The sequence below is a fragment of the Phyllobates terribilis genome, unplaced genomic scaffold, assembly GCF_046119375.1.
Source record: "Phyllobates terribilis strain yellow unplaced genomic scaffold, ASM4611937v1 Scaffold_10__3_contigs__length_209671492, whole genome shotgun sequence".
Taxonomy (NCBI): domain Eukaryota; kingdom Metazoa; phylum Chordata; class Amphibia; order Anura; family Dendrobatidae; genus Phyllobates; species Phyllobates terribilis.
Genome location: NW_027362770.1, coordinates 185,336,008 through 185,408,096, shown reverse-complemented (window position 1 = coordinate 185,408,096; position 72,089 = coordinate 185,336,008). Strand labels below are relative to the sequence as shown.

At 46.6% G+C, this 72,089-nt stretch overlaps 1 protein-coding gene across 1 annotated transcript; it reads right to left on the bottom strand.

The window, feature by feature from the left end:
• Nucleotides 1–17,291: 17,291 nt before the first annotated feature.
• On the bottom strand, nucleotides 17,292–56,178 carry KLHL42 (kelch like family member 42). The gene is made up of 4 exons (XM_073649394.1): nucleotides 56,031–56,178; nucleotides 53,248–54,079; nucleotides 52,240–52,433; nucleotides 17,292–18,215 (listed from the first exon to the last, which is right to left on the bottom strand). Exons 2-4 carry the CDS (start codon nucleotides 54,042–54,044, stop codon nucleotides 17,779–17,781), a joined length of 1,428 nt encoding a protein of 475 aa, XP_073505495.1. The 5' UTR covers nucleotides 54,045–54,079; nucleotides 56,031–56,178; the 3' UTR covers nucleotides 17,292–17,778.
• Between the last annotated feature and the right edge of the window lie 15,911 nt (nucleotides 56,179–72,089).

Here is a 72,089-nt window from a genome sequence, read left to right as displayed (position 1 = left end):
GGGATGATACGGCGTCGTCCTGATTTTCTTGCAGCCATACAAGTTACAGAATTCCTGGAATACTTCTGCTTCAAAGGCTGGACCTTGGTTGGTCAACACTCGTTCAGGTTAACCGTGCGGGCGACAAAAGTGTTGTTGAAACGCTTTGGCTGCCGTCTGAGCAGTCTGATCTTTCACTGGCACTACTACAAGGAATCGGGAGTAGTGGTCTACTATGGTGAGAGCGTAGACATAGCCTGACCGGCTTGGGGCTAGCTTCACGTGGTCCAAGGCTACCAATTCAAGTGGTTGTTTGGTGATTATGGGCTGCAGGGGAGCCCTCTGGCTGTCACGGTTGCATGGACCACATTCTCGACACCATCTCTCGATTGCCTTCCTCATGCCAGCCCAGTAGAATCGCTCACGTAGCAGGGCTTCCAACTTCTTCCACCCAAAGTGTCCTGCTCCATCGTGGTACGCTTCTAAGACCATTGGCGCATCCCACCTCGGGACTACCACCTGCTAGACCAGTTTGTGTGTCCGGGAGTTGACACTTCTTCGACACAGCTTTCCCTTGCAGATGAACAGTTTGCCCTTCTCCTTCCACAACTGTTGGGTCTCCTGTGGAGCATCTGGATCAGGGTGCGAGTCAGCTTGTGTCAGCAACTCCTTTACCAGGCGGACAGCTGGGTCGCTATCCTGCGTCTCTGCCCATCCATGATGGGGCAATGGGTTGAACGTGGCCTCTCTGCTGGCGGAGCGCTTGTCCCTCACACAGTGGAAGCACTGGGTCACCCCGTGACGATGGAAAGCGGGTAGCTCTATCTCCTCCAGATCTTCCGGGTCTTCTCCCCCATCTGGCAAGTTGGGCATCCTGGACAGCGCATCAGCATTAGTGTTTTTATGCCCCGCCCGATACTTGATGGTAAACTCGTAGTTAGACAGTCGGGCCATCCATCGTTGCTCTAGGGCACCAAGCTTCGCAGTCTCCAGGTGCGTCAGCGGGTTGTTGTCTGTGAAGACTGTAAATCTGGAGGAGGCAAGGTAGTGTTTGAAGCGCTCTGTTACAACCCAGACTATGGCTAAAAACTCCAACTTGAAGGAACTATAGTTGTCGGGATTCCGTAGGATGGAGCTTCCTGCTGGCGTAGGCAATCACTCTCTCTCTGCCCTGCTGTACCTGGGACAGCACCGCTCCCAATCCCACGTTGCTGGCATCCATATGGAGTACAAATAGTTGGCCATAGTTGGGGTAGGCCAGGACTTCGTCTCCAGTAAGAGCCATTTTCAGTCAAGTGAAAGATTCGTCTTCCGGTTTACCCCATTTGAACGGAGGTTTCGGGTTCTTGGCCTTCTTGGACTGTCCCACTAAGAGGGCCTGCATGGGTGCCGCTATCTTGGTGAAACCCTTGATGAATCTCCTGTAGTAGCCCACCAGCCAGAGGAACTGCCGCACTTCCCTAATAGTGGAGGGTCTTGGCCAGTCCTTGATCACGGTGACTTTTTCAGGGTCTGATGCTACACCTTCGGCGCTTACCACATGACCTAGGTACTGCACTTTGGGCTTCAACAGGTGGCACTTGGACGGCTTTACCTTCAGGCCAAAACCAGAAAGGGCTTCGAACACCTAGGCCAGGTGCTCCAGGTGGTCTTCATATGTCTTTGAGTAGACGATTACATTGTCTAGGTACAGCAGGATGGTTTCAAAGTTTTTGTGTCCTAGGTAACACTCCATTAACCGCTGGAAGGTTCCTGGGGCGTTGCAGAGCCCGAATGGCATGCAGTTGAACTCGCTGAGGCCCATTGGTGTTGTGAACGCGGTCTTTTCTCTGTCCGCCTCTGACACAGGAACCTGCCAATACTCACTGGTGAGATCCAAAGTGCAGAAATAGTTAGCTGATCTCAATGCTGCTAATGATTCCTCAATTCTGGGTAATGGGTAGGCGTCCTTATGTGTAATGCGGTTAATCTGCCTGTAATCAACACACATCCTCATTGTACCATCTTTCTTTCTAACGAGAACTAATGGAGCTGCCCAGGGGCTACAACTATCTCTGATCACCCCAGCCTCCTTCATCTCCCGTAACATCCCTTTGGCACATTGATGAGTGAGCTGGGGGTACAGGCCGGTATCTCTCTTTTATGGGTGGATGGTCTCCTGTGGGGATATGATGTTGGGCCCCTTTTTCCTGCTCAAAGTCTAATGGGTGTTTACTGAAGACCCGCTCATACTCTTGGACCACCCGGTATACTCCATGCTTTTGGTGCAAAGGGTGGAGTCAGTGCCCACGTGTAGCTTCTGACACCAATCCTCCATCTGCCCCTTGGAGCTGTTATCCTCCGCCGGTTTGGATGGAGGCAAGGGTTCCACTGTCTTTATTGCATTGTTACTGACAGTGAACAGCTTAGCAAGGGTGGCATACCGGGGTAAATGGACCTCTTTCTCCCCACAATTCAGGATGCGTATCGGTACTCTCCCCTTGCGGACATCGACTACCCCCCTGGCTGTCAAGATGGTGAGCCTACTATCAGAGTACACGGGTTCTATCAGGGCCTGATAATCTTGACCCCTGAGACCGATTGCTGCCCGACACCATATCAACATTTCACTCCTAGGGGGCATTGCAATGGGGAATGGATCACTCATCCTGACACTGCTGACTTCTCCACCAGACAGCTCTACCTGTTGTCTTCTCATCAGGCCTCTGATCTCCTTCTGTAGAACCCGCTGTTGACTGGACCTGGCAGTCTCTGCGACCTGCTGCAACAAAAGAATAATTTACCCAAGACAATTCTCTATCACATTGGTGCCTATAGTTATCAAAGGATGACTTTCTCGGCGATCAATATCAACAATAATCATTCCTTGTGATGGCAATTCTACTTGGCCAACTTTTATGGTCACCTCTTTATACCCCACCTGAGGCAAGGGCTGACCATTGCTGGCATAGATACTAAGATGTTCATCTGGACGGCGGGTAATGTCTGAGTCAGTCCAGTATTGTTTATAAAGGATATATGGCATCGTGGTCACCTGGGATCCAGTGTCCAGCAGTGCGTTCATCGGGATGCCATCAAGCACGACAGGTAGGACCGGTCGTCCTCCCACGTACTTGTCTCGCCAGCTTTGTGGGCCTGGTCATTTTACTCCTGGGGGTTGGCCCTCTGCCCCAGGTGTTGCTCGTTTAAATTACAGAATCGTGCGAAGTGACCCGCCTTTTGACAGCGGCGGCAGATGGGTTGTCCATCCTGGTCGTAGCGATCGCTGTTCCTCCCTCTGGTCGGTGGAATTCTTCTCTGTCGCCGTCACGGGAAGTCATCTGGACTGGAAGCCAGCTGGATCTTTTCCTTGGGAGACACTTGCATGGTCTGCAAGGTTTTGGTTAACGCAGCCACACTTTTGGTCAGCTCCTGGACCTGAAGGCGCAGGTCTGCAGACGGGTCATTATCTAGGATCTGCATGTCAGCCTCCACAGGTGCTGGGAGAAAGGACGCCACCTCCTGGTGGTAGGTGATAGCTGGGCGCCGGAGGGGTGCAGTGCCACTTGGGGTTGATTCTTGCAGCACCCGGATGGCTCGGTCTTTAAATTGTGCAAAGTCCAGATCAGGGTTTTGCAGAGCCATAGTGCGCAGCTGTGTACGGTGAGCGTTAGACTGGAGCCCCTCAATAAACTGCTCAGTTAGCAATCTGTCCTCATCTCGCACACTGTCGGGGTCTACCTGTTTAATGGCCCGCAGAGCCTCCTGCACCCTTTGTTTGCACCCGTAGAACTTCATCTTAATTTCTGCTGTGGTGCTTATGTCAAAGGTATACTTCAACCGGGCCAGTATCTCCTTAACAGTGCCTTTGTCCCTGCCCGGCCAGGACTTCACCTCTCTCTGGACTGCACCGATTAGCTGGCCTATAAGGATGCTGACTTTTTGCTCCTCAGACAGGGGGTACACTTCTACAAACTGCGCAGTTTCTCCTCAAAGTCGTTCAGGATGTGCGACTCCCCTGACTACTGGGGCAACCACGCCGCCCCTGGTATATACGGCATTGATAAAGGCATTACAGTGGCGGCGGCCCCGCCCACGGCTAAATCCTCTCCTCAGTTGGGCATCCTCCTCCCCCCTAGTGAACCTCAGCCAGGTCCTGGGTGTCTGCTGATGTACCAGTATGTTGCTCTGCAGGCGGAAGGATTTCTTACCCTGCGGTTCTGGATCGGGGCCTCCTGCTTCCCCTTGGCTGACGGCAAATGACGTAATGACACAGTTCAGTACAGTCTATGGCACACAGGACCCGGTTATACCGGGCTTCGTGAATCCTGCTCGTGATGCCAAGTTGACGGGCACCCTGGGCCGTGGGGTACTCGGTAGCCGGGCCGGTCGTTGCTAGAGGAAATGTCACAGTGGCGGTGACCCGGTCCGTGACCCAGGGAGGTCAATAAAAGGAGAATTTGAGAAAGGGGATTATAGCTTTTATATAATGTTTGTGACGCCACCTGCGGTATGCAGCTATATGGAGCCGCCGCTGCGGTGCAGATCCTCTGGAGCTGATGGTGACGCAGCAGAGTTGGTTCAGCTCTCCACAGGCAGAGCTCAGCTCCAGCGCAGGAAGTGGTGATGTTATAGATGTTGCTGTGCGGTGTAGTGCAGGGGATGGCGCAGTTAATAATCAGTCCACAACTTAATGGCGGTTTCCTCTTATCTTTACTTGCAGTGGTTAGGAAGACCGGGGCACGGGTACTAGCTGGTAGTAGAGGTCCGGGCGGCCTGGAAGCAAGTTGGGAATCCACCTCGCCAGGTGAAGTTGTAGGCCTTCCCTTTGCGCTACCTCTTTGGCCCTGCTGCGTATAGCTGTGCTGTGGCCCTCGTCCCTGAGTAAATCGTCTGTTCCTCACCCGTATAGCAGGCAGCTCGGGCCTTCCTGGAGTGTCGCTCTCATGTGGCGGTGCTGGGCCCTATCGTGCTGCTGAGCCTCCGGGCGTCTGATGGGGCCACGAGACCTGCAGTCTCCTGCCCTCCGGTTTCTGCTGCTGGGCCTTCAGTGCCCCACAACCTCAGACTCAGGTGTCCGGTTCTTCTGCGCTTCCCTCTGGAGTGAACTGCCGTGCAGCTCCACTCCCTAGGTCTTTCCTCGTCAACGTCCTGACTTCAACTCCTCTCTGCTCTCCTCAGACTAACTAACCCCGCCTCCAGATCCCAGTTGCTAAGGGGAGGAGCTCCCCTTGCTGGTCTGGAGCCAGGACAGTGTTGAATGCTAGCAAAACCTGATTAGGGGACCCCTCCTTGCTTCCAGGCATGGCATCACCCCTTGTGAGGGAGGCAATGCCACTGTGGCAACCGGACTCTTGGGGTGCCACACTAACATGATAACATTCTGTCTGCAGCCACCACTAGGGGGAGCTCCCTGTACACGAATATACATGATAAGATTCTGTCTACAGCCACCACTAGGGGGAGCTCCCTGTATACAGAGATACATGATAAGATTCTGCCTGAAGCCACCACTAGGGGGAGCTCCCTGTATACAGAGATGCATGATAAGATCCTGTCTGCAGTCACCACTAGGGGGAGCTCCCTGTATACAGAGATACATGATAAAATCCTGTCTACAGTCAGCACTAGGGTGAGCTCCCTGTATACAGAGATACATGATAAGATTCTGTCTGCAGTCACCACTAGGGAGAGCTCCCTGAAAACAAAGATACATGATAAGATTCTGTCTACAGCCACCACTAGGGGGAGCTCCCTGTATATAGAGATACATGATAAGATTCTATCTGCAGCCACCACTAGGGGGAGCTCCCTGTATACAGAGATACATGATAAGATCTTGTCTGCAGTTACCACTAGGAGGAGCTCCCTGTATACAGAGATACATGATAAGATTCTGTCTGCAGTCACCACTAGGGGGAGCTCCCTGTATACAGAGATACATGATAAGATCTTGTCTGCAGTTAGCACTAGGAGGAGCTCCCTGTATACAGAGATACATGATAAGATTCTGTCTGCAGCCACCACTAGAGGGAGCTCCCTGTATACAGGATACATGATAAGATCCTGTCTGCAGCCACCACTAGGGGGAGCTCCCTATATACAGAGATACATGGTAAGATTCTGTCTGCAGCCACCACTAGAGGGAGCTCCCTGTATACAGAGATGCATGAAATGATTCTGTATGCCGCCGCCACTAGGGGGTGCTCCCTGTATACAGACACATGATAATATTCTGTCTGCTGCCTCCACTAGGGGGGGCTCCCTGTATACAGAGATACATGATACGATTCTGTCTGCAGCCACCAGTAGGGGGGGCTCCCTGTATACAGAGATACATAATAAGATTATGTCTGCAGCTACCACTAGGTGGAGCTCCCTGTATACAGAGATACAAAATAACATTCTGTCTGCAGTCACCACTAGGGGGAGCTCCCTGTATACAGAGATACATGATAAGATCCTGTCTGCAGCCACCACTAGAGGGAGCTCCCTGTATACAGAGATACATGATAAGATCTTGTCTGCAGCCACCACTAGGGGGAGCTCCCTCTATACAGAGATACATGATAAGATTCTGCCTGCAGCCACCTCTAGGGGGAGCTCCCTGTATACAGAGATACATGATAAGATTCTGTCTACAGTCACCACTAGGCGGAGCTCTCTGTATACAGAGATACATGATAAGATTCTGCCTGCAGCCACCTCTAGGGGGAGCTCCCTGTATACAGAGATACATGATAAGATTCTGTCTACAGTCACCACTAGGCGGAGCTCTCTGTATACAGAGATACATGATAAGATTCTGTCTGCAGCCACCACTAGGGGGAGCTCCCTGTATACAGAGATACATGATAAGGTTCTGTCTGTAGCCACCACTAGGGGGAGCTCCCTGTATGCAGAGACACATAGAATGCTGTTGCCTCCACTAGGGGGAGCTGCACCACTTGGACCCTGACCCCCAGCACTCTCACTTTGATAATAGATTAATAGTTTTTCTTAACTTTTGAGAAACTACAACTCCCATCATGCTGTGACATCCACATGTTTCAGATCACTAATCTACAATAACCTATACTGGCCTCTCCAAGCTGTTGTTTAACTCCTTCTCGACTGCAGCCCACCCAGATAGCGTTGGGTGGGATTTCCATAGATGTTTTCACAGGTGCCTCCTGGAGGTCTGTAGAAGACGGAGAAGTCAGAGGTTTTTTTTCTGAACAGTTTTGCCCACAGTTCAGATGTATCGGGCAGATCAGGGTCCGGCAGGGTCATTACTGGCCCTTTATGCAATACTAGATGGTGGCCCGATTCTAATGCATCGGGTATTCTAGAATATGCATGCGGCTGACCGGGCGCGACTAAGCAGCGAAGCAGTATTTAAATGGGTTGTGCACTACTTTAACTTAACCCCCCAATGTATCCCCCTGGGGCCCCTAATGAATTTTGGAGGACCGGGGAGCGAGGCCGCCTGTCGGGGTACTTCTGCTGCGAGCAGCCGGGAGATGACCGGCTAGCACAGGGTGAGCGGGTGAGCGTGTGAGGGAGATAACCGGCTAGCACAGGGTCTGAGGGTGAGCGTGTGAGGGTGAGCATGTGGAGGTGTGCATGTGAGCGTGTGAGGGTGAGGGTGTGAGGGTGAGCATGTGAGGGTGAGCATGTGAGGGTGAGGGTGAGCGTGTGAGGGTGAGCGTGTGAGGGTGAGCGGGTGAGGGTGAGAGGGTGAGGGTGAGCGTGTGAGGGTGAGCGTGTGAGCATGTGAGGGTGACGGTGTGAGGGTGAGCGTGTGAGGGTGAGCGTGTGAGGGTGAGCGGGTGAGAGGGTGAGGGTGAGCGTGTGAGGGTGAGCGTGTGAGGGTGAGCGTGTGAGCATGTGAGGGTGACGGTGTGAGGGTGAGCGTGTGCGAGTGTGAGCGTGTAAGGGTGTGTGTGTGTGAGGGTGTGCGTGTAAGGGTGTGCGTGTGAGGGTGAGCGGGTGCAGGTGTGAGCGTGTGCGTGTGAGAGAGCGTGGGAGCGTGTGAGGGTGAGCGTGGGAGCGTGTGACGGTGAGCGTGTGAGGGTGAGCGTCTGAGGGTGAGCATCTGAGGGTGAGGGTGTGAGGGTGAGCGTGGGAGCGTGTGAGGGTGAGCGTGTGAGGGTGAGCATGGGAGCGTGTGAGGGTGAGCGTCTGAGGGTGAGCGTCTGAGGGTGAGGGTGAGCTTGTGAGGGTGAGCGTGTGAGGGTGAGCGTGTGAGGGTGAGCGTGTGAGGGTGAGCGTGGAAGCATGTGAGGGTAAGCGTCTGAGGGTGAGCGTGGGAGCGTGTGAGGGTGAGCGTGGGAGCGTGTGACGGTGAGCGTGTGAGGGTGAGCGTCTGAGGGTGAGCATCTGAGGGTGAGGGTGTGAGGGTGAGCGTGGGAGCGTGTGAGGGTGAGCGTGTGAGGGTGAGCATGGGAGCGTGTGAGGGTGAGCGTCTGAGGGTGAGCGTCTGAGGGTGAGGGTGAGCGTGTGAGGGTGAGCGTGGGAGGGTGAGCGTGGGAGCATGTGAGGGTAAGCGTCTGAGGGTGAGCGTGGGAGCGTGTGAGGGTGAGCGTGTGAGGGTGAGCGTCTGAGGGTGAGCGTCTGAGGGTGAGCGCGTGAGGGTGAGCGTGGGAGCGTGTGAGGGTGAGCGTGTGAGGGTGAGCGTCTGAGGGTGAGGGTGAGCGTGTGAGGGTGAGCATGTGAGGGTGAGGGTGAGCGTGTGAGGGTGAGCGTGTGAGGGTGAGCGTGTGAGGGTGAGCATGTGAGGGTGAGGGTGAGCGTGTGAGGGTGAGCGGGTGAGGGTGAGCGGGTGAGGGTGAGCGGGTGAGGGTGAGCGGGTGAGGGTGAGAGGGTGAGGGTGAGCGTGTGAGGGTGACGGTGTGAGGGTGAGCGTGTGAGGGTGAGCGGGTGAGGGTGAGCGGGTGAGGGTGAGCGGGTGAGGGTGAGAGGGTGAGGGTGAGAGGGTGAGGGTGAGAGGGTGAGGGTGAGCGTGTGAGGGTGAGCGTGTGAGGGTGAGCGTGTGAGCATGTGAGGGTGACGGTGTGAGGGTGAGCGTGTGCGAGTGTGAGCGCGTAAGGGTGTGTGTGTGAGGGTGTGCGTGTAAGGGTGTGCGTGTGAGGGTCAGCGGGTGCAGGTGTGAGCGTGTGCGTGTGAGAGAGCGTGGGAGCGTGTGAGGGTGAGCGTGGGAGCGTGTGACGGTGAGCGTGTGAGGGTGAGCGTCTGAGGGTGAGCATCTGAGGGTGAGGGTGTGAGGGTGAGCGTGGGAGCGTGTGAGGGTGAGCGTGTGAGGGTGAGCGTGTGAGGGTGAGCATGGGAGCGTGTGAGGGTGAGCGTGTGAGGGTGAGCGTCTGAGGGTGAGCGTGTGAGGGTGAGCGTGGGAGCATGTGAGGGTAAGCGTCTGAGGGTGAGCGTGGGAGCGTGTGAGGGTGAGCGTGTGAGGGTGAGCGTCTGAGGGTGAGCATCTGAGGGTGAGGGTGTGAGGGTGAGCGTGGGAGCGTGTGAGGGTGAGCGTGTGAGGGTGAGCGTGTGAGGGTGAGCATGGGAGCGTGTGAGGGTGAGCGTGTGAGGGTGAGCGTCTGAGGGTGAGCGTGTGAGGGTGAGCGTGGGAGCATGTGAGGGTAAGCGTCTGAGGGTGAGCGTGGGAGCGTGTGAGGGTGAGCGTGTGAGGGTGAGCGTCTGAGGGTGAGCGCGTGAGGGTGAGCGTGGGAGCGTGTGAGGGTGAGCGTGAGGGTGAGCGTCTGAGGGTGAGGGTGAGCGTGTGAGGGTGGGAGCGTGTGAGGGTGAGCATCTGAGGGTGAGGGTGAGCGCGTGAGGGTGAGCGTGGGAGCGTGTGAGGGTGAGCATGTGAGGGTGAGCGTCTGAGGGTGAGGGTGAGCATGTTAGGGTGAGCGTGTGAGGGTGGGAGCGTGTGAGGGTGAGCATCTGAGGGTGAGGGTGAGCGTGTGAGGGTGAGCGTGGGAGCGTGTGAGGGTGAGGGTGAGTGTGTGAGGGTGAGCGTCTGAGGGTGAGGGTGAGCATGTGAGGGTGAGCGCGTGAGGGTGAGCGTGTGAGGGTGAGCGTGTGAGGGTGAGCGTCTGAGGGTGAGGGTGAGCGTGTTAGGGTGAGCGTGTGAGGGTGGGAGCGTGTGAGGGTGAGCGTCTGAGGGTGAGCGTCTGAGGGTGAGGGTGAGCGTGTGAGAGTGAGCGTGGGAGCGTGTGAGGGTGAGAATGTGAGGGTTATCGTGTGAGGGTGAGCGTGGGAGCGTGTGAGGGTGAGCGTGTGAGGGTGGGAGCGTGTGAGGGTGAGCGTCTGAGGGTGAGCGTGTGAGAGTGAGCGTGGGAGAGTGTGAGGGTGAGCGTGGGAGGGTGGGAGCGTGTGAGGGTGAGCGTCTGAGGGTGAGCGTGTGAGGGTGAGCGTGTGAGAGTGAGCGTGGGAGCGTGTGAGGGTGAGCGTCTGAGGGTGAGCGTGTGAGGGTGAGCGTGTGAGAGTGAGCGTGGGAGCGTGTGAGGGTGAGCGTCTGAGGGTGAGCGTGTGAGGGTGAGCGTGTGAGAGTGAGCGTGGGAGCGTGTTAGGGTGAGCGTGTGAGGGTGAGCGTCTGAGGGTGAGGGTGAGCGTGTTAGGGTGAGCGTGTGAGGGTGGGAGCGTGTGAGGGTGAGCATCTGAGGGTGAGGGTGAGCGTGTGAGGGTGAGCGTGGGAGCGTGTGAGGGTGAGGGTGAGTGTGTGAGGGTGAGCGTCTGAGGGTGAGGGTGAGTGTGTGAGGGTGAGCATGTGAGGGTGAGCGCGTGAGGGTGAGCGTGTGAGGGTGAGCGTGTGAGGGTGAGCGTCTGAGGGTGAGGGTGAGCGTGTTAGGGTGAGCGTGTGAGGGTGGGAGCGTGTGAGGGTGAGCGTGTGAGGGTGAGCGTCTGAGGGTGAGGGTGAGCGTGTTAGGGTGAGCGTGTGAGGGTGGGAGCGTCTGAGGGTGAGCGTCTGAGGGTGAGGGTGAGCGTGTGAGAGTGAGCGTGGGAGCGTGTGAGGGTGAGCGTGTGAGGGTGGGAGCGTGTGAGGGTGAGCGTCTGAGGGTGAGCGTGTGAGAGTGAGCGTGGGAGAGTGTGAGGGTGAGCGTGGGAGCGTGTGAGGGTGAGCGTGGGAGCGTGTGAGGGTGAGCGTCTGAGGGTTAGCGTGTGAGGGTGATCTCCCGGCTGCATCGCCGCTGACCTCCGTCCGGCAGATGAGCCGCTAACGGCCGCCATCTTGTTCTGAAATCCCGTGTCGCTGATTGGCCGCGGCCGGACCAATCAGCGATGTGGGATTTCCTGGACAGACAGACAGACAGACGGGATAAGACGATTATATATATTAGATTCTATCCTTGTTACATTTGTTGCTATTTTCATAGATCTTTTTTTTCAGTTGGTTGATATTATGTTGTTGCATGGAAACCATCAGTGAATGTGGTGACCTTTTTGATATTTTCATTTAGCACTTTGTTTCTTGTACCTCTGATTGTCTCCCGGCCATCTTCGTTGCTCCTCTAATAACCATCGTCCTATATCTGCCACATAGAGTTAACTCGCTCCGCCTGGGTGTTCTAGCCAGTATATATGAAGTTTTCACTTTGTTAACCGCTGATAATAATATTTGCCCGTGGATTTCACCTACAGCCAAGTGGATTGGGTGGACTTCCGATTTTCTCAGTTATAGTGAACAGATAATGAAATTGCTTGTACCACAGCTCCCCCTGGTGTTCACATACAAACCTGCAATGCATCATTCTTTATTCGGCAGACTTTGTGAGATTTCTGGGTTCTTCTTTGTGTCCTCCTCACTTCTTATATCTCCAAGCTATGCTACACTAGCTCCAGGCAAATAAATCAATGTAATAAAAGACATTGCGGTGGACCAGAGAGGAGAAGGAGATTCTCCCCGGGTGCCCCCAAAAAAGAGCCCCAATGGTAAAAACAAAAGACAACCCTATTTGGACACTACTTGGAGGGATGTACAACCCATCCTAAGAATGGGGCTCGTAGCTGAGCATGCGTGCCGCTGGTCCATCGCTGGTCAAGTAGAGATCTCGGCTTTCTCCGGCAGTCCCATAGTCAGTGAATGGAGCAGGGCTGCGTCTATACAAACGTGACAATTGGCAGATGTCCGATTGTTGGAACTCCCTCCAATCCCGTTAATGAGGTTACGGAATTCCCCGTCAGAATTGAGTACAGGGTGCGTACGACTGAGTACAGCGTTCAGCTTTCTCCAGCAGTCCCATAGACAATGGATGCAGCAGTCGTGCGCATGCGCTGCCGCTGCTCTACTCCAGCCGGCATTTCAGAGCCCCATTAAAGGGATCAGTGATGGTCCCAGCAGGGGAGTCCCAATACAGGATAACCCTCGACATACCTCGACCTACAGCCTTTCATTTTGTGTACGCAGCTCCAATACAGAACTATGTCTCTCCATGGTAAACTATAAACATCCCCGAAGTGGTCTGAGTCCTGTGTTACTTCACTCACCTTAAATTGGACATCCGTTATAACCCCCCCTGACCGAGGATCCCACAGGCTTTTTATTCCCATATGCGTTTTCTGTAGCATGTAGAATCCAGAACAATACAATCGCTGATACATTGTAACAAGCAATCAGCGCAGGAGAGAAAACTGATGTGTGTGGCTCACAGAGGATTACATAACCCTGCTATAATTGTATGTATGCAGCTCCTATACTTCTATCCTTATTTTTCTCCTCTGCAGCCTCTATTTTTAATCGTCTCTGAGCTGGTGGGTGGAAAACAGCTGCTACAATATCTTTCATAAACATCACACACAGAAATTAGCCATTCTTGCTCTCATGTCTCTATGCAGCACGAGTATGTAAGACATTTCACAGCATTACTGAGCAGTGTAGCTGTGAACCCAGAAGTAGGGTAAGATAAAAACTTTCTAAATATCAGCAAAATGGAGGCGATTATTATACAGCATAAATGAGCAGTGTAGCTGTGAACCCAGAACTAGGGTGAGGTAAACACTTACTACAAAGCAGCAGCAGTATGCAGGATATTTTACAGCATTACTGAGCAGTGTAGCCGTGAACCCAGAACTAGGGTGAGGTAAACACTTACTACAAAGCAGCAGCAGTATGCAGGATATTTTACAGCATTACTGAGCAGTGTAGCTGTGAACCCAGAACTAGGGTGAGGTAAACACTTACTACAAAGCAGCAGCAGTATGCAGGATATTTTACAGCATTACTGAGCAGTGTAGCCGTGAACCCAGAACTAGGGTGAGGTAAACACTTCCTACAAAGCAGCAGCAGTATGCAGGATATTTTACAGCATTACTGAGCAGTGTAGCCGTGAACCCAGAACTAGGGTGAGGTAAACACTTACTACAAAGTAGCAGCAGTATGCAGGATATTTTACAGCATTACTGAGCAGTGTAGCTGTGAACCCAGAACTAGGGTGAGGTAAACACTTCCTACAAAGCAGCAGCAGTATGCAGGATATTTTACAGCATTACTGAGCAGTGTAGCTGTGAACCCAGAACTAGGGTGAGGTAAACACTTACTACAAAGCAGCAGCAGTATGCAGGATATTTTACAGCATTACTGAGCAGTGTAGCCATGAACCCAGAACTAGGGTGAGGTAAACACTTACTACAAAGTAGCAGCAGTATGCAGGATATTTTACAGCATTACTGAGCAGTGTAGCCGTGAACCCAGAACTAGGGTGAGGTAAACACTTACTACAAAGCAGCAGCAGTATGCAGGATATTTTACAGCATTACTGAGCAGTGTAGCCGTGAACCCAGAACTAGGGTGAGGTAAACACTTACTACAAAGCAGCAGCAGTATGCAGGATATTTTACAGCATTACTGAGCAGTGTAGCCGTGAACCCAGAACTAGGGTGAGGTAAACACTTCCTACAAAGCAGCAGCAGTATGCAGGATATTTTACAGCATTACTGAGCAGTGTAGCTGTGAACCCAGAACTAGGGTGAGGTAAACACTTACTACAAAGCAGCAGCAGTATGCAGGATATTTTACAGCATTACTGAGCAGTGTAGCTGTGAACCCAGAACTAGGGTGAGGTAAACACTTCCTACAAAGCAGCAGCAGTATGCAGGATATTTTACAGCATTACTGAGCAGTGTAGCCATGAACCCAGAACTAGGGTGAGGTAAACACTTACTACAAAGCAGCAGCAGTATGCAGGATATTTTACAGCATTACTGAGCAGTGTAGCTGTGAACCCAGAACTAGGGTGAGGTAAACACTTCCTACAAAGCAGCAGCAGTATGCAGGATATTTTACAGCATTACTGAGCAGTGTAGCCATGAACCCAGAACTAGGGTGAGGTAAACACTTACTACAAAGTAGCAGCAGTATGCAGGATATTTTACAGCATTACTGAGCAGTGTAGCCGTGAACCCAGAACTAGGGTGAGGTAAACACTTACTACAAAGCAGCAGCAGTATGCAGGATATTTTACAGCATTACTGAGCAGTGTAGCCGTGAACCCAGAACTAGGGTGAGGTAAACACTTACTACAAAGCAGCAGCAGTATGTAGGATATTTTATAGCATTACTGAGCAGTGTAGCTGTGAACCCAGAACTAGGGTGAGGTAAACACTTCCTACAAAGCAGCAGCAGTATGTAGGATATTTTACAGCATTACTGAGCAGTGTAGCTGTGAACCCAGAAATAGGGTGAGGTAAACACTTCCTACAAAGCAGCAGCAGTATGTAGGATATTTTACAGCATTACTGAGCAGTGTAGCTGTGAACCCAGAACTAGGGTGAGGTAAACACTTCCTACAAAGCAGCAGCAGTATGTAGGAGATTATACAACATTACTAAGCAGTGTAGCTGTGAACACATAACTAAGGTTAGGTAAAGACGTACTACAAAAGCCGTAAAATGGAGGATATTATAGAGCATAACTGAGCAGTGCAACTGTGAATTCAGCTCTGGTGTGCCATAAAACACTTACTAGAGAGCAGATGTCAGGGAGCACTCTCAACTGAAGGCTGGTTGCTCTGAATAATTCTTGAACGGACAAGCTTTGCGCTAGCCACTCTATCTAGCAGTCCCTGGAGGTGCCCTGGCATTTAATCTCTGTACAAGGATATAGGCTTACACAGCAATTCCCCGGTTTTGGGGCAACGGACTGACTGCTGGAGAAAGCCGTGTCAATACCAGGAGTTTAGGGACAGGAACAGAATTGTTAGGCAGGATAGTCTAAAGTGCGGGCCAAAGTTAGAAATGAGAATCAAACAGGCAGAACAAAAGCTGAAAAATAGGAGTGAACCAGAGCAAGTATAAACTATAACCGGCAACTCCCATCAACAACAACTAACATTTGTATTGCACTTTGCTCACAACAGACACTAAGTGGGAGTTTAAGTAGTGTGTGGTGCTGTCCCATTTGCCACAGTAAGGATCCGATTACTAGAGCTGGACAGCACATAATCTCTTACTGCCCAGCCTCACAAGTATCTTTAGTTAAACAGAGCCTGTGCCACCCAGAGTCATGATGTTTACTTCACAACCAGAATGAATATGGCGGCAACTGGTGACAGAAGGAGATGTAGCAACAGCAGGTCAAGGTGGAGATGTGACAGCAGATTGGAAGACATTATACAGCAGTACTAAGCAGTGTAGTCGTGAATCCTGCTTTGGTGAGGGATAAAATACTAGAAAGCTGTAGTAGCATAGGAGGACATTATACAGCAATATTGTACAGTGTAGCTGTGAATTCACTGAAGTGGGATAAAATACTACAAAGCAGCAGTATAGAGATATTATACAGCAATACTGAGCAGTGTAGTTGTGAATCCAGCTCTGGAGTGGGATAAAATACTACAAGGCAGCAGTATAGAGATATTATACAGCAGTACTGAGCAGTGTAGTTGTGAATCCAGCTCTGGAGTAGGATCAAATACTACAAAGCAGCAGTATAGAGATATTATACAGCAGTACTGAGCAGTGTAGTTGTGAATCCAGCTCTGGAGTGGGATAAAATACTACAAAGCAGCAGTATAGAGATATTATACAGCAGTACTGAGCAGTGTAGTTGTGAATCCAGCTCTGGAGTAGGATCAAATACTACAAAGCAGCAGTATAGAGATATTATACAGCAGTACTGAGCAGTGTAGCCGTGAATCCAGCTCTGGAGTGGGATAAAACACTTAATAGAAAGCTGTAGCTGCATAAAGGACAATATTCTACAGTACTAAACAGTGAAGCTGTGAATCTTTGATAAAAAATACTTACTAAATGGCAGTATGGAGGACATTATACAGTAGTACTTAATGTAGATGTGAATCAAACTTTGGTGAGGGATAAAATATTTACTAGAAAGCTGTAGCAGCATGTTGGAAAATATACAGCAGTACTGAGCAGTGTAGCTGTGAATCCAGTACAGAAGTGTGATAAAACACTTACTACAAAGCTGTAGCAGCATGGAGGACAATATTCTGCAGTACTAAACAGTGTAGCTATGATTCTAGTTTTGGAGCTGGATAAAACAGTTACTAGAAAGCAGCAGTATGGAGGACATTCTATAGCAGTACTAAGCAGCGTAGCTGTAAATCCAACTGTTGAGTGAGAGCATATACTTACTAGAAAGCTGTAGCAGCATGGAGGACAATATACAGCAGTACTGAGCAGTGTAGCTGTGAACCCAACCCTGGTGTGTGCTAAAATACTTATTATTAGAGAGCTGTAGCAAGATGAAGGACAATATACAGCAATTCTAAAGAGTGTAGCCGAGAATCCAACTCTGGGGTGGGATATTATTTAATAGTACAGAGCAGTGTAGCTTTGAATCCAGTACAAGAGTGTGATAAAATACTTACTAGATAGCTGTAGCAGCATGGAGGACAATATTCTGCAGTACTAAACAGTGTAGCTGTGAATCTAGCTCTGGAGTGGTATAAAATACTTACTATAAGCAGCAGCATGGAGGAAAATATACAGCAGTACTGAGCAGTGTAGCTGTGTATCCAGGACTGTAGTGGGATAAAATACTTACTAAAAAGAAGCAGCAGTGTGGAGGACATTATACTTATACAGCAGTACTGAGCAGTGTAACTGTGAATCCAGTACCGGATTATGCTAAAATACTAGAAAGCAGCAGTGTGGAAGACATTATAGATCAATACTGAGCAGTGTATCTGTGAACCCAGCTGGAGTAGCATAAAACTTAATAGAAAGCGGCAGCACTTTCTGTGCCTCACTGCACTCCTCTCCCTTCTCTTCCCCTCTCCACGGACTTCATTAAGCAGATGTAATCTGATCCCTCAGTAAGTTAGCAGTCAATATGGTTTTCACCAAGATGGATTTTAGCAATTTTACCGAATAAAATAAGTTCAGGAGGCCGTAGCAAGGTGGTGGGTGCAATAAATTACCAAATTTATTAGTCACTTATAGTATTGATTTATGCAAAGTTTGTTGAAACGACCATTTAAAGGGCAAGGTCATCATTCTCCCCAGGAGCAGAAATCAAATTGCAATATTTGGCATTTAATTCCCTTAATTTAAATAGTTCTACCTCTTAAAGGGGCGGTCCACTTTAGGCAACCCCCTTTTCAGTGGGCCAATCGGCTTTCAGCATCTGCACAGTGACACAATGCACATCTATAAGGAATGTCGGAGGGCGCCCCTTTAATGGATTACGGGGGTCACACTGTTTTCCTCACAGAGGGACATCCCGCTTGGGGGTAAAGGGCGCCACCTATAGCTTATCAGGGCACATGGAATATGGGCGTCTGCTGTGGACAATCCGTTTAATAAGACTCTTGATGATTGTGGTCTCCGGTGGGAGGATCGGTCGCAGTCTACATGTCCTGGGGGTGCAGATTTTGGTAGTTTTCCCCCTTAGCTGCTATGGAGGGTGAGGTACATAGAGAAGAGCTGCATATTGATCCCCTCAGTCGGGGGTCCGCGTACGTACTCGCAGACCCCTGTAAACACACAGTATTTGAGGAATATGCGGTGTCGCCCCCCGGTGTTGGGGTTCACGTCCCGGCTGAGGATGTAGATCCCGTCATTGTGCAGAGCGCAGCTGACGCTGAGGCCGGACTTTGAGGTGTTGACTTTCAGACAGTTCCAGTCTCTGCTGCAGGTACTATAGGAGAGAACGCTCAGCGAGTCCTCGCTCTGCCCTGACAGGGGGTCCCGTCTAAAGCCCCCAACCACGAACAAGGTCTCCTCTATAGACACCATCTGCTGCTTCCGCACGTGCTGCCGGCAGAGGTCAAACACCGACCACTCGTCTACTGACGGACAGTAACGCAGGACGCTCATATTCCGACCTGTGCAGAGAGATACAAAGTTACATCCTGTATTATCCTCCAGAGCTGCACTCACTATTCTGCTGGTACAGTCCCTGTGTACATACATTACATTACTGATCCTGAGTTACCGCCTGTATTATACTCCAGAGCAGCACTCACTATTCTGCTGGTGCAGTCACTGTGTACATACATTACATTACATTACTGATCGTGAGTTACATCCTGTATTATACTCCAGAGCTGCACTCACTATTCTGCTGGTGCAGTCACTGTGTACATACATTACATTACTGATCGTGAGTGACATCCTGTATTATACTCCAGAGCTGCACTCACTATTCTGCTGGTGCAGTCACTGTGTACATACATTACATTACTGATCCTGAGTTACATCCTGTATTATACTCCAGAGCAGCACTCACTATTCTGCTGGTGCAGTCACTGTGTACATACATTACATTACTGATCGTGAGTTACATCCTGTATTATACTCCAGAGCTGCACTCACTATTCTGCTGGTGCAGTCACTGTGTACATACATTACATTACTGATCCTGAGTTACATCCTGTATTATACTCCAGAGCTGCACTCACTATTCTGCTGGTGCAGTCACTGTGTACATACATTACATTACTGATCCTGAGTTACATCCTGTATTATACTCCAGAGCAGCACTCACTATTCTGCTGGTGCAGTCACTGTGTACATACATTACATTACTGATCGTGAGTTACATCCTGTATTATACTCCAGAGCTGCACTCACTATTCTGCTGGTACAGTCCCTGTGTACATACATTACTAATCCTGAGTTATATCCTGTATTATACCCCAGAGCTGCACTCACTATTCTGCTGGTGCAGTCACTGTGTACACACATTACATTACTGATCCGGAGTTACATCCTGTATTATACTCCAGAGCAGCACTCACTATTCTGCTGATGCAGTCACTATGTACATACATTACATTACTGATCCGGAGTTACCTCCTGTATTATACTCCAGAGCAGCACTCACTATTCTGCTGATGCAGTCACTACGTACATACATTACATTACTGATCCTGAGTTACCTCCTGTATTATACTCCAGAGCTGCACTCACTATTCTGCTGGTGCAGTCACTGTGCACATACATTACATTACTGATCCTGAGTTACATCCTGTATTATACTCCAGAGCTGCGCTCACTATTCTGCTGGTGCAGTCACTGTGTACATACATTACATTACTGATCGTGAGTTACATCCTGTATTATACTCCAGAGCTGCACTCACTATTCTGCTGGTACAGTCCCTGTGTACATACATTACTAATCCTGAGTTATATCCTGTATTATACCCCAGAGCTGCACTCACTATTCTGCTAGTACAGTCCCTGTGCACATACATTACATTACTGATCCTGAGTTACATCCAGTATTATACTCCAGAGCTGTACTCACTATTCTGCTGGTGCCGTCACTGTGTACATACATTATATTACTGATCCTGAATTACATCCTGTATTATACTCCAGAGCTGCACTCACTATTCTGCTGGTGGAGTCACTGTGTACATACATTACATTACTGATCCTGAGTTACATCCTGTATTATACTCCAGAGCTGCACTCACTATTCTGCTGGTGCAGTCACTGTGTACATACATTACATTACTGATCCGGAGTTACATCCTGTATTATACTCCAGAGCTGCGCTCACTATTCTGCTGGTGCAGTCCCTGTGTACATACATTACTAATCCTGAGTTATATCCTGTATTATACCCCAGAGCTGCACTCACTATTCTGCTGGTGCAGTCACTGTGTACATACATTACATCACTGATCCTGAGTTACATCCTGTATTATACTCCAGAGCTGCACTCACTATTCTGCTGGAGCAGTCACTGTGTACATACATTACATTACTGATCGTGAGTTACATCCTGTATTATACTCCAGAGCTGCACTCACTATCCTGCTGGTGCAGTCACTGTGTGCATACATTACATTACTGATCGTGAGTTACATCCTGTATTATACTCCAGAGCTGCACTCACTATTCTGCTGGTGCAGTCACTGTGCACATACATTACATTACTGATCTTGAGTTACATCCTGTATTATACTCCAGAGCTGCACTCACTATTCTGCTGGTGCAGGCACTGTGTACATACATTACATTACTAATCCTGAGTTATATCCTGTATTACACCCCAGAGCTGCACTCACTATTCTGCTGGTGCAGTCCCTGTGCACATACATTACATTACTGATCCTGAGTTACATCCTGTATTATACTCCAGAGCTGCACTCACTATTCTGCTGGAGCAGTCACTGTGTACATACATTACATTACTGATCGTGAGTTACATCCTGTATTATACTCCAGAGCTGCACTCACTATCCTTCTGGTGCAGTCACTGTGTCCATACATTACATTACTGATCCGGAGTTACCTCCTGTATTATACTCCAGAGCCGCACTCACTATTCTGCTGGTGCAGTCACTGTGTACATACATTACATTACTGATCCAGTACTGATCCTGAGTTACATCCTGTATTATACTCCAGAGCTGCACTCACTATTCTGCTGGTGCAGTCAGTGTGTACATACATTACATTACTGATCCAGTACTGATCCTGAGTTACATCCTGTATTATACTCCAGAGCTGCACTCACTATTCTGCTGGTGCAGTCACTGTGTACATACCTTACATTACTGATCCTGAGTTACATCCTGTATTATACTCCAGAGCTGCACTCACTATTCTGCTGGTGCAGTCACTGTGCACATACATTTAATTTCTGATCCTGAGTTACATCCTATATTATACTCCAGAGCTGTACTCACTATTCTGCTGATGCAGTCACTACGTACATACATTACATTACTGATCCTGAGTTACCTCCTGTATTATACTCCAGAGCTGCACTCACTATTCTGCTGGTGCAGTCACTGTGCACATACATTACATTACTGATCCTGAGTTACATCCTGTATTATACTCCAGAGCTGCGCTCACTATTCTGCTGGTGCAGTCACTGTGTACATACATTACATTACTGATCGTGAGTTACATCCTGTATTATACTCCAGAGCTGCACTCACTATTCTGCTGGTACAGTCCCGGTGTACATACATTACTAATCCTGAGTTATATCCTGTATTATACCCCAGAGCTGCACTCACTATTCTGCTGGTACAGTCCCTGTGCACATACATTACATTACTGATCCTGAGTTACATCCAGTATTATACTCCAGAGCTGTACTCACTATTCTGTTGGTGCAGTCACTGTGTACATACATTACATTACTGATCCTGAATTACATCCTGTATTATACTCCAGAGCTGCACTCACTATTCTGCTGGTGGAGTCACTGTGTACATACATTACATTACTGATCCTGAGTTACATCCTGTATTATACTCCAGAGCTGCACTCACTATTCTGCTGGTGCAGTCACTGTGTACATACATTACATTACTGATCCGGAGTTACATCCTGTATTATACTCCAGAGCTGCGCTCACTATTCTGCTGGTGCAGTCACTGTGTACATACATTACGTCACTGATCCTGAGTTACATCCTGTATTATACTCCAGAGCTGCACTCACTATTCTGCTGGTACAGTCCCTGTGTACATACATTACTAATCCTGAGTTATATCCTGTATTACACCCCAGAGCTGCACTCACTATTCTGCTGGTGCAGTCACTGTGTACATACATTACATCACTGATCCTGAGTTACATCCTGTATTATACTCCAGAGCTGCACTCACTATTCTGCTGGAGCAGTCACTGTGTACATACATTACATTACTGATCGTGAGTTACATCCTGTATTATACTCCAGAGCTGCACTCACTATCCTGCTGGTGCAGTCACTGTGTGCATACATTACATTACTGATCGCGAGTTACATCCTGTATTATACTCCAGAGCTGCACTCACTATTCTGCTGGTGCAGTCACTGTGCACATACATTACATTACTGATCTTGAGTTACATCCTGTATTATACTCCAGAGCTGCACTCACTATTCTGCTGGTGCAGTCACTGTGTAGATACATTACATTACTGATCCTGAGTTACATCCTGTATTACACCCCAGAGCTGCACTCACTATTCTGCTGGTGCAGTCCCTGTGCACATACATTACATTACTGATCCTGAGTTACATCCTGTATTATACTCCAGAGCTGCACTCACTATTCTGCTGGAGCAGTCACTGTGTACATACATTACATTACTGATCGTGAGTTACATCCTGTATTATACTCCAGAGCTGCACTCACTATCCTTCTGGTGCAGTCACTGTGTACATACATTACATTACTGATCCTGAGTTACATCCTGTATTATACTCCAGAGCTGCACTCACTATTCTGCTGGTGCAGTCACTGTGTACATACATTACATTACTGATCCAGTACTGATCCTGAGTTACATCCTGTATTATACTCCAGAGCTGCACTCACTATTCTGCTGGTGCAGTCAGTGTGTACATACATTACATTACTGATCCAGTACTGATCCTGAGTTACATCCTGTATTATACTCCAGAGCTGCACTCACTATTCTGCTGGTGCAGTCACTGTGTACATACATTACATTACTGATCCTGAGTTACATCCTGTATTATACTCCAGAGCTGCACTCACTATTCTGCTGGTGCAGTCACTGTGCACATACATTACATTACTGATCCTGAGTTACATCCAGTATTATACTCCAGAGCTGTACTCACTATTCTGCTGGTGCCGTCACTGTGTACATACATTATATTACTGATCCTGAATTACATCCTGTATAATACTCCAGAACTGCACTCACTATTCTGCTGGTGGAGTCACTGTGTACATACATTACATTACTGATCCTGAGTTACATCCTATATTATACTCCAGAGCTGCACTCACTATTCTGCTGGTGCAGTCACTGTGTACATACATTACATTACTGATCCTGAGTTACATCCTGTATAATACTCCAGAGCTGCACTCACTATTCTGCTGGTGCAGTCACTGTGTACATACATTACTAATCCTGAGTTACCTCCTGTATTATACTCCAGAGCAGCACTCACTATTCTGCTGGTGCAGTCACTGTGTACATACATTACTAACCCTGAGTTACATCCTGTATAATACTCCAGAGCTGCACTCACTATTCTGCTGGTGCAGTCACTGTGTACATACATTACTAATCCTGAGTTACCTCCTGTATTATACTCCAAAGCAGCACTCACTATTCTGCTGGTGCAGTCACTGTGCTCATACATTACATTACTGATCCTGAGTTACATCCTGTATTATGCTCCAGAGCTGCACTCGCTATTCTGCTGGTGCAGTCACTGTGTACATACATTACATTACTGATCCTGAGTTACATCCTGTATTATACCCCAGAGCTGCACTCACTATTCTGTTGGTGCACTCACTGTGTACATACATTACATTACTGATCCTGAGTTACCTCCTGTATTATACTCCAGAGCTGCACTCACTATTCTGCTGGTGCAGTCACTGTGTACATACATTACATTACTGATCCTGAGTTACCTCCTGTATTATACTCCAGAGCTGCACTCACTATTCTGCAGGTGCAGTCACTCTGTACATACATTACATTACATTACTGATCCTGAGTTACATCCTGTATTATACTCCAGAGCTGCACTCACTATTCTGCTGGTGCAGTCACTGTGTACATACATTACATTACTGATCCTGAGTTACATCCTGTATTATACTCCAGAGCTGCACTCACTATTCTGCTGGTGGAGTCACTGTGTACATACATTACATTACTGATCCTGAGTTACATCCTGTATTATACTAAAGAGCTGCACTCACTATTTGCTGGTGCAGTCACTGTGTACATACATTACATTACTGATCCTGAGTTACATCCTGTATTATACTCCAGAGCAGCACTCACTATTCTGCTGGTGCAGTCACTGTGTACATACATTACTGATCCTGAGTTACATCCTGTATTATACTCCAGAGCTGCACTCACTTTTCTGCTGGTGCAGTCACTGTGTACATACATTACATTACTGATCCTGAGTTACATCCAGTATTATACTCCAGAGCTGCACTCACTATTCTGCTGGTGCAGTCACTGTGTATATACATTACATTACTGATCCTGAGTTACATCCTGTATTATACTCCAGAGCTGCACTCACTATTCTGCTGGTGCAGTCACTGTGTACATACATTACAATACTGATCCTGAGTGACATACTGTATTATACTCCAGAGCTGCACTCACTATTCAGCTGGTGCAGTCACTGTGTACATACATTACATTACTGATCCTGAGTTACATCCTGTATTATGCTCCAGAGCTGCACTCACTATTCTGCTGGTGCAGTCACTGTGTACATACATTACATTACTGATCCTGAGTGACATCCTGTATTATACTCCAGAGCTGCACTCACTATTCTGCTGGTGCAGTCACTGTGTACATACATTACATTACTGATCCTGAGTTACATCCTGTATTATACTCCAGAGCTGCACTCACTATTCTGCTGGTGCAATCACTCTGTACATACATTACATTACTGATCGTGAGTTACATCCTGTATTATACTCCAGAGCTGCACTCACTATTCTGCTGGTGCAGTCACTGTGTATATACATTACATTACTGATCCTGAGTTACATCCTGTATTATACTCCAGAGCTGCACTCACTATTCTGCTGGTGCAGTCACTGTGTACATACATTACAATACTGATCCTGAGTGACATACTGTATTATACCCCAGAGCTGCACTCACTATTCAGCTGGTGCAGTCACTGTGTACATACATTACATTACTGATCCTGAGTTACATCCTGTATTATGCTCCAGAGCTGCACTCACTATTCTGCTGGGGCAGTCACTGTGTACATACATTACATTACTGATCCTGAGTGACATCCTGTATTATACTCCAGAGCTGCACTCACTATTCTGCTGGTGCAGTCACTGTGTACATACATTACATTACTGATCCTGAGTTACATCCTGTATTATACTCCAGAGCTGCACTCACTATTCTGCTGGTGCAGTCACTGTGTACATACATTACATTACTGATCCAGAATTACCTCCTGTATTATACTCCAGAGCTGCACTCACTATTCTGCTGGTGCAGTCACTGTGAACATACATTACATTACTGATCCTGAGTTACCTCCTGTATTATACTCCAGAGCTGCACTCACTATTCTGCTGGTGCAGTCACTGTGTACATACATTACATTACTGATCCTGAGTTACATCCTGTATTATACTCCAGAGCTGCACTCACTATTCTGCTGGTGCAGTCACTGTGTAAATACATTACATTACTGATCCTGAGTTACATCCTGTATTATACTCCAGAGCTGCACTCACTATTCTGCTGGTGCAGTCACTGTGTACCTACATTACATTACTGATCCTGTACTGATCCTGAGTTACATCCTGTATTATACTTCAAAGCTGCACTCACTATTCTGCTGGTGCAGTCACTGACTACATACATTACATTACTGATCCTGAGTTACATCCTGTATTATACTCCAGAGCTGCACTCACTATTCTGCTGGTGCAGTCACAGTGTACATACATTACTGATCCTGAGTTACCTCCTGCATTATACTCCAGAGCTGCGCTCAATATTCTGCTGGTGCGGTTACTGTGTACATACATTACATTACTGATCCTGAGTTACATCCTTTATTATACTCCAGAGCTGCGCTCACTATTCTGCTGGAGCAGTCACTGTGTACATACATTACATTACTGATCCTGAGTTACCTCCTGTATTATACTCCAGAGCTGCACTCACTATTCTGCTGGTGCAGTCACTGTGTACATACATTACATTACTGATCCGGAGTTACATCCTGTATTATACTAGAGAGCTGAACTCACTATTCTGCTGGTGCAGTCACTGTGTACATACATAACATTACTGATCCGGAGTTACATCCTGTATTATACTCCAGAGCTGCACTCACTATTCTGCTGGTGCAGTCACTGTGTACATACATTACATTACTGATCCAGAGTTACATCCTGTATTATACTACAGAGCTGAACTCACTATTCTGCTGGTGCAGTCACTGCGTACATACATTACATTACTGATCCCGAGTTACATCCTGTATTATACTCCAGAGCTGAACTCACTATTCTGCTGGTGCAGTCACTGCGTACATACATTACATTACTGATCCTGAGTTACATCCTGTATTATACTCCAGAGCTGCACTCACTATTCTGCTGGTGCAGTCACTGCGTACATACATTACATTACTGATCCAGAGTTACATCCTGTATTATACTACAGAGCTGCACTCACTATTCTGCTGGTGCAGTCACTGCGTACATACATTACATTACTGATCCAGAGTTACATCCTGTATTATACTACAGAGCTGCACTCACTATTCTGCTGGTGCAGTCACTGCGTACATACATTACATTACTGATCCTGAGTTACATCCTGTATTATACTCCAGAGCTGCACTCACTATTCTGCTGGTGCAGTCACTATGTAAATACATTACATTACTGATCCTGAGTTACATCCTGTATTATACTCCAGAGCTGCACTCACTATTCTGCTGGTGCAGTCACTGTGTACATACATTACATTACTGATCCTGTACTGATCCTGAATTACCTCCTGTATTATACTCCAGAGCTGCACTCACTATTCTGCTGGTGCAGTCACTGTGTACATACATTACATTACTGATCCTGTACTGATCCTGAGTTACATCCAGTATTATACTCCAGAGCTGCACTCACTATCCAGCTGGTGCCGTCACTGTGTACATACATTACATTACTGATCCTGTACTGATCCTGAGTTACATCCTGTATTATACTTCAGAGCTGCACTCACTATTCTGCTGGTGCAGTCACTGACTACATACATTACATTACTGATCCTGAGTTACATCCTGTATTATACTCCAGAGCTGCACTCACTATTCTGCTGGTGCAGTCACAGTGTACATACATTACTGATCCTGAGTTACCTCCTGCATTATACTCCAGAGCTGCGCTCAATATTCTGCTGGTGCGGTTACTGTGTACATACATTACATTACTGATCCTGAGTTACATCCTGTATTATACTCCAGAGCTGCACTCACTATTCTGCTGGTGCAGTCACTGTGTACATACCTTACATTACTGATCCTGAGTTACATCCTGTATTATACTCCAGAGCTGCACTCACTATTCTGCTGGTGCAGTCACTGTGCACATACATTTAATTTCTGATCCTGAGTTACATCCTATATTATACTCCAGAGCTGTACTCACTATTCTGCTGATGCAGTCACTACGTACATACATTACATTACTGATCCTGAGTTACCTCCTGTATTATACTCCAGAGCTGCACTCACTATTCTGCTGGTGCAGTCACTGTGCACATACATTACATTACTGATCCTGAGTTACATCCTGTATTATACTCCAGAGCTGCGCTCACTATTCTGCTGGTGCAGTCACTGTGTACATACATTACATTACTGATCGTGAGTTACATCCTGTATTATACTCCAGAGCTGCACTCACTATTCTGCTGGTACAGTCCCGGTGTACATACATTACTAATCCTGAGTTATATCCTGTATTATACCCCAGAGCTGCACTCACTATTCTGCTGGTACAGTCCCTGTGCACATACATTACATTACTGATCCTGAGTTACATCCAGTATTATACTCCAGAGCTGTACTCACTATTCTGTTGGTGCAGTCACTGTGTACATACATTACATTACTGATCCTGAATTACATCCTGTATTATACTCCAGAGCTGCACTCACTATTCTGCTGGTGGAGTCACTGTGTACATACATTACATTACTGATCCTGAGTTACATCCTGTATTATACTCCAGAGCTGCACTCACTATTCTGCTGGTGCAGTCACTGTGTACATACATTACATTACTGATCCGGAGTTACATCCTGTATTATACTCCAGAGCTGCGCTCACTATTCTGCTGGTGCAGTCCCTGTGTACATACATTACTAATCCTGAGTTATATCCTGTATTATACCCCAGAGCTGCACTCACTATTCTGCTGGTGCAGTCACTGTGTACATACATTACGTCACTGATCCTGAGTTACATCCTGTATTATACTCCAGAGCTGCACTCACTATTCTGCTGGTACAGTCCCTGTGTACATACATTACTAATCCTGAGTTATATCCTGTATTACACCCCAGAGCTGCACTCACTATTCTGCTGGTGCAGTCACTGTGTACATACATTACATCACTGATCCTGAGTTACATCCTGTATTATACTCCAGAGCTGCACTCACTATTCTGCTGGAGCAGTCACTGTGTACATACATTACATTACTGATCGTGAGTTACATCCTGTATTATACTCCAGAGCTGCACTCACTATCCTGCTGGTGCAGTCACTGTGTGCATACATTACATTACTGATCGCGAGTTACATCCTGTATTATACTCCAGAGCTGCACTCACTATTCTGCTGGTGCAGTCACTGTGCACATACATTACATTACTGATCTTGAGTTACATCCTGTATTATACTCCAGAGCTGCACTCACTATTCTGCTGGTGCAGTCACTGTGTAGATACATTACATTACTGATCCTGAGTTACATCCTGTATTACACCCCAGAGCTGCACTCACTATTCTGCTGGTGCAGTCCCTGTGCACATACATTACATTACTGATCCTGAGTTACATCCTGTATTATACTCCAGAGCTGCACTCACTATTCTGCTGGAGCAGTCACTGTGTACATACATTACATTACTGATCGTGAGTTACATCCTGTATTATACTCCAGAGCTGCACTCACTATCCTTCTGGTGCAGTCACTGTGTACATACATTACATTACTGATCCTGAGTTACATCCTGTATTATACTCCAGAGCTGCACTCACTATTCTGCTGGTGCAGTCACTGTGTACATACATTACATTACTGATCCAGTACTGATCCTGAGTTACATCCTGTATTATACTCCAGAGCTGCACTCACTATTCTGCTGGTGCAGTCAGTGTGTACATACATTACATTACTGATCCAGTACTGATCCTGAGTTACATCCTGTATTATACTCCAGAGCTGCACTCACTATTCTGCTGGTGCAGTCACTGTGTACATACATTACATTACTGATCCTGAGTTACATCCTGTATTATACTCCAGAGCTGCACTCACTATTCTGCTGGTGCAGTCACTGTGCACATACATTACATTACTGATCCTGAGTTACATCCAGTATTATACTCCAGAGCTGTACTCACTATTCTGCTGGTGCCGTCACTGTGTACATACATTATATTACTGATCCTGAATTACATCCTGTATAATACTCCAGAACTGCACTCACTATTCTGCTGGTGGAGTCACTGTGTACATACATTACATTACTGATCCTGAGTTACATCCTATATTATACTCCAGAGCTGCACTCACTATTCTGCTGGTGCAGTCACTGTGTACATACATTACATTACTGATCCTGAGTTACATCCTGTATAATACTCCAGAGCTGCACTCACTATTCTGCTGGTGCAGTCACTGTGTACATACATTACTAATCCTGAGTTACCTCCTGTATTATACTCCAGAGCAGCACTCACTATTCTGCTGGTGCAGTCACTGTGTACATACATTACTAACCCTGAGTTACATCCTGTATAATACTCCAGAGCTGCACTCACTATTCTGCTGGTGCAGTCACTGTGTACATACATTACTAATCCTGAGTTACCTCCTGTATTATACTCCAAAGCAGCACTCACTATTCTGCTGGTGCAGTCACTGTGCTCATACATTACATTACTGATCCTGAGTTACATCCTGTATTATGCTCCAGAGCTGCACTCGCTATTCTGCTGGTGCAGTCACTGTGTACATACATTACATTACTGATCCTGAGTTACATCCTGTATTATACCCCAGAGCTGCACTCACTATTCTGTTGGTGCACTCACTGTGTACATACATTACATTACTGATCCTGAGTTACCTCCTGTATTATACTCCAGAGCTGCACTCACTATTCTGCTGGTGCAGTCACTGTGTACATACATTACATTACTGATCCTGAGTTACCTCCTGTATTATACTCCAGAGCTGCACTCACTATTCTGCAGGTGCAGTCACTCTGTACATACATTACATTACATTACTGATCCTGAGTTACATCCTGTATTATACTCCAGAGCTGCACTCACTATTCTGCTGGTGCAGTCACTGTGTACATACATTACATTACTGATCCTGAGTTACATCCTGTATTATACTCCAGAGCTGCACTCACTATTCTGCTGGTGGAGTCACTGTGTACATACATTACATTACTGATCCTGAGTTACATCCTGTATTATACTAAAGAGCTGCACTCACTATTTGCTGGTGCAGTCACTGTGTACATACATTACATTACTGATCCTGAGTTACATCCTGTATTATACTCCAGAGCAGCACTCACTATTCTGCTGGTGCAGTCACTGTGTACATACATTACTGATCCTGAGTTACATCCTGTATTATACTCCAGAGCTGCACTCACTTTTCTGCTGGTGCAGTCACTGTGTACATACATTACATTACTGATCCTGAGTTACATCCAGTATTATACTCCAGAGCTGCACTCACTATTCTGCTGGTGCAGTCACTGTGTATATACATTACATTACTGATCCTGAGTTACATCCTGTATTATACTCCAGAGCTGCACTCACTATTCTGCTGGTGCAGTCACTGTGTACATACATTACAATACTGATCCTGAGTGACATACTGTATTATACTCCAGAGCTGCACTCACTATTCAGCTGGTGCAGTCACTGTGTACATACATTACATTACTGATCCTGAGTTACATCCTGTATTATGCTCCAGAGCTGCACTCACTATTCTGCTGGTGCAGTCACTGTGTACATACATTACATTACTGATCCTGAGTGACATCCTGTATTATACTCCAGAGCTGCACTCACTATTCTGCTGGTGCAGTCACTGTGTACATACATTACATTACTGATCCTGAGTTACATCCTGTATTATACTCCAGAGCTGCACTCACTATTCTGCTGGTGCAATCACTCTGTACATACATTACATTACTGATCGTGAGTTACATCCTGTATTATACTCCAGAGCTGCACTCACTATTCTGCTGGTGCAGTCACTGTGTATATACATTACATTACTGATCCTGAGTTACATCCTGTATTATACTCCAGAGCTGCACTCACTATTCTGCTGGTGCAGTCACTGTGTACATACATTACAATACTGATCCTGAGTGACATACTGTATTATACCCCAGAGCTGCACTCACTATTCAGCTGGTGCAGTCACTGTGTACATACATTACATTACTGATCCTGAGTTACATCCTGTATTATGCTCCAGAGCTGCACTCACTATTCTGCTGGGGCAGTCACTGTGTACATACATTACATTACTGATCCTGAGTGACATCCTGTATTATACTCCAGAGCTGCACTCACTATTCTGCTGGTGCAGTCACTGTGTACATACATTACATTACTGATCCTGAGTTACATCCTGTATTATACTCCAGAGCTGCACTCACTATTCTGCTGGTGCAGTCACTGTGTACATACATTACATTACTGATCCAGAATTACCTCCTGTATTATACTCCAGAGCTGCACTCACTATTCTGCTGGTGCAGTCACTGTGAACATACATTACATTACTGATCCTGAGTTACCTCCTGTATTATACTCCAGAGCTGCACTCACTATTCTGCTGGTGCAGTCACTGTGTACATACATTACATTACTGATCCTGAGTTACATCCTGTATTATACTCCAGAGCTGCACTCACTATTCTGCTGGTGCAGTCACTGTGTAAATACATTACATTACTGATCCTGAGTTACATCCTGTATTATACTCCAGAGCTGCACTCACTATTCTGCTGGTGCAGTCACTGTGTACCTACATTACATTACTGATCCTGTACTGATCCTGAGTTACATCCTGTATTATACTTCAAAGCTGCACTCACTATTCTGCTGGTGCAGTCACTGACTACATACATTACATTACTGATCCTGAGTTACATCCTGTATTATACTCCAGAGCTGCACTCACTATTCTGCTGGTGCAGTCACAGTGTACATACATTACTGATCCTGAGTTACCTCCTGCATTATACTCCAGAGCTGCGCTCAATATTCTGCTGGTGCGGTTACTGTGTACATACATTACATTACTGATCCTGAGTTACATCCTTTATTATACTCCAGAGCTGCGCTCACTATTCTGCTGGAGCAGTCACTGTGTACATACATTACATTACTGATCCTGAGTTACCTCCTGTATTATACTCCAGAGCTGCACTCACTATTCTGCTGGTGCAGTCACTGTGTACATACATTACATTACTGATCCGGAGTTACATCCTGTATTATACTAGAGAGCTGAACTCACTATTCTGCTGGTGCAGTCACTGTGTACATACATAACATTACTGATCCGGAGTTACATCCTGTATTATACTCCAGAGCTGCACTCACTATTCTGCTGGTGCAGTCACTGTGTACATACATTACATTACTGATCCAGAGTTACATCCTGTATTATACTACAGAGCTGAACTCACTATTCTGCTGGTGCAGTCACTGCGTACATACATTACATTACTGATCCCGAGTTACATCCTGTATTATACTCCAGAGCTGAACTCACTATTCTGCTGGTGCAGTCACTGCGTACATACATTACATTACTGATCCTGAGTTACATCCTGTATTATACTCCAGAGCTGCACTCACTATTCTGCTGGTGCAGTCACTGCGTACATACATTACATTACTGATCCAGAGTTACATCCTGTATTATACTACAGAGCTGCACTCACTATTCTGCTGGTGCAGTCACTGCGTACATACATTACATTACTGATCCAGAGTTACATCCTGTATTATACTACAGAGCTGCACTCACTATTCTGCTGGTGCAGTCACTGCGTACATACATTACATTACTGATCCTGAGTTACATCCTGTATTATACTCCAGAGCTGCACTCACTATTCTGCTGGTGCAGTCACTATGTAAATACATTACATTACTGATCCTGAGTTACATCCTGTATTATACTCCAGAGCTGCACTCACTATTCTGCTGGTGCAGTCACTGTGTACATACATTACATTACTGATCCTGTACTGATCCTGAATTACCTCCTGTATTATACTCCAGAGCTGCACTCACTATTCTGCTGGTGCAGTCACTGTGTACATACATTACATTACTGATCCTGTACTGATCCTGAGTTACATCCAGTATTATACTCCAGAGCTGCACTCACTATCCAGCTGGTGCCGTCACTGTGTACATACATTACATTACTGATCCTGTACTGATCCTGAGTTACATCCTGTATTATACTTCAGAGCTGCACTCACTATTCTGCTGGTGCAGTCACTGACTACATACATTACATTACTGATCCTGAGTTACATCCTGTATTATACTCCAGAGCTGCACTCACTATTCTGCTGGTGCAGTCACAGTGTACATACATTACTGATCCTGAGTTACCTCCTGCATTATACTCCAGAGCTGCGCTCAATATTCTGCTGGTGCGGTTACTGTGTACATACATTACATTACTGATCCTGAGTTACATCCTGTATTATACTCCAGAGCTGCGCTCACTATTCTGCTGGAGCAGTCACTGTGTACATACATTACATTACATTACTGATCCTGAGTTACATCCTGTATTATACTCCAGAGCTGCACTCACTATTCTGCTGGTGCAGTCACTGTGTACATACATTACATTACTGATCCGGAGTTACATCCTGTATTATACTCCAGAGCTGCGCTCACTATTCTGCTGGAGCAGTCACTGTGTACATACATTACATTACTGATCCTGAGTTACATCCTGTATTATACTCCAGAGCTGAACTCACTATTCTGCTGGTGCAGTCACTGCGTACATACATTACATTACTGATCCTGAGTTACATCCTGTATTATACTCCAGAGCTGCACTCACTATTCTGCTGGTGCAGTCACTGTGTACATACATTACATTACTGATGCTGAGTTACTTCCTGTATTATACTGCAGAGCTGCACTCACTATTCTGCTGGTGCAGTCACTGTGTACATACATTACATTACTGATCCTGTACTGATCCTGAATTACCTCCTGTATTATACTCCAGAGCTGCAATCACTATTCTGCTGGTGCAGTCATTGTGTACATACATTACATTACTGTTCCTGAGTTACCGCCTGTATTATACTCCAGAGCTGCACTCACTATTCTGCTGGTACAGTCACTGTGTACATACATTACATTACTGATCCTGAGTTACATCCTGTATTATACTTCAGAGCTGCACTCACTATCCAGCTGGTGCAGTCACTGTGTACATACATTACATTACTGATCCGGAGTTACATCCTGTATTATACTCCAGAGCTGCACTCACTATTCTGCTGGTGCGGTTACTGTGTACATACATTACATTACTGATCCCGAGTTAAATCCTGTATTATACTCCAGAGCTGCACTCACTATTCTGCTGGTGCAGTCACTGTGTACATACATTACATTACTGATCCCGAGTTACATCCTGTATTATACTACAGAGCTGCACTCACTATTCTGCTGGTGCTGTCACTGCGTACATACATTACATTACTGATCCCGAGTTACATCCTGTATTATACTACAGAGCTGCACTCACTATTCTGCTGGTGCAGTCACTGAGTATATACATTACATTACTGATCCTGAGTTACATCCTGTATTATACTCCAGAGCTGCACTCACTATTCTGCTGGTGCAGTCACTGCGTACATACATTACATTACTGATCCCGAGTTACATCCTGTATTATCCTCCAGAGCTGCACTCACTATTCTGCTGGTGCAGTCACTGTGTACATACATTACATTACTGATCCCGAGTTACATCCTGTATTATACTCCAGAGCTGCACTCACTATTCTGCTGGTGCAGTCACTGTGTACATACATTACATTACTGATCCTGAGTTACATCCTGTATTATACTCCAGAGCTGCACTCACTATTCTGCTGGTGCAGTCACTGTGTACATACATTACATTACTGATCCCGAGTTACATCCTGTATTATACTCCAGAGCTGCACTCACTATTCTGCTGGTGCAGTCACTGTGTACATACATTACATTACTGATCCTGAGTTACATCCTGTATTATACTCCAGAGCTGCACTCACTATTCTGCTGGTGCAGTCACTGTGTACATACATTACATTACTGATCCGGAGTTACATCCTGTATTATACTCCAGAGCTGCACTCACTATTCTGCTGGTGCAGTCACTGTGTACATACATTACATTACTGATCCAGAGTTACATCCTGTATTATACTACAGAGCTGAACTCACTATTCTGCTGGTGCAGTCACTGCGTACATACATTACATTACTGATCCCGAGTTACAACCTGTATTATACTCCAGAGCTGAACTCACTATTCTGCTGGTGCAGTCACTGCGTACATACATTACATTACTGATCCTGAGTTACATCCTGTATTATACTCCAGAGCTGCACTCACTATTCTGCTGGTGGAGTCACTGTGTACATACATTACATTACTGATCCTGAGTTACATCCTGTATTATACTCCAGAGCTGCACTCACTATTCTGCTGGTGTAGTCACTGTGTACATACATTACATTACTGATCCGGAGTTACATCCTGTATTATACTACAGAGCTGCACTCACTATTCTGCTGGTGCAGTCACTGACTACATACATTACATTACTGATCCTGAGTTACATCCTGTATTATACTCCAGAGCTGCACTCACTATTCTGCTGGTGCAGTCACAGTGTACATACATTACTGATCCTGAGTTACCTCCTGCATTATACTCCAGAGCTGCGCTCAATATTCTGCTGGTGCAGTCACTGTGTACATACATTACATTACTGATCCTGAGTTACATCCTGTATTATACTCCAGAGCTGAACTCACTGTGTACATACGTTACATCCTGTATTATACTCCAGAGCTGAACTCACTATTCAGCTGGTGCCGACACTGTGTACATACATTACATTACTGATCCTGAGTTACCGCCTGTATTATACTCCAGAGCTGCACTCACTATTCTGCCGGTGCAGTCACTGTGTACATACATTACATTACTGATCCTCAGTTACATCCTGTATTATACTCCAGAGCTGCACTCACTATTCAGCTGGTGCCGACACTGTGTACATACATTACATTACTGATCCTGAGTTACCGCCTGTATTATACTCCAGAGCTGCACTCACTATTCTGCCGGTGCAGTCACTGTGTACATACATTACATTACTGATCCTCAGTTACATCCTGTATTATACTCCAGAGCTGCACTCACTATTCTGCTGGTGCAGTCACTGTGTACATACATTACATTACTGATCCTGAGTTACCGCCTGTATTATACTCCAGAGCGGCACTCACAATTCTGCTGGTGCAGTCACTGTGTACATACATTACATTACTGATCCCGAGTTACATCCTGTATTATACTCCAGAGCTGCACTCACTATTCTGCTGGTGCAGTCACTGTGTACATACATTACATTACTGATCCTGAGTTACCGCCTGTATTATACTCCAGAGCGGCACTCACTATTCTGCTGGTGCAGTCACTGTGTACATACATTACATTACTGATCCTGAGTTACATCCTGTATTATACTCCAGAGCTGCACTCACTATTCTGCTGGTGCAGTCACTGTGTACATACATTACATTACTGATCCTGAGTTACATCCTGTATTATACTCCAGAGCTGCACTCACTATTCTGCTGGTGCAGTCACTGTGTAGATACATTACATTACTGATCCTGAGTTACATCCTGTATTATACTCCAGAGCTGCACTCACTATTCTGCTGGTGCAGTCACTGTGTACATACATTACATTACTGATCCTGAGTTACCGCCTGTATTATACTCCAGAGCGGCACTCACAATTCTGCTGGTGCAGTCACTGTGTACATACATTACATTACTGATCCTGAGTTACATCCTGTATTATACTCCAGAGCTGCACTCACTATTCTGCTGGTGCAGTCACTGTGTAGATACATTACATTACTGATCCGGAGTTACATCCAGTATTATACTAGAGAGCTGAACTCACTATTCTGCTGGTGCAGTCACTGTGTACATACATTACATTACTGATCCTGAGTTACATCCTATATTATACTCCAGAGCTGCACTCACTATTCTGCTGGTGCAGTCACTGTGTAGATACATTACATTACTGATCCCGAGTTACATCCTGTATTATACTCCAGAGCTGCACTCACTATTCTGCTGGTGCAGTCACTGTGTACATACATTACATTACTGATCCTGAGTTACATCCTGTATTATACTCCAGAGCTGCACTCACTATTCTGCTGGTGCAGTCACTGAGTACATACATTACATTACTGATCCTGAGTTACATCCTGTATTATACTCCAGAGCTGCACTCACTATTCTGCTGGTGCAGTCACTGTGTACATACATTACATTACTGATCCTGAGTTACATCCTGTATTATACTCCAGAGCTGCACTCACTATTCTGCTGGTGCAGTCACTGTGTAGATACATTACATTACTGATCCGGAGTTACCTCCTGTATTATACCCCAGAGCTGCACTCACTATTCTGCTGGTGCAGTCACTGTGTACATACATTACATTACTGATCCTGAGTTACCTCCTGTATTATACCCCAGAGCTGCACTCACTATTCTGCTGGTGCAGTCACTGTGTACATACATTACATTACTGATCCCGAGTTACATCCTGTATTATACTCCAGAGCTGAGCTCACTAGTCTGCTGATGCAGTCACTGTGTACATACATTACATTACTGATCCTGAGTTACATCCTGTATTATACTCCAGAGCTGCACTCACTATTCTGCTGGTGCAGTCACTGTGTACATACATTACTGATCCTGAGTTACATCCTGTATTATACTCCAGAGCTGCACTCACTATTCTGCTGGTGCAGTCACTGTGTACATACATTACATTACTGATGCTGAGTTACATCCTGTATTATACTCCAGAGCTGCACTCACTATTCTGCTGGTGCAGTCACTGTGTACATACATTACATTACTGATCCTGAGTTACATCCTGTATTATACTCCAGAGCTGCACTCACTATTCTGCTGGTGCAGTCACTGTGTACATACATTACATTACTGATCCTGAGTTACATCCTGTATTATACTCCAGAGCTGCACTCACTATTCTGCTGGTGCAGTCACTGTGTACATACATTACATTACTGATCCTGAGTTACATCCTGTATTATACTCCAGAGCTGCACTCACTATTCTGTTGGTGCAGTCACCGTGTACATACATTACATTACTGATCCTGAGTTACATCCTGTATTATACTCTAGAGCTGCACTCACTATTCTGCTGGTGCAGTCACTGTGTACATACATTACATTACTGATCCTGAGTTACATCCTGTATTATACTCCAGAGCTGCACTCACTAGTCTGCTGGTGCAGTCACTGTGTACATACATTACTGATCCTGAGTTACATCCTGTATTATACTCCAGAGCTGCACTCACTATTCTGCTGGTACAGTCACTGTGTACATACATCACATTACTGATCTTGAGTTACCTCCTGTATTATACCCCAGAGCTGCACTCACTATTCTGCTGGTACAGTCACTGTGTACATACATTACATTACTGATCCAGAGTTACATCCTGTATTATACTCCAGAGCTGAGCTCACTATTCTGCTGATGCAGTCACTGTGTACATACATTACATTACTGATCCTGAGTTACATCCTGTATTATACTCCAGAGCTGAGCTCACTATTCTGCTGATGCAGTCACTGTGTACATACATCACATTACTGATCCTGAGTGACCTCCTGTATTATCCCCCAGAGCTGCACTCACTATTCTGCTGGTGCAGTCACTGTGTACATACATTACATTACTGATCCTGAGTTACATCCTGTATTATACTACAGAGCTGCACTCACTATTCTGCTGGTGCAGTCACTGTGTACATACATTACATTACTGATCCTGAGTTACCTCCTGTATTATACTCCAGAGCTGCGCTCACTATTCTGCTGGTGCAGTCACTGTGCACATACATTACATTACTGATCCTGAGTTACATCCTGTATTATACTCAAGAGCTGCGCTCACTATTCTGCTGGTGCAGTCACTGTGTACATACATTACATTAATGATCCTGAGTTACTTCCTGTATTATACTCCAGAGCTGCACTCACTATTCTGCTGGTGTAATGTAATGTATGTACACAGTGACTGCACCAGCAGAATAGTGAGTGCAGCTCTGCAGTATAATACAGGAAGTAACTCAGCATCAGTAATGTAATGTATGTACACAGTGACTGCACCAGCAGAATAGTGAGTGCAGCTCTGGAGTATAATACAGGATGTAACTCAGGATCAGTAATGTAATGTATGTACACAGTGACTGCACCAGCAGAATAGTGAGTGCAGCTCTGGAGTATAATACAGGATGTAACTCAGCATCAGTAATGTAATGTATGTACACAGTGACTGCACCAGCAGAATAGTGAGTGCAGCTCTGGAGTATAATACAGGATGTAACTCAGGATCAGTAATGTATGTACACAGTGACTGCACCAGCAGAATAGTGAGTGCAGCTCTGGAGTATAATACAGGATGTAACTCAGGATCAGTAATGTAATGTATGTACACAGTGACTGCTCCTGCAGAATAGTGAGTGCAGCTCTGGAGTATAATACAGGATGTAACTCAGTATCAGTAATGTAATGTATGTACACAGTGACTGCACCAGCAGAATAGTGAGTGCAGCTCTGCAGTATAATACAGGATGTAACTCAGGATCAGTAATGTAATGTATGTACACAGTGACTGCACCAGCAGAATAGTGAGTGCAGCTCTGGAGTATAATACAGGATGTAACTCAGGATCAGTAATGTAATGTATGCACACAGTGACTGCACCAGCAGAATAGTGAGTGCAGCTCTGGAGTATAATACAGGAGGTAACTCAGGATCAGTAATGTAATGTATGTACACAGTGACTGCACCAGCAGAATAGTGAGCGCAGCTCTGGAGTATAATACAGGGTGTAACTCAGGATCAGTAATGTAATGTATGTACACAGTGACTGCACCAGCTGAATAGTGAGTGCAGCTCTGGAGTATAATACAGGATGTAACTCAGGATCAGTAATGTAATGTATGTACACAGTTACTGCACCAGCAGAATAGTGAGTGCAGCTCTGGGGTATAATACAGGATGTAACTGAGGATATGTAATGTATGTACACAGTGACTGCACCAGTAGAATAGTGAGTGCAGCTCTGAAGTATAATACAGGATGTAACTCAGGATCAGTACAGGATCAGTAATGTAATGTATGTACACAGTGACGGCACCAGCTGGATAGTGAGTGCCGCTCTGGAGTATAATACTGGATGTAACTCAGGATCAGTACAGGATCAGTAATGTACTGTATGTACACAGTGACTGTACCAGCAGAATAGTGAGTGCAGCTCTGGAGTATAATACAGACGGTAACTCAGGAACAGTAATGTAATGTATGTACACAATGACTGCACCAGCAGAATAGTGAGTGCAGCTCTGGAGTATAATACAGGATGTAACTCAGGATCAGTAATGTAATGTATGTACACAGTGACTGCACCAGCAGAATAGTGAGTGCAGCTCTGGAGTATAATACATGATGTAACTCAGGATCTGCTGGTGGAGTCACTGTGTACATACATTACATTACTGATCCTGAGTTACATCCTGTATTATACTCCAGAGCTGCACTCACTATTCTGCTGGTGCAGTCACTGTGTACATACATTACATTACTGATCCTGAGTTACATCCTGTATTATACTCCAGAGCTGCACTCACTATTCTGCTGGTGCAGTCACTGTGTACATACATTACATTACTGATCCTGAGTTACATCCTGTATTATACTCCAGAGCTGCACTCACTATTCTGCTGGTGCAGTCACTGTGTACATACATTACATTACTGATCCTGAGTTACATCCTGTATTATACTCCAGAGCTGCACTCACTATTCTGCTGGTGCAGTCACTGAGTACATACATTACATTACTGATCCTGAGTTACATCCTGTATTATACTCCAGAGCTGCACTCACTATTCTGCTGGTGCAGTCACTGTGTACATACATTACATTACTGATCCTGAGTTACATCCTGTATTATACTCCAGAGCTGCACTCACTATTCTGCTGGTGCAGTCACTGAGTACATACATTACATTACTGATCCTGAGTTACATCCTGTATTATACTCCAGAGCTGCACTCACTATTCTGCTGGTGCAGTCACTGAGTACATACATTACATTACTGATCCTGAGTTACATCCTGTATTATACTCCAGAGCTGCACTCACTATTCTGCTGGTGCAGTCACTGTGTACATACATTACATTACTGATCCTGAGTTACATCCTGTATTATACTCCAGAGCTGCACTCACTATTCTGCTGGTGCAGTCACTGTGTACATACATTACATTACTGATCCTGAGTTACCTCCTGTATTATACTCCAGAGCTGCACTCACTATTCTGCTGGTGCAGTCACTGTGTACATACATTACATTACTGATCCTGAGTTACATCCTGTATTATACTCCAGAGCTGCACTCACTATTCTGCTGGTGCAGTCACTGTGTAAATACATTACATTACTGATCCTGAGTTACATCCTGTATTATACTCCAGAGCTGCACTCACTATTCTGCTGGTGCAGTCACTGTGTACATACATTACATTACTGATCCTGTACTGATCCTGAATTACCTCCTGTATTATACTCCAGAGCTGCAATCACTATTCTGCTGGTGCAGTCATGGTGTACATACATTACATAACTGTTCCTGAGTTACCGCCTATATTATACTCCAGAGCTGCACTCACTATTCTGCTGGTACAGTCACTGTGTACATACAGTACATTACTGATCCTGTACTGATCCTGAGTTACATCCAGTATTATACTCCAGAGCTGCACTCACTATCCAGCTGGTGCCGTCACTGTGTACATACATTACATTACTGATCCTGTACTGATCCTGAGTTACATCCTGTATTATACTCCAGAGCTGCACTCACTATTCTGCTGGTGCAGTCACTGCGTACATACATTACATTACTGATCCGGAGTTACATCCTGTATTATACTCCAGAGCTGAACTCACTATTCTGCTGGTGCAGTCACTGCGTACATACATTACATTACTGATCCGGAGTTACATCCTGTATTATACTACAGAGCTGCACTCACTATTCTGCTGGTGCAGTCACTGCGTACATACATTACATTACTGATCCTGAGTTACATCCTGTATTATACTCCAGAGCTGCACTCACTATTCTGCTGGTGCAGTCACTGAGTACATACATTACATTACTGATCCTGAGTTACATCCTGTATTATACTCCAGAGCTGCACTCACTATTCTACTGGTGCAGTCACTGTGTACATACATTACATTACTGATCCTGAGTTACATCCTGTATTATACTACAGAGCTGCACTCACTATTCTGCTGGTGCAGTCACTGCGTACATACATTACATTACTGATCCTGAGTTACATCCTGTATTATACTCCAGAGCTACACTCACTATTCTGCTGGTGCAGTCACTGTGTACATACATTACATTACTGATCCTGAGTTACATCCTGTATTATACTCCAGAGCTGCACTCACTATTCTACTGGTGCAGTCACTGTGTACATACATTACATTACTGATCCGGAGTTACATCCTGTATTATACTCCAGAGCTGCACTCACTATTCTGCTGGTGCAGTCACTGTGTACATACATTACATTATTGATCCTGAGTTACATCCTGTATTATACTCCAGAGCTGCACTCACTATTCTGCTGGTGCAGTAACTGTGTACATACATTACATTACTGATCCTGAGTTACATCCTGTATTATACTCCAGAGCTGCACTCACTATTCTGCTGGTGCAGTCACTGTGTACATACATTACATTACTGAGCCTGAGTTACATCCTGTATTATACCCCAGAGCTGCACTCACTATTCTGCTGGTGCAGTCACTGTGTACATACATTACATTACTGATCCTGAGTTACATCCTGTATTATACTCCAGAGCTGCACTCACTATTCTGCTGGTGCAGTCACTGTGTACATACATTACATTACTGATCCTGAGTTACATCCTGTATTATACTCCAGAGCTGCACTCACTATTCAGCTGGTGCAGTCACTGTGTACATACATTACATTACTGATCCTGAGTTACCGCCTGTATTATACTCCAGAGCTGCACTCCCTATTCTGCTGGTGCAGTCACTGTGTACATACATTACATTACTGATCCTCAGTTACATCCTGTATTATCCTCCAGAGCTGCACTCACTATTCTGCTGGTGCAGTCACTGTGTACATACATTACTGATCCTGAGTTACATCCTGTATTATACTCCAGAGCTGCACTCACTATTCTGCTGGTGTAGTCACTGTGTACATACATTACATTACTGATCCTGAGTTACATCCTGTATTATACTCCAGAGCTGCAATCACTATTCTGCTGGTACAGTCACTGTGTACATACATTACATATCCTCAGTTACATCCTGTATTATACCCCAGAGCTGGACTCACTATTCTGCTGGTGCAGTCACTGTGTACATACATTACATTACTGATCCAGAGTTACATCCTGTATTATACTCCAGAGCTGAGCTCACTATTCTGCTGATGCAGTCACTGTGTACATACATTACATTACTGATCCTGAGTTACATCCTGTATTATACTCCAGAGCTGAGCTCACTATTCTGCTGATGCAGTCACTGTGTACATACATTACATTACTGATGCTGAGTTACACCCTGTATTATACTCCAGAGCTGCACTCACTATTCTGCTGATGCAGTCACTGTGTACATACATTACATTACTGATCCTGTGTTACCTCCTGTATTATACTCCAGAGCTGCACTCACTATTCTGCTGGTGCAGTCACTGTGTACATACATTACATTACTGATCCTGAGTTACCGCCTGTATTATCCTCCAGAGCTGCACTCACTCTTCTGCTGGTGCAGTCACTGTGTACATACATTACTGATCCTGAGTTACATCCTGTATTATACTCCAGAGCTGCACTCACTATTCTGCTGGTGCAGTCACTGTGTACATACATTACATATCCTCAGTTACATCCTGTATTATACCCCAGAGCTGCACTCACTATTCTGCTGGTGCAGTCACTGTGTACATACATTACATTACTGATCCTGAGTTACATCCTGTATTATACTCCAGAGATGCACTCACTATTCTGCTGATGCAGTCACTGTGTACATACATTACATTACTGATCCGGAGATACATCATGTATTATACTCCAGAGCTGAGCTCACTATTCTGCTGATGCAGTCACTGTGTACATACATTACATTACTGATCCTGAGTTACATCCTGTATTATACTCCAGAGCTGCACTCACTATTCTGCTGGTGCAGTCAATGTGTACATACATTACATTACTGATCCTGAGTTACATCCTGTATTATACTCCAGAGCTGCGCTCACTATTCTGCTGGTGCAGTCACTGTGTACATACATTACATTACTGATCCTTAGTTACCTCCTGTATTATACTCCAGAGCTGCACTCACTAGTCTGCTTGTGCAGTCACTGTGTACATACATTACTGATCCTGAGTTACATCCTGTATTATACTCCAGAGCTGCGCTCACTATTCTGCTGGTGCAGTCACTGTGTACATACATTACATTACTGATCCTTAGTTACCTCCTGTATTATACTCCAGAGCTGCGCTCACTATTCTGCTGGTGCAGTCACTGTGTACATACATTACATTACTGATCCTTAGTTACCTCCTGTATTATACTCCAGAGCAGCACTCACTATTCTGCTGGTGCAGTCACTGTGTACATACATTATATTACTGATTCTGAGTTACATCCTGTATTATACTCCAGAGCTGCACTCACTATTCTGCTGGTGCAGTCACTGGGTACATACATTACATTACTGATCCTGAGTTACATCCTGTATTATACTCCAGAGCTGCACTCACTATTCTGCTGGTGCAGTCACTGTGTACATACATTACATTACATTACTGATCCTGAGTTACCTCCTGTATTATACTCCAGAGCTGCACTCACTATTCTGCTGGTGCAGTCACTGTGTACATACATTACATTACTGATCCTGAGTTACATCCTGTATTATACTCCAGAGCTGCACTCACTATTCTGCTGGTGCAGTCACTGTGTACATACATTACATTACTGATCCTGAGTTACCTCCTGTATTATACTCCAGAGCTGTACTCACTATTCTGCTGGTGCAGTCACTGTGTACATACATTACATTACTGATCCTGAGTTACCTCCTGTATTATACTCCAGAGCTGCACTCACTATTCTGCTGGTGAAGTCACTGTGTACATACATTACATTACTGATCCTGAGTTACATCCTGTATTATACTCCAGAGCTGTACTCACTATTCTGCTGGTGCAGTCACTGTGTACATACATTACATTACTGATCCTGAGTTACCTCCTGTATTATTCTCCAGAGCTGCACTCAATATTCCGCTGGTGCAGTCACTGTGTACATACATTACATTACTGATCATGAGTTACCTCCTGTATTATACTCCAGAGCTGCACTCACTATTCTGCTGGTGCAGTCACTGTGTACATACATTACATTACTGATCCTGAGTTACATCCTGTATTATACTCCAGAGCTGCACTCACTATTCTGCAGGAGCAGTCACTGTGTACATACATTACATTACTGATCCTGAGTTACATCCTGTATTATACTCCAGAGCTGCACTCACTATTCTGCAGGAACAGTCACTGTGTACATACATTACATTACTGATCCTGAGTTACATCCTGTATTATACTCCAGAGCTGCACTCACTATTCTGCTGGTGCAGTCACTGTGTACATACATTACATTACTGATCCTGAGTTACATCCTTTATTATACTCCAGAGCTGCACTCACTATTCTGCTGGTGCAGTCACTGTGTACATACATTACTGATCCTGAGTTACATCCTTTATTATACTCCAGAGCTGCACTCACTATTCTGCTGGTGCAGTCACTGTGTACATACATTACTGATCCTGAGTTACATCCTGTATTATACTCCAGAGCTGCACTCACTATTCTGCTGGTGCAGTCACTGTGTACATACATTTCATTACTGATCCTGAGTTACATCCTGTATTATCCTCCAGAGCTGCACTCACTATTCTGCTGGTGCAGTCACTGTGTACATACATTACATTACTGATCCTGAGTTACCTCCTGTATTATACTCCAGCGCTGCACTCACTATTCTGCTGGTGCAGTCACTGTGTACATACATTACATTACTGATCCTGAGTTACATCCTGTATTATACTCCAGAGCTGCACTCACTATTCTGCTGGTGCAGTCACTGTGTACATACATTACATTACTGATCCTGAATTACATCCTGTATTATACTCCAGAGCTGCACTCACTATTCTGCTGGTGCAGTCACTGTGTACATACATTACATTACTGATCCTGAGTTACATCCTGCATTATACTCCAGAGCTGCACTCACTATTCTGCTGGTGCAGTCACTGTGCACATACATTACATTACTGATCCTTAGTTACCTCCTGTATTATACTCCAGAGCTGCACTCACTAGTCTGCTTGTGCAGTCACTGTGTACATACATTACTGATCCTGAGTTACATCCTGTATTATACTCCAGAGCAGCACTCACTATTCTGCTGGTGCAGTCACTGTGTACATACATTATATTACTGATCCTGAGTTACATCCTGTATTATACTCCAGAGCTGCACTCACTATTCTGCTGGTGCAGTCACTGGGTACATACATTACTGATCCTGAGTTACATCCTGTATTATACTCCAGAGCTGCACTCACTATTCTGCTGGTGGCGTCACTGTGTACATACATTACATTACTGATCCTGAGTTACATCCTGTATTATACTCCAGAGCTGCACTCACTATTCTGCTGGTGCAGTCACTGTGTACATACATTATATTACTGATCCTGAGTTACATCCTGTATTATACTCCAGAGCTGCACTCACTATTCTGCTGGTGCAGTCACTGGGTACATACATTACTGATCCTGAGTTACATCCTGTATTATACTCCAGAGCTGCACTCACTATTCTGCTGGTGGCGTCACTGTGTACATACATTACATTACTGATCCTGAGTTACATCCTGTATTATACTCCAGAGCTGCACTCACTATTCAGCTGGTGCAGTCACTGTGTACATACATTACATTACTGATCCTGAGTTACATCCTGTATTATACTCCAGAGCTGCACTCACTATTCTGCTGGTGCAGTCACTGTGTACATACATTACATTACTGATCCTGAGTTACATCCTGTATTATACTCCAGAGCTGCACTCACTATTCTGCTGGTGAAGTCACTGTGTACATACATTACATTACTGATCCTGAGTTACATCCTGTATTATACTCCAGAGCTGCACTCACTATTCTGCTGGTGCAGTCACTGTGTACATACATTATATTACTGATCCTGAGTTACATCCTGTATTATACTCCAGAGCTGCACTCACTATTCTGCTGGTGCAGTCACTGCGTACATACATTACATTACTGATCCGGAGTTACATCCTGTATTATACTCCAGAGCTGCACTCACTATTCTGCTGGTGCAGTCACTGTGTAAATACATTACATTACTGATCCTGAGTTACTTCCTGTATTATACTCCAGAGCTGCACTCACTATTCTGCTGGTGCAGTCACTGTGTACATACATTACATTACTGATCCTGAGTTACCGCCTGTATTATACTCCAGAGCTGCACTCACTATTCTGCTGGTACAGTCACTGTGTACATACAGTACATTACTGATCCTGTACTGATCCTGAGTTACATCCTGTATTATACTTCAGAGCTGCACTCACTATCCAGCTGGTGCCGTCACTGTGTACATACATTACATTACTGATCCTGTACTGATCCTGAGTTACATCCTGTATTATACTCCAGAGCTGCGCTCAATATTCTGCTGGTGCAGTCACTGTGTACATACATTACTGATCCTGAGTTACATCCTGTATTATACTCCAGAGCTGCGCTCACTATTCTGCTGGAGCAGTCACTGTGTACATACATTACATTACTGATCCTGAGTTACATCCTGTATTATACTCCAGAGCTGCACTCACTATTCTGCTGGTGCAGTCACTGTGTACATACATTACATTACTGATCCGGAGTTACATCCTGTATTATACTCCAGAGCTGAACTCACTATTCTGCTGGTGCAGTCACTGCGTACATACATTACATTACTGATCCTGAGTTACATCCTGTATTATACTCCAGAGCTGCACACACTATTCTGCTGGTGCAGTCACTGCGTACATACATTACATTACTGATCCGGAGTTACATCCTGTATTATACTACAGAGCTGCACTCACTATTCTGCTGGTGCAGTCACTGCGTACATACATTACATTACTGATCCTGAGTTACATCCTGTATTATACTCCAGAGCTGCACTCACTATTCTGCTGGTGCAGTCACTGAGTACATACATTACATTACTGATCCTGAGTTACATCCTGTATTATACTCCAGAGCTGCACTCACTATTCTGCTGGTGCAGTCACTGTGTACATACATTACATTACTGATCCGGAGTTACATCCTGTATTATACTCCAGAGCTGCACTCACTATTCTGCTGGTGCAGTAACTGTGTACATACATTACATTACTGATCCTGAGTTACATCCTGTATTATACTCCAGAGCTGCACTCACTATTCTGCTGGTGCAGTCACTGTGTACATACATTACATTACTGAGCCTGAGTTACATCCTGTATTATACCCCAGAGCTGCACTCACTATTCTGCTGGTGCAGTCACTGTGTACATACATTACATTACTGATCCTGAGTTACATCCTGTATTATCCTCCAGAGCTGCACTCACTATTCTGCTGGTGCAGTCACTGTGTACATACATTACATTACTGATCCTGAGTTACATCCTGTATTATACTCCAGAGCTGCACTCACTATTCTGCTGGTACAGTCACTGTGTACATACATTACATATCCTCAGTTACATCCTGTATTATACCCCAGAGCTGCACTCACTATTCTGCTGGTGCAGTCACTGTGTACATACATTACATTACTGATCCTGAGTTACCGCCTGTATTATACTCCAGAGCTGTACTCACTATTCTGCTGGTGCAGTCACTGTGTACATACATTACATTACTGATCCTGAGTTACATCCTGCATTATACTCCAGAGCTGCACTCACTATTCTGCTGGTGCAGTCACTGTGTACATACATTACATTACTGATCCTTAGTTACCTCCTGTATTATACTCCAGAGCTGCACTCACTAGTCTGCTTGTGCAGTCACTGTGTACATACATTACTGATCCTGAGTTACATCCTGTATTATACTCCAGAGCAGCACTCACTATTCTGCTGGTGCAGTCACTGTGTACATACATTATATTACTGATCCTGAGTTACATCCTGTATTATACTCCAGAGCTGCACTCACTATTCTGCTGGTGCAGTCACTGCGTACATACATTACTGATCCTGAGTTACATCCTGTATTATACTCCAGAGCTGCACTCACTATTCTGCTGGTGGCGTCACTGTGTACATACATTACATTACTGATCCTGAGTTACATCCTGTATTATACTCCAGAGCTGCACTCACTATTCTGCTGGTGCAGTCACTGTGTACATACATTACATTACTGATCCTGAGTTACATCCTGTATTATACTCCAGAGCTGCACTCACTATTCTGCTGGTGCAGTCACTGTGTACATACATTACATTACTGATCCTGAGTTACATCCTGTATTATACTCCAGAGCTGCACTCACTATTCTGCTGGTGAAGTCACTGTGTACATACATTACATTACTGATCCTGAGTTACATCCTGTATTATACTCCAGAGCTGCACTCACTATTCCGCTGGTGCAGTCACTGTGTACATACATTACATTACTGATCCTGAGTTACCTCCTGTATTATACTCCAGAGCTGCACTCACTATTCTGCTGGTGCAGTCACTGTGTACATACATTACATTACTGATCCTGAGTTACATCCTGTATTATACTCCAGAGCTGCACTCACTATTCTGCAGGAGCAGTCACTGTGTACATACATTACTTTACTGATCCTGAGTTACATCCTGTATTATACTCCAGAGCTGCACTCACTATTCTGCTGGTGCAGTCACTGTGTACATACATTTCATTACTGATCCTGAGTTACATCCTGTATTATACTCCAGAGCTGCACTCACTATTCTGCTGGTGCAGTCACTGTGTACATACATTACATTACTGATCCTGAGTTACATCCTGTATTATGCTCCAGAGCTGCACTCACTATTCTGCTGGTGCAGTCACTGTGTACATACATTACATTACTGATCCTGAGTTACATCCTGTATTATGCTCCAGAGCTGCGCTCACTATTCTGCTGGTGCAGTCACTGTATACATACATTACATTACTGATCCTGTGTTACATCTTGTATTATACTCCAGAGCTGCACTCACTATTCTGCTGGTGCAGTCACGGTGTACATACATTACATTACTGATCCTGAGTTGCCTCCTGTATTATACTCCAGAGCTGCACTCACTATTCTGCTGGTGCAGTCACTGTGTACATACATTACTGATCCTGAGTTACATCCTATATTATACTCCAGAGCTGCACTCACTATTCTGCTGGTGCAGTCACTGTGTATATACATTACATTACTGATCCTGAGTTACATCCTGTATTATACTGCAGAGCTGTACTCACTATTCTGCTGGTGCAGTCACTGTGTACATACATTACATTACTGATCCTGAGTTACCTCCTGTATTATCCTCCAGAGCTGCACTCACTATTCTGCTGGTGCAGTCACTGTGTACATACGTTACATTACTGATCCTGAGTTACATCCTGTATTATACTCCAGAGCTGCACTCACTATTCTGCTGGTGCAGTCACTGTGTACATACATTACATTACTGATCCTGAGTTACATCCTGTATTATACTCCAGAGCTGCACTCACTATTCTGCCGCTGCAGTCACTGTGTACATACATTACATTACTGATCCTGAGTTACATCCTGTATTATACTGCAGAGCTGCAGTCACTATTCTGCTGGTGCAGTCACTGTGTACATACATTACATTACTGATCCTGAGTTACATCCTGTATTATACTGCAGAGCTGCACTCACTATTCTGCTGGTGCAGTCACTGTGTACATACATTACATTACTGATCCTGAGTTACATCCTGTATTATACTCCAGAGCTGCACTCACTATTCTGCTGGAGCAGTCACTGTGTACATACATTACATTACTGATCCTGAGTTACATCCTGTATTATACTCCAGAGCTGCACTCACTATTCTGCTGGTGCAGTCACTGTGTACACACATTACATTACTGATCCTGAGTTACATCCTGTATTATACTCCAGAGCTGCACTCACTATTCTGCTGGTGCAGTCACTGTGTACATACATTACATTACTGATCCTGAGTTACATCCTGTATTATACTCCAGAGCTGCACTCACTATTCTGCTGGAGCAGTCACTGTGTACATACATTACATTACTGATCCTGAGTTACATCCTGTATTATACTCCAGAGCTGCACTCACTATTCTGCTGGTGCAGTCACTGTGTACATACATTACATTACTGATCCTGAGTTACATCCTGTATTATACTCCAGAGCTGCACTCACTATTCTGCTGTCAGTGGCTATAGTGTATGATGGTGGGGTATCGGAGCACGCACCCCGGGGAGTGTAGCCTCCGACCACGTAGATCCTCCCCAGACTTTCACAGGCTGAGAACTCCACCAGTGTGTCGGGCAGGGGGGCAGCGAGGGTCCACGTGTTCTGCGCAGGGTTAAACGATTCCATGGTCTGGAGGGAATGGCCGCCGACCGCGTAGAGAGCGCCCCTCACTGCTAGCAGGCGGAAGTTGTACCTGAAGGGGGAACAGAGATGTACAGACGTCAGTAACCCTTCACTAGCCCCCTCCTCACATCTGCTGTGCTCAGCGCCTCTGCTCGCTGTCAGTGAGTGCAGAGGGGTCCGCAGTGGTTGGGGTCTCCGTGTCGGCGATGGATCGGTGTAGTAGAAGCTGCAGCGCTTATTCTGCAGTGGGGGCTCCGCAGGTGACGGCCCCATAAATCCCCCATAGAGGAGACACTTGGGGGTCCTTGTAAGGAGATGTGGTATCCAGGGGCCGCACAGGAGACCTCCCACCCTCCACCTCTCCGCACAGCGCAGGGAGGATGATGAGAGTCAGTGCAGATCTCCAAATAAGGGAGCGGGAGACAACCGCGGCCTCATCATCCGCACAACGACAGTAACCCCTTATAGACCGGTGCTGGGAGATAGCAGAGATGAGCGTGACCCGAGTATGGGGCTAAAAGGGGGCACCGTGCGCGACACCGATACAGGGGGCACCGATACATGAGGCTATGGGCGACCGATACGGGGGCATGGTCATGTAGCGATACAGGGGGCACCGTGGCTGGGACCGATACAGGGGGCAAGGTGGCTATCATTCTTATGGGGGCACTGTGATGGCACTGCTAACGGGGGCGCTATGGCTGGTAATACCTTAGGACATTGATGTGTTTTCTGGAGGACTCGGGGGTCTTTGTTAGGGTTTTGGGGTCTATATATTAAGGGGTAAATGTTGGCGTCCCGAGCAGATCCCCCGGCCCATCACCCTCTACAAAGTGACATCCCCTTTACTGGCGGCCATATTGGTGATCACATTGGGGGGTTACCTCTTCTGGTTCATGGCCGGCTCCTCGCTCCAGCTGGCGGTGCTGGGGTTGTAGCAGTGCACGGCGCTGACCTCCTGCCCGTTGTCCCGGGAGCCTCCGGCTATGTACAGGTAATTGTTCAGCACGGTGGCGCCGTAGCCCCTCACCCGCAGCATGCTGGGAGGGATGGTCCCGGGCATCACCTGCCAGCCGCCTCCTTCCTCCAGGTAGCGGAACAGCACCCAGGCGTCGGGGCCCTGCTGGGCCAGCACCAGCAGCGCGGGGGCCCCTCGGAGCCGCTCCTCCAGCACCCGCTCCTTCACAGACTCCGGGCTGTCCTGGAAGTCCGGCCTCTGCAGCATGGAGTGGTAGTGAGCCGCCATATACCGGAGCGCGGCCGACGCCAGGTCCCACTGACCGTGGAGCTGGGAGACGTCCAGGAGGGCCACGCAGGTGTCCGCCGACAGGGAGGCCTGCAGGAGGGACAGGAGGCCGTGCACCTGGAGGTAGCAGGCGGCCTCCACCAGCGCCTGCAGGGGGCCCTCCGCCTCGTGCCCTGGCTCCTCCGCACTCAGCGCCTTACGCCCGGCCTCTGCGGGGGGGAGACAGTCCTGGAGGGGGCTCCCCATGATGTGGCGGAGGACCCCCTCTAACCCCTCCTGGCTGAGTCCATGGAGCGTCACCGCGGCTCCGCTGCTCTCACGCATCCCAGAGCGGAAGAGCGCCTGGAAGAAGCCGCTCTGCGCCTCCAGCCGCTCCCGGGGCACGCGGTACGACCTGGGGCCCAGGAGGATCTCCACGAGCTCCGGCGATGACATCACAGCGAGCGCCGCCGGGGAGTGACATCACACACCTGCCAACCAATCAGAAAAACACAATCAACGGATACAGGTCCAGGTGACCCCGCAAAGCAGAGGATGCCCCCTGCAGGTCACCATACCCAGGAGGGGATCACCCATCACTCTGCGCCCGGCAAAGCCTCGCCCATTTATAGGGTGGCACTGACCGCCGACTAACAGGGAGACCCCAATATAAAGTAATGGGGGAGACACATCCGAGACCCCGACCCCAATATACAGTAATGGGGAAGACACATCCGAGGCCCCAACCCCAATATATAGTAACGGGGAAACCCCGACCCCAATATACAGTAACGGGGAAGACACATATGAGGCCCCAACCCCAATATATAGTAACGGGGAAACCCCGACCCCAATATACAGTAACGGGGAAACCCTGACCTCAATATACAGTAATGGGGAAGACACATCCGAGGCCCCAACCCCAATATATAGTAACGGGGAAACCCCAACCCCAATATACAGTAACGGGGAAACCCTGACCTCAATATACAGTAATGGGGAAGACACATCCGAGGCGCCAACCCCAATATATAGTAACGGGGAAACCCCGACCCCAATATACAGTAACGGGGAAACCCTGACCCCAATATACAGTAATGGGGAAGACACATCCGAGGGCCCAACCCCAATATATAGTAACGGGGAAACCCCGACCCCAATATACAGTAACGGGGAAACCCTGACCCCAATATACAGTAATGGGGAAGACACATCCGAGGCCCCAACCCCAATATATAGTAACGGGGAAACCCCGACCCCAATATACAGTAACGGGGAAACCCTGACCCCAATATACAGTAATGGGTAAGACACATCCGAGGCCCCAGCCCCAATATATAGTAACGGGGAAACCCCGACCCCAATATACAGTAACGGGGAAACCCTGACCCCAATATACAGTAATGGGGAAACCCTGACCCCAATATACAGTAATGGGGAAGACACATCCGAGGCCTCAACCCCAATATATAGTAACGGGGAAACCCCGACCCCCAATATACAGTAATGGGGAAGACACATCCGAGGCCCCAACCCCAATATATAGTAACGGGGAAACCCCGACCCCAATATACAGTAACGGGAAATCCTGACCCCAATATACAGTAACGGAGGAAACCCAGACCCCAATATACAGTAACGGGGAAGACACATCTAAGGCCCCAACCCCAATATATAGTAACGGGGAAACCCCGACCCCAATATACAGTAACGGGGAAGACACATCTAAGGCCCCAACCCCAATATATAGTAACGGGGAAACCCCGACCCCAATATACAGTAACGGGGAAACCCTGACCTCAATATACAGTAATGGGGAAGACACATCCGAGGCCCCAACCCCAATATATAGTAACGGGGAAACCCCGACCCCAATATACAGTAACGGGGAAACCCTGACCCCAATATACAGTAATGGGGAAACCCTGACCCCAATATACAGTAATGGGGAAGACACATCCGAGGCCCCAACCCCAATATATAGTAACGGGGAAACCCCGACCCCAATATACAGTAACGGGGAAACCCTGACCCCAATATACAGTAATGGGGAAGACACATCCGAGGCCCCAACCCCAATATATAGTAACGGGGAAACCCCGACCCCAATATACAGTAACGGGGAAACCCTGACCCCAATATACAGTAATGGGGAAGACACATCCGAGGCCTCAACCCCAATATATAGTAACGGGGAAACCCCGACCCCCAATATACAGTAATGGGGAAGACACATCCGAGGCCCCAACCCCAATATATAGTAACGGGGAAACCCCGACCTCAATATACAGTAACGGGAAACCCTGACCCCAATATACAGTAACGGAGGAAACCCAGACCCCAATATACAGTAATGGATGAGATACATCCGAGACCCTGACCCCAATATATACAGTGCAAGGGAGAGGCGGATCTGCACGTGAGGAGGTCACATCCCCTTACCTGATGTCTGGTACTGGATATAGGGGAACATCAGGCGCAGACATCCCCCGTCCTCCCCACACTCAGACCCTCCTGCTCTGCACTTCCTGCAAAATACAGAGAGAGACAGGGACCACCCCAAACCCCACACAGGACATGTACAGCCCCTGACACCGCCCCGGGGAGGAAACAGACACCATCTCCTCCAGTGTGGACCAGAGCAGAGGACACCACAGCCCGCCCCACCTGCACATGTGTGATACTGTCTGCTGAGCCGTGTATCTAATCCTCTCCTGTGTGATACTGTCTGCTGAGCCGTGTATCTAATCCTCTCCTGTGTGATACTGTCTGCTGAGCCGTGTATCTAATCCTCTCCTGTGTGATACTGTCTGCTGAGCCGTGTATCTAATCCTCTCCTGTGTGATACTGTCTGCTGAGCCGTGTATCTAATCCTCTCCTGTGTGATACTGTCTGCTGAGCTGTGTATCTAATCCTCTCCTGTGTGATACTGTCTGCTGAGCCGTGTATCTAATCCTATCCTGTGTGATACTGTCTGCTGAGCCGTGTATCTAATCCTCTCCTGTGTGATACTGTCTGCTGAGCCGTGTATCTAATCCTCTCCTGTGTGATACTGTCTGCTGAGCCGTGTATCTAATCCTCTCATGTGTGATACTGTCTGCTGAGCTGTGTATCTAATCCTGTCCTGTGTGATACTGTCTGCTGAGACGTGTATCTAATCCTCTCATGTGTGATACTGTCTGCTGAGCTGTGTATCTAATCCTGTCCTGTGTGATACTGTCTGCTGAGCCGTGTATCTAATCCTCTCCTGTGTGATACTGTCTGCTGAGCCGTGTATCTAATCCTCTCCTGTGTGATACCATCTGCTGAGCTGTGTATCTTATCCTCTCCTGTGTGATACTGTCTGCTGAGCCGTGTATCTAATCCTCTCCTCTGTGATACTGTCTGCTGAGCCGTGTATCTAATCCTCTCCTGTGTGATACTGTCTGCTGAGCCGTGTATCTAATCCTCTCCTGTGTGATACTGTCTGCTGAGCTGTGTATCTTATCCTCTCCTGTGTGATACTGTCTGCTGAGCCGTGTATCTAATCCTCTCCTGTGTGATACTGTCTGCTGAGCCGTGTATCTAATCCTATCCTGTGATACTGTCTGCTGAGCCGTGTATCTAATCCTATCCTGTGTGATACTGTCTGCTGAGCTGTGTATCTTATCCTATCCTGTGTGATACTGTCTGCTGAGCCGTGTATCTAATCCTCTCCTGTGTGATACTGTCTGCTGAGCCGTGTATCTAATCCTCTCCTGTGTGATACTGTCTGCTGAGCCGTGTATCTAATCCTCTCCTGTGTGATACCATCTGCTGAGCTGTGTATCTAATCCTCTCCTGTGTGATACTGTCTGCTGAGCCGTGTATCTAATCCTCTCCTGTGTGATACTGTCTGCTGAGCCGTGTATCTAATCCTCTCCTGTGTGATACTGTCTGCTGAGCTATGTATCTAATCATCTCCTGTGTGATACTGTCTGCTGAGCCGTGTATCTAATCCTCTCCTGTGTGATACTGTCGGCTGAGCTATGTATCTAATCCTCTCCTGTGTGATACTGTCTGCTGAGCAGTGTATCTAATCCTATCCTGTGTGATACTGTCTGCTGAGCCGTGTATCTAATCCTCTCCTGTGTGATACTGTCGGCTGAGCTATGTATCTAATCCTCTCCTGTGTGATACTGTCTGCTGAGCAGTGTATCTAATCCTATCCTGTGTGATACTGTCTGCTGAGCCGTGTATCTAATCCTCTCCTGTGTGATACTGTCTGCTGAGCCGTGTATCTAATCCTCTCCTGTGTGATACTGTCTGCTGAGCTGTGTATCTAATCCTATCCTGTGTGATACTGTCTGCTGAGCTGTGTATCTAATCCTCTCCTGTGTGATACTGTCTGCTGAGCTGTGTATCTAATCCTCTCCTGTGTGATACTGTCTGCTGAGCTGTGTATCTAATCCTCTCCTGTGTGATACTGTCTGCTGAGCCGTGTATCTAATCCTATCCTGTGTGATACTGTCTGCTGAGCTATGTATCTAATCCTCTCCTGTGTGATACTGTCTGCTGAGCCGTGTATCTAATCCTATCCTGTGTGATACTGTCTGCTGAGCCGTGTATCTAATCCTCTCCTGTGTGATACCGTCTGCTGAGCCGTGTATCTAATCCTCTCCTGTGTGATACCGTCTGCTGAGCCATGTATCTAATCCTCTCCTGTGTGATACTGTCTGCTGAGCCGTGTATCTAATCCTCTCCTGTGTGATACTGTCTGCTGAGCCGTGTATCTAATCCTCTCCTGTGTGATACTGTCTGCTGAGCCGCGTATCTAATCCTATCCTGTGTGATACTGTCTGCTGAGCCGCGTATCTAATCCTCTCCTGTGTGATACTGTCTGCTGAGCCGTGTATCTAATCCTCTCCTGTGTGATACCGTCTGCTGAGCCATGTATCTAATCCTCTCCTGTGTGATACTGTCTGCTGAGCCGTGTATCTAATCCTCTCCTGTGTGATACTGTCTGCTGAGCCGTGTATCTAATCCTATCCTGTGTGATACTGTCTGCTGAGCCGTGTATCTAATCCTCTCCTGTGTGATACTCTCTGCTGAGCTGTGTATCTAATCCTATCCTGTGTGATACTGTCTGCTGAGCCGTGTATCTAATCCTATCCTGTGTGATACTGTCTGCTGAGCCGTGTATCTAATCCTCTCCTGTGTGATACTCTCTGCTGAGCCGTGTATCTAATCCTCTCCTGTGTGATACTGTCTGCTGAGCCGTGTATCTAATCCTCTCCTGTGTGATACTGGCTGCTGAGCTGTGTATCTTATCCTCTCCTGTGTGATACTGTCTGCTGAGCCGTGTATCTAATCCTATCCTGTGTGATACTGTCTGCTGAGCCGTGTATCTAATCCTATCCTGTGTGATACTGTCTGCTGAGCTGTGTATCTAATCCTCTCCTGTGTGATACTGGCTGCTGAGCTGTGTATCTAATCCTCTCCTGTGTGATACTGGCTGCTGAGCTGTGTATCTAATCCTATCCTGTGTGATACTGTCTGCTGAGCTGTGTATCTAATCCTCTCCTGTGTGATACCGTCTGCTGAGCCGTGTATCTAATCCTCTCCTGTGTGATACCGTCTGCTGAGCCGTGTATCTAATCCTATCCTGTGTGATACCGTCTGCTGAGCCGTGTATCTAATCCTCTCCTGTGTGATACCGTCTGCTGAGCCGTGTATCTAATCCTCTCCTGTGTGATACCGTCTGCTGAGCCGTGTATCTAATCCTATCCTGTGTGATACTGTCTGCTGAGCTGTGTATCTAATCCTCTCCTGTGTGATACTGTCTGCTGAGACTTGTATCTAATCCTCTCCTGTGTGATACCGTCTGCTGAGCCGTGTATCTAATCCCATCCTGTGTGATACCGTCTGCTGAGCCGTGTATCTAATCCCCTCCTGTGTGATACTGTCTGCTGAGCCGTGTATCTAATCCTCTCCTGTGTGATACTGTCTGCTGAGCCGTGTATCTAATCCTCTCCTGTGTGATACTGTCTGCTGAGCTGTGTATCTAATCCTATCCTGTGTGATACTGTCTGCTGAGCTGTGTATCTAATCCTCTCCTGTGTGATACTGTCTGCTGAGCCGTGTATCTAATCCTATCCTGTGTGATACTGTCTGCTGAGCCGTGTATCTAATCCTCTCCTGTGTGATACTGTCTGCTGAGCCATGTATCTAATCCTCTCCTGTGTGATACTGTCTGCTGAGCCGTGTATCTAATCCTATCCTGTGTGATACTGTCTGCTGAGCTGTGTATCTAATCCTCTCCTGTGTGATACTGTCTGCTGAGCCGTGTATCTAATCCTCTCCTGTGTGATACTGTCTGCTGAGCTGTGTATCTAATCCTCTCCTGTGTGATACTGTCTGCTGAGCCGTGTATCTAATCCTATCCTGTGTGATACTGTCTGCTGAGCTGTGTATCTAATCCTCTCCTGTGTGATACTGTCTGCTGAGCCGTGTATCTAATCCTCTCCTGTGTGATACTGTCTGCTGAGCTGTGTATCTAATCCTCTCCTGTGTGATACTGTCTGCTGAGCCGTGTATCTAATCCTCTCCTGTGTGATACTGTCTGCTGAGCTGTGTATCTAATCCTCTCCTGTGTGATACTGTCTGCTGAGCCGTGTATCTAATCCTCTCCTGTGTGATACTGTCTGCTGAGCCGTGTATCTAATCCTCTCCTGTGTGATACTGTCTGCTGAGCTGTGTATCTAATCCTCTCCTGTGTGATACTGGCTGCTGAGCCGTGTATCTAATCCTCTCCTGTGTGATACTGTCTGCTGAGCTGTGTATCTAATCCTCTCCTGTGTGATACTGTCTGCTGAGCCGTGTATCTAATCCTCTCCTGTGTGATACTGTCTGCTGAGCCGTGTATCTAATGCTCTCCTGTGTGATACTGTCTGCTGAGCCGTGTATCTAATCCTCTCCTGTGTGATACTGTCTGCTGAGCCGTGTATCTAATCCTCTCCTGTGTGATACTGTCTGCTGAGCCGTGTATCTAATCCTCTCCTGTGTGATACTGTCTGCTGAGCTGTGTATCTAATCCTCTCCTGTGTGATACCGTCTGCTGAGCCGTGTATCTAATCCTCTCCTGTGTGATACTGGCTGCTGAGCTGTGTATCTAATCCTCTCCTGTGTGATACTGGCTGCTGAGCCGTGTATCTAATCCTCTCCTGTGTGATACTGTCTGCTGAGCCGTGTATCTAATCCTCTCCTGTGTGATACTGTCTGCTGAGCCGTGTATCTAATCCTCTCCTGTGTGATACTGTCTGCTGAGCCGTGTATCTAATCCTCTCCTGGGTGATACTGGCTGCTGAGCCGTGTGTCTAATCCTCTCCTGTGTGATACCGTCTGCTGAGCTGTGTATCTTATCCTCTCCTGTGTGATACTGTCTGCTGAGCTGTGTATCTAATCCTCTCCTGTGTGATACTGTCTGCTGAGCCGTGTATCTTATCCTCTCCTGTGTGATACTGTCTGCTGAGCTGTGTATCTAATCCTCTCCTGGGTGATACTGGCTGCTGAGCCGTGTGTCTAATCCTCTCCTGTGTGATACCGTCTGCTGAGCTGTGTATCTAATCCTCTCCTGTGTGATACCGTCTGCTGAGCTGTGTATCTAATCCTCTCCTGTGTGATACTGTCTGCTGAGCCGTGTATCTTATCCTCTCCTGTGTGATACTGTCTGCTGAGCTGTGTATCTAATCCTCTCCTGTGTGATACTGTCTGCTGAGCCGTGTATCTTATCCTCTCCTGTGTGATACTGTCTGCTGAGCTGTGTATCTAATCCTCTCCTGTGTGATACTGTCTGCTGAGCCGTGTATCTTATCCTCTCCTGTGTGATACTGTCTGCCGAGCCGTGTATCTAATCCTCTCCTGTGTGATACTGTCTGCCGAGCCGTGTATCTAATCCTCTCCTGTGTGATACTGTCTGCTGAGCTGTGTATCTAATCCTCTCCTGGGTGATACTGGCTGCTGAGCCGTGTGTCTAATCCTCTCCTGTGTGATACTGTCTGCTGAGCCGTGTATCTAATCCTCTCCTGTGTGATACTGTCTGCTGACCGTGTATCTAATCCTCTCCTGTGTGATACTGTCTGCTGAGCTGTGTATCTAATCCTCTCCTGTGTGATACTGTCTGCTGAGCTGTGTATCTAATCCTCTCCTGTGTGATACTGTCTGCAGAGCTGTGTATCTTATCCTCTCCTGTGTGATACTGTCTGCTGAGCCGTGTATCTAATCCTCTCCTGTGTGATACTGTCTGCTGAGCTGTGTATCTAATCCTCTCCTGTGTGATACTGTCTGCAGAGCTGTGTATCTTATCCTCTCCTGTGTGATACCGTCTGCTGAGCTGTGTATCTAATCCTATCCTGTGTGATACTGTCTGCTGAGCTGTGTATCTAATCCTCTCCTGTGTGATACTGTCTGCTGAGCTGTGTATCTAATCCTCTCCTGTGTGATACTGACTGCTGAGCTGTGTATCTAATCCTATCCTGTGTGATACTGTCTGCTGAGCTGTGTATCTAATCCTCTCCTGTGTGATACTGTCTGCTGAGCTGTGTATCTAATCCTCTCCTGTGTGATACCGTCTGCTGAGCCGTGTATCTAATCCTCTCCTGTGTGATACCGTCTGCTGAGCTGTGTATCTAATCCTCTCCTGTGTGATACTGTCTGCTGAGCTGCGTATCTAATCCTCTCCTGTGCGATACTGTCTGCTGAGCCGCGTATCTAATCCTCTCCTGTGTGATACTGTCTGCTGAGCCGTGTATCTAATCCTCTCCTGTGTGATACTGGCTGCTGAGCTGTGTATCTAATCCTCTACTGTGTGATACTGTCTGCCGAGCCGTGTATCTAATCCTATCCTGTGTGATACTGTCTGCCGAGCTGTGTATCTAATCCTCTCCTGTGTGATACTGGCTGCTGAGACGTGTATCTAATCCTATCCTGTGTGATACTGTCTGCTGAGCCGTGTATCTAATCCTCTCCTGTGTGATACTGTCTGCTGAGCCGTGTATCTAATCCTCTCCTGTGTGATACTGACTGCTGAGCCGTGTATCTAATCCTCTCCTGTGTGATACTGTCTGCTGAGCTGTGTATCTAATCCTATCCTGTGTGATACTGTCTGCTGAGCCGTGTATCTAATCCTCTCCTGTGTGATACTGGCTGCTGAGACGTGTATCTAATCCTATCCTGTGTGATACTGTCTGCTGAGCCGTGTATCTAATCCTATCCTGTGTGATACTGTCTGCTGAGCCGTGTATCTAATCCTCTCCTGTGTGATACTGGCTGCTGAGCCGTGTATCTAATCCTCTCCTGTGTGATACTGTCTGCTGAGCCGTGTATCTAATCCTCTCCTGTGTGATACTGTCTGTTGAGCTGTGTATCTAATCCTCTCCTGTGTGATACTGGCTGCTGAGCTGTGTATCTAATCCTATCCTGTGTGATACTGGCTGCTGAGCCGTGTATCTAATCCTCTCCTGTGTGATACTGTCTGCTGAGCTGTGTATCTAATCCTCTCCTGTGTGATACTGGCTTCTGAGCTGTGTATCTAATCCTATCCTGTGTGATACTGTCTGCTGAGCCGTGTATCTAATCCTCTCCTGTGTGATACTGTCTGCTGAGCCGTGTATCTAATCCTATCCTGTGTGATACTGTCTGCTGAGCTGTGTATCTAATCCTGTCCTGTGTGATACTGTCTGCTGAGCCGTGTATCTAATCCTCTCCTGTGTGATACTGTCTGCTGAGCCGTGTATCTAATCCTCTCCTGTGTGATACTGTCTGCTGAGCCGTGTATCTAATCCTATCCTGTGTGATACTGTCTGCTGAGCTGTGTATCTAATCCTGTCCTGTGTGATACTGTCTGCTGAGCCGTGTATCTAATCCTCTCCTGTGTGATACTGTCTGCTGAGCCGTGTATCTAATCCTGTCCTGTGTGATACTGTCTGCTGAGCCATGTATCTAATCCTCTCCTGTGTGATACTGTCTGCTGAGCTGTGTATCTAATCCTCTCTTGTGTCATACTGGCTGCTGAGCTGTGTATCTAATCCTCTCCTGTGTGATACTGTCTGCTGAGCCGTGTATCTAATCATCTCCTGTGTGATACCGTCTGCTGAGCTGTGTATCTAATCCTTTACTGTGTGATACTGTCTGCTGAGCTGTGTATCTAATCATCTCCTGTGTGATACTGACTGCTGAGCTGTGTATCTAATCCTCTCCTGTGTGATACTGTCTGCTGAACTGTGTATCTAATCCTCTCCTGTGTGATACTGTCTGCTGAGCCGTGTATCTAATCCTATCCTGTGTGATACTGTCTGCTGAGCCGTGTATCTAATCCTCTCCTGTGTGATACTGACTGCTGAGCTGTGTATCTAATCCTATCCTGTGTGATACTGTCTGCTGAGCTGTGTATCTAATCCTCTCCTGTGTGATACTGTCTGCTGAGCTGTGTATCTTATCCTCTCTTGTGTGATACTGTCTGCTGAGCCGTGTATCTAATCCTCTCCTGTGTGATACTGTCTGCTGAGCTGTGTATCTTATCCTATCCTATGTGATACTGTCTGCTGAGCTGTGTATCTAATCCTCTCCTGTGTGATACTGTCTGCTGAGCCGTGTATCTTATCCTCCCCTGTGTGATACTGTCTGCTGAGCTGTGTATCTAATCCTATCCTGTGTGATACTGTCTGCTGAGCCGTGTATCTAATCCTCTCCTGTGTGATACTGGCTGCTGAGCTGTGTATCTGATCCTCTCTTGTGTGATACCGTCTGCTGAGCCGTGTATCTAATTCTATCCTGTGTGATACTGGCTGCTGAGTTGTGTATCTTATCCTATCCTATGTGATACTGTCTGCTGAGCTGTGTATCTAATCCTCTCCTGTGTGATACTGTCTGCTGAGCTGTGTATCTAATCCTCTCCTGTGTGATACTGTCTGCTGAGCTGTGTATCTAATCCTCTCCTGTGTGATACTGTCTGCTGAGCTGTGTATCTAATCCTCTCCAGTGTGATACTGTCTGCTGAGCCGTGTATCTTATCCTCCCCTGTGTGATACTGTCTGCTGAGCTGTGTATCTAATCCTATCCTGTGTGATACTGTCTGCTGAGCCGTGTATCTAATCCTCTCCTGTGTGATACTGTCTGCTGAGCCGTGTATCTAATCCTCTCCTGTGTGATACCGTCTGCTGAGCCGTGTATCTAATCCTCTCCTGTGTGATACTGGCTGCTGAGCTGTGTATCTAATCCTATCCTGTGTGATACTGTCTGCTGAGCTGTGTATCTAATCCTCTCCTGTGTGATACTGTCTGCTGAGCTGTGTATCTAATCCTCTTCTGTGTGATACTGGCTGCTGAGCCGTGTATCTAATCCTATCCTGTGTGATATTGTCTGCTGAGCCGTGTATCTAATCCTCTCCTGTGTGATACTGTCTGCTGAGCTGTGTATCTAATCCTCTCCTGTGTGATACTGACTGCTGAGCTGTGTATCTGATCCTCTCTTGTGTGATACTGACTGCTGAGCTGTGTATCTGATCCTCTCTTGTGTGATACTGGCTGCTGAGCTGTGTATCTGATCCTCTCCTGTGTGATACTGTCTGCTGAGCTGTGTATCTAATCCTCTCCTGTGTGATACCGTCTGCTGAGCCGTGTATCTAATCCTCTCCTGTGTGATACTGTCTGCTGAGCTGTGTATCTAATCCTCTCCTGTGTGATACCGTCTGCTGAGCCGTGTATCTAATCCTCTCCTGTGTGATACTGTCTGCTGAGCTGTGTATCTAATCCTCTCCTGTGTGATACTGACTGCTGAGCTGTGTATCTGATCCTCTCTTGTGTGATACTGGCTGCTGAGCTGTGTATCTAATCCTCTCCTGTGTGATACTGTCTGCTGAGCCGTGTATCTAATCCTCTCCTGTGTGATACCGTCTGCTGAGCTGTGTATCTAATCCTCTCCTGTGTGATACTGTCTGCTGAGCCGTGTATCTAATCCTCTCCTGTGTGATACCGTCTGCTGAGCTGTGTATCTAATCCTCTCCTGTGTGATACAGTCTGCTGAGCCGTGTATCTAATCCTCTCCTGTGTGATACTGTCTGCTGAGCCGTGTATCTAATCCTCTCCTGTGTGATACCGTCTGCTGAGCTGTGTATCTAATCCTCTCCTGTGTGATACAGTCTGCTGAGCCGTGTATCTAATCCTCTCCTGTGTGATACTGTCTGCTGAGCTGTGTATCTAATCCTCTCCTGTGTGATACTGTCTGCTGAGCTGTGTATCTAATCCTCTCCTGTGTGATACTGACTGCTGAGCTGTGTATCTGATCCTCTCTTGTGTGATACTGGCTGCTGAGCTGTGTATCTAATCCTCTCCTGTGTGATACTGTCTGCTGAGCCGTGTATCTAATCCTCTCCTGTGTGATACCGTCTGCTGAGCTGTGTATCTAATCCTCTCCTGTGTGATACTGTCTGCTGAGCCGTGTATCTAATCCTCTCCTGTGTGATACCGTCTGCTGAGCTGTGTATCTAATCCTCTCCTGTGTGATACAGTCTGCTGAGCCGTGTATCTAATCCTCTCCTGTGTGATACTGTCTGCTGAGCTGTGTATCTAATCCTCTCCTGTGTGATACTGTCTGCTGAGCTGTGTATGTAATCCTCTCCTGTGTGATACTGTCTGCTGAGCCGTGTATCTAATCCTCTCCTGTGTGATACTGTCTGCTGAGCCGTGTATCTAATCCTCTCCTGTGTGATACCGTCTGCTGAGCCGTGTATCTAATCCTCTCCTGTGTGATACTGGCTGCTGAGCTGTGTATCTAATCCTCTCCTGTGTGATACTGTCTGCTGAGCTGTGTATCTAATCCTCTCCTGTGTGATACTGTCTGCTGAGCCGTGTATCTTATCCTCTCCTGTGTGATACTGTCTGCCGAGCCGTGTATCTAATCCTCTCCTGTGTGATACTGTCTGCTGAGCCGTGTATCTAATCCTCTCCTGGGTGATACTGTCTGCTGAGCTGTGTATCTAATCCTCTCCTGTGTGATACTGTCTGCTGAGCTGTGTATCTAATCCTCTCCTGTGTGATACTGTCTGCTGAGCTGTGTATCTAATCCTCTCCTGTGTGATACTGTCTGCAGAGCTGTGTATCTTATCCTCTTCTGTGTGATACTGGCTGCTGAGCCGTGTATCTAATCCTCTCCTGTGTGATACTGTCTGCTGAGCTGTGTATCTAATCCTCTCCTGTGTGATACTGTCTGCAGAGCTGTGTATCTAATCCTCTCCTGTGTGATACTGTCTGCTGAGCTGTGTATCTAATCCTCTCCTGTGTGATACTGTCTGCTGAGCTGTGTATCTAATCCTATCCTGTGTGATACTGTCTGCTGAGCTGTGTATCTTATCCTCTCCTGTGTGATACCGTCTGCTGAGCTGTGTATCTAATCCTCTCCTGTGTGATACTGTCTGCTGAGCTGTGTATCTAATCCTCTCCTGTGTGATACTGTCTGCTGAGCTGTGTATCTAATCCTCTCCTGTGTGATACTGACTGCTGAGCTGTGTATCTAATCCTATCCTGTGTGATACTGTCTGCTGAGCTGTGTATCTAATCCTCTCCTGTGTGATACTGTCTGCTGAGCTGTGTATCTAATCCTCTCCTGTGTGATACCGTCTGCTGAGCCGTGTATCTAATCCTCTCCTGTGTGATACTGTCTGCTGAGCTGTGTATCTAATCCTCTCCTGTGTGATACTGTCTGCTGAGCTGTGTATCTAATCCTCTCCTGTGTGATACTGTCTGCTGAGCTGTGTATCTAATCCTCTCCTGTGCGATACTGTCTGCTGAGCCGCGTATCTAATCCTCTCCTGTGTGATACTGTCTGCTGAGCCGTGTATCTAATCCTCTCCTGTGTGATACTGGCTGCTGAGCTGTGTATCTAATCCTCTACTGTGTGATACTGTCTGCTGAGCCGTGTATCTAATCCTATCCTGTGTGATACTGTCTGCCGAGCTGTGTATCTAATCCTCTCCTGTGTGATACTGGCTGCTGAGACGTGTATCTAATCTTATCCTGTGTGATACTGTCTGCTGAGCCGTGTATCTAATCCTCTCCTGTGTGATACTGTCTGCTGAGCCGTGTATCTAATCCTCTCCTGTGTGATACTGACTGCTGAGCCGTGTATCTAATCCTCTCCTGTGTGATACTGTCTGCTGAGCTGTGTATCTAATCCTATCCTGTGTGATACTGTCTGCTGAGCCGTGTATCTAATCCTCTCCTGTGTGATACTGTCTGCTGAGCCGTGTATCTAATCCTATCCTGTGTGATACTGTCTGCTGAGCCGTGTATCTAATCCTATCCTGTGTGATACTGTCTGCTGAGCCGTGTATCTAATCCTCTCCTGTGTGATACTGGCTGCTGAGCCGTGTATCTAATCCTCTCCTGTGTGATACTGTCTGCTGAGCCGTGTATCTAATCCTCTCCTGTGTGATACTGTCTGCTGAGCTGTGTATCTAATCCTCTCCTGTGTGATACTGTCTGTTGAGCTGTGTATCTAATCCTCTCCTGTGTGATACTGGCTGCTGAGCTGTGTATCTAATCCTATCCTGTGTGATACTGGCTGCTGAGCCGTGTATCTAATCCTCTCCTGTGTGATACTGTCTGCTGAGCTGTGTATCTAATCCTCTCCTGTGTGATACTGGCTTCTGAGCTGTGTATCTAATCCTATCCTGTGTGATACTGTCTGCTGAGCCGTGTATCTAATCCTCTCCTGTGTGATACTGTCTGCTGAGCCGTGTATCTAATCCTATCCTGTGTGATACTGTCTGCTGAGCCGTGTATCTAATCCTGTCCTGTGTGATACTGTCTGCTGAGCCGTGTATCTAATCCTCTCCTGTGTGATACTGTCTGCTGAGCCGTGTATCTAATCCTCTCCTGTGTGATACTGTCTGCTGAGCCGTGTATCTAATCCTATCCTGTGTGATACTGTCTGCTGAGCTGTGTATCTAATCCTGTCCTGTGTGATACTGTCTGCTGAGCCGTGTATCTAATCCTGTCCTGTGTGATACTGTCTGCTGAGCCGTGTATCTAATCCTGTCCTGTGTGATACTGTCTGCTGAGCCGTGTATCTAATCCTCTCCTGTGTGATACTGACTGCTGAGCTGTGTATCTAATCCTATCCTGTGTGATACTGTCTGCTGAGCTGTGTATCTAATCCTCTCTTGTGTCATACTGGCTGCTGAGCTGTGTATCTAATCCTCTCCTGTGTGATACTGTCTGCTGAGCTGTGTATCTAATCCTTTACTGTGTGATACTGTCTGCTGAGCTGTGTATCTAATCCTCTCCTGTGTGATACTGTCTGCTGAGCTGTGTATCTAATCCTCTCCTGTGTGATACTGTCTGCTGAACTGTGTATCTAATCCTCTCCTGTGTGATACTGTCTGCTGAGCCGTGTATCTAATCCTATCCTGTGTGATACTGTCTGCTGAGCCGTGTATCTAATCCTCTCCTGTGTGATACTGACTGCTGAGCTGTGTATCTAATCCTATCCTGTGTGATACTGTCTGCTGAGCTGTGTATCTAATCCTCTCCTGTGTGATACTGTCTGCTGAGCTGTGTATCTTATCCTCTCTTGTGTGATACTGTCTGCTGAGCCGTGTATCTAATCCTCTCCTGTGTGATACTGTCTGCTGAGCCGTGTATCTAATCCTCTCCTGTGTGATACTGTCTGCTGAGCTGTGTATCTTATCCTCTCTTGTGTGATACTGTCTGCTGAGCCGTGTATCTTATCCTCTCCTGTGTGATACTGTCTGCTGAGCTGTGTATCTTATCCTATCCTATGTGATACTGTCTGCTGAGCTGTGTATCTAATCCTCTCCTGTGTGATACTGTCTGCTGAGCTGTGTATCTAATCCTATCCTGTGTGATACTGTCTGCTGAGCCGTGTATCTAATCCTCTCCTGTGTGATACTGTCTGCTGAGCTGTGTATCTTATCCTATCCTATGTGATACTGTCTGCTGAGCTGTGTATCTAATCCTGTCCTGTGTGATACTGTCTGCTGAGCTGTGTATCTAATCCTATCCTGTGTGATACTGTCTGCTGAGCCGTGTATCTAATCCTCTCCTGTGTGATACTGTCTGCTGAGCCGTGTATCTAATCCTCTCCTGTGTGATACTGGCTGCTGAGCTGTGTATCTGATCCTCTCTTGTGTGATACCGTCTGCTGAGCCGTGTATCTAATTCTATCCTGTGTGATACTGTCTGCTGAGCTGTGTATCTTATCCTATCCTATGTGATACTGTCTGCTGAGCTGTGTATCTAATCCTCTCCTGTGTGATACTGTCTGCTGAGCCGTGTATCTTATCCTCCCCTGTGTGATACTGTCTGCTGAGCCGTGTATCTAATCCTCTCCTGTGTGATACTGTCTGCTGAGCCGTGTATCTAATCCTCTCCTGTGTGATACCGTCTGCTGAGCCGTGTATCTAATCCTCTCCTGTGTGATACTGGCTGCTGAGCTGTGTATCTGATCCTCTCTTGTGTGATACCGTCTGCTGAGCCGTGTATCTAATCCTCTCCTGTGTGATACTGTCTGCTGAGCTGTGTATCTAATCCTCTCCTGTGTGATACTGTCTGCTGAGCTGTGTATCTAATCCTCTCCTGTGTGATACCGTCTGCTGAGCCGTGTATCTAATCCTCTCCTGTGTGATAACGTCTGCTGAGCCGTGTATCTAATCCTCTCCTGTGTGATACTGACTGCTGAGCTGTGTATCTAATCCTCTCCTGTGTGATACTGTCTGCTGAGCAGTGTATCTAATCCTCTCCTGTGTGATACCGTCTGCTGAGCTGTGTATCTAATCCTCTCCTGTGTGATACCGTCTGCTGAGCTGTGTATCTAATCCTCTCCTGTGTGATACTGTCTGCTGAGCTGTGTATCTAATCCTCTCCTGTGTGATACCGTCTGCTGAGCTGTGTATCTAATCCTCTCCTGTGTGATACCGTCTGCTGAGCTGTGTATCTAATCCTCTCCTGTGTGATACCGTCTGCTGAGCTGTGTATCTAATCCTCTCCTGTGTGATACTGTCTGCTGAGCCGTGTATCTAATCCTATCCTGTGTGATACTGTCTGCTGAGCTGTGTATCTAATCCTCTCCTGTGTGATACCGTCTGCTGAGCCGTGTATCTAATCCTCTCCTGTGTGATACCGTCTGCTGAGCTGTGTATCTAATCCTCTCCTGTGTGATACCGTCTGCTGAGCCGTGTATCTAATCCTCTCCTGTGTGATACCGTCTGCTGAGCTGTGTATCTAATCCTCTCCTGTGTGATACTGTCTGCTGAGCTATGTATCTAATCCTCTCCTGTGTGATACTGTCTGCTGAGCCGTGTATCTAATCCTCTCCTGTGTGATACTGTCTGCTGAGCCGTGTATCTAATCCTATCCTGTGTGATACTGTCTGCTGAGCCGTGTATCTAATCCTATCCTGTGTGATACTGTCTGCTGAGCCGTGTATCTAATCCTCTCCTGTGTGATACTGTCTGCTGAGCTGTGTATCTGATCCTCTCTTGTGTGATACCGTCTGCTGAGCCGTGTATCTAATTCTATCCTGTGTGATACTGTCTGCTGAGTTGTGTATCTTATCCTCCCCTGTGTGATACTGTCTGCTGAGCTGTGTATCTAATCCTATCCTGTGTGATACTGTCTGCTGAGCCGTGTATCTAATCCTCTCCTGTGTGATACTGTCTGCTGAGCTGTGTATCTAATCCTCTTCTGTGTGATACTGGCTGCTGAGCCGTGTATCTAATCCTATCCTGTGTGATATTGTCTGCTGAGCCGTGTATCTAATCCTCTCCTGTGTGATACTGTCTGCTGAGCTGTGTATCTAATCCTCTCCTGTGTGATACTGACTGCTGAGCTGTGTATCTGATCCTCTCTTGTGTGATACTGGCTGCTGAGCTGTGTATCTAATCCTCTCCTGTGTGATACTGACTGCTGAGCTGTGTATCTGATCCTCTCTTGTGTGATACTGGCTGCTGAGCTGTGTATCTAATCCTCTCCTGTGTGATACTGTCTGCTGAGCTGTGTATCTAATCCTCTCCTGTGTGATACCGTCTGCTGAGCCGTGTATCTAATCCTCTCCTGTGTGATACCGTCTGCTGAGCTGTGTATCTAATCCTCTCCTGTGTGATACTGTCTGCTGAGCCGTGTATCTAATCCTCTCCTGTGTGATACCGTCTGCTGAGCTGTGTATCTAATCCTCTCCTGTGTGATACAGTCTGCTGAGCCGTGTATCTAATCCTCTCCTGTGTGATACTGTCTGCTGAGCTGTGTATCTAATCCTCTCCTGTGTGATACTGTCTGCTGAGCTGTGTATCTAATCCTCTCCTGTGTGATACCGTCTGCTGAGCTGTGTATCTAATCCTCTCCTGTGTGATACAGTCTGCTGAGCCGTGTATCTAATCCTCTCCTGTGTGATACTGTCTGCTGAGCCGTGTATCTAATCCTCTCCTGTGTGATACTGGCTGCTGAGCCGTGTATCTAATCCTCTCCTGTG

What these genes read in the sequence shown, in the direction of transcription:
- KLHL42 (XM_073649394.1), bottom strand. Translation starts at nt 54,044, where the DNA reads ATGTCATCGCCGGAGCTCGTGGAGATCCTCCTGGGCCCCAGGTCGTAC. An exon ending in CCGGCCATGAACCAGAAGAG is followed by an intron (nt 52,434 to 53,247) that starts GTAACCCCCCAA and finishes TTCCCCCTTCAG; the next exon opens with GTACAACTTCCGCCTGCTAG. An exon ending in CGGAGGCTACACTCCCCGGG is followed by an intron (nt 18,216 to 52,239) that starts GTGCGTGCTCCG and finishes CTCTCTGCACAG; the next exon opens with GTCGGAATATGAGCGTCCTG.